This window comes from Lepidochelys kempii, chromosome 1 (assembly GCF_965140265.1).
Source record: "Lepidochelys kempii isolate rLepKem1 chromosome 1, rLepKem1.hap2, whole genome shotgun sequence".
Classification (NCBI taxonomy): domain Eukaryota; kingdom Metazoa; phylum Chordata; order Testudines; family Cheloniidae; genus Lepidochelys; species Lepidochelys kempii.
The window spans coordinates 168566416-168638504 of record NC_133256.1 but is presented as its reverse complement, the minus strand read 5'-3'; the positions used below and the strand labels follow the sequence as shown (position 1 = coordinate 168638504).

The following is a 72089-nucleotide window of genomic DNA, read 5'->3' as shown; positions in this document are numbered from 1 at the left end:
ATCTGAGAAACAAAAACTTGTTTTACTCCCTTCCTTGCCCCTCCCCGACCCTTCCCCACATTCCCAGTCAAGAGCACACAAAATTGAAAGGTTTTGAATGGAGATGGTCCCGAGCCATGAGTTCGGATCCAGATCTGGATTTCTATTTCTAGCATTTGTAGGGGTGTTCTGGCAGGTGTCCATTTCTAGACTTAGGTAGAGATGGACAAACTGCAAAGGTTTGGAGATTTGATTTGGATAAGCACTCACAAGTTCTTATCTGAATTTCCCAAGCTATCCAGACAAACTAAGTTTCCAAAGGCAGGCTGGAAATCTAATGAAGCCATGCTGTGATGTGGTATTCTTAATTTCTTACTTAACATTTGCAAAGTTCCTTGAAGATGTAAAACTGTGTACCTCGCACAATCAAAACTCCCACTCACTTCAGGAAATGCTGTTGTAATTCACGTGAATCATATATCTTTTCCATTTTACTGTGAACAAGAAAAAGCAGAGACTTTAGATATTTCTAACCATAATTAGAGAGGATGCTGAATCTGAAAATCCAATTCTAACTACCAAAAGTATATCCATTAGCTCCACCCCCAAAAGTCATCTCCACTACCTGCGAAGTTTGGATTCTTCCCCAAAGGGACGCTGAATCCTTTATCCTTCTGCTATTTCTGTAATAAGCAAAACCCAAACTTCCCCACAATCTAAGATCTGACATTTATAGTTCAGGCTCATGTTTAACACATGGTGAACACCACTCAGTGCTTTTGTGCAGCCACAATATCCCTCCTTAGCTCTTTACTTACATTGCAATTGATTAAGTTGTAAAGCAATAAAACAAAATCCGTTAGCAGGTGTGTAAATGGAACTTGCAGTGAATGAAGTGTGGGAGCAGAGACTTTCCACAGCAGGATCTGTTACAGTTCAGTTCCGGGCTGAGGAAACTGAGTGAAATAGTTTTTCCCCTGGAGTTGCTACAAGTTTGGGAAAAAAAGTCATTCCACTAATACTCTCAGCTAATAGATATGCCTCTAACTCAGTAGATAAAACTTTTATTTTGTCATCCAAATCATTCCCACATGAAATATTATGAATTCCTCTCCTGTGAGGAACCATCACATTAAACTGACCCTTCATCTGATTTTTACCCACACAGGTACCTTCCTAAGTCCTGAACAGCAGACCCCCACCATTCTATACTTAATCACTTATACTTACTAGGGTGCACTTAAGCCTCTGCAAAGTTTTATATATTTCCTTTACAAGCCTGAGCAGCTAATGATTATGGCTGTAGTCCAGTCTCCATTAGTTTGATCAAACAACAGAACTGTTCATCTTGGGAAAGATTATATATAGATAGATATAGATATGTACACACACACATACGGGTCCTAGAAAATGACAGATGCTAGCCCTCAATAAGCTGGCTTAGCCAAAGGACGTCAGTTGCATCCCTCAGAAACAAAAGAAACCCTTCAGAAAATTAGTTCTGTGGACAAACAATTGGCTCCAGCCCAGGAGATAACAATCAAAACAAATTATCTCTCTGGTTCCCAAGATGCAATCCTTAATTTATAAGCGGAAAAGGGAATTTATGGACTTGGAATCTGGTCTATCATCGGGGAAATACTTCTACTTTATGCAGTCTTTTTTGTAACCCATAAGAAAACCACCATGCCAAGATCTATGGGACATATCCTGCCCTGTTTATTCAGCAGTAAGTCCCTGAGTGCCATGTGAAAATACCCTCTAGCCCAGAGATGACTTGGCCTGGGAAGGTTTCACAATGTCAAAGTTTTGCAGTTTTTTTCTGACATTTCTGATTTCTTTTCCCCATGTCTATGAAGCAGCGACTCTCAGAATTGGATAGAAGGGGAGGAAAATTTCTCCATCTGTTGGAAGTCAGGAATTTCCTCAGCAGAATGGCTTTACATTGGATTCCGTGCAAGAGAGCCACTAAGAGCAGGTCTCATGTGAGGTCTTTCATCCTATCCCTACTTGGCCTGAAGGGGAAAAAGATAGAGAAATTTTTGCTGCATGGGCTACATGTATCCCCTAGGCCAGTGATAGTCAGACCTCAGTGATTCAGGAGCCAAATTAGTGATCACATTACCCAAAAGAGCCACAGTAGTGTGAATTCGTTGTCTCATTTACTATAGTACTATTCATATTTAAACAGCATGACGGGGAAATATTTCGCTTACATATATTAGATATATAAAATTCTCACAGCAAGTAAGTTAATAACTTAGTGCAAGTTGATAACTTAATTGGTTAATAACATAGTAAAAGCATCCTGATTGGTTAATAATTAAATCACACAGTGTTTTAATATCATGTACTGTCAAGAGTCACATTGCAAGCCGCAAGCGGCTTTTTAAACTGCAGTCTGAATATCACTGCTCTAGTCTGATCCTTTCTCTTCCTACAGTCCTAGCTCCCTAAACCAAACACACTTCTCAGTTGGTTTACCTTCTCTACTGACCCCACATACCCTCGTCTGTGACTGTAACTCAGAGATATTAAATAGCTCAACAGGAGCGCCCAAAGACAGAACTATTACATAGCTTTTTTATTACACAGCATGCCCCTTAAGGTGAACATATGGCTACAGAGAGTTACCAAATCCCTTACATAATGAGCAAAAAGAGCAAGACGACTGAAATCAAGGAGAGCTTTGCCACTTCCATGAGAACAGGATCAGAATGTAGGAAGATAAAGAAAATGAGAATTGACCACATTAACAGCAGGGAAGAGGAGAAGAATTATTGTGGTTCAGAAATGGGGAAGTAATAAGGAATGATTAAAAATAATATTTTTCAAGAGTTAGGAATGGGATGATTATCTTAATATGAGGAACTGTAAACATTTTATAAAGGGAGCAAGTATTATGGGAGAACAAAGGAAAGGATCAGCAGTTATGCTGGAGTCAATAATAAAATAACCTGGCAGGATTTAGTTAGGAGTAATGCTGGCACTCAACTCATATTTTGAAATTGAATAAAACTGCATGAAATTAAGCTTAAGAAAAGTGATAAACATGTACACAGCCAGGTGAGGAAGAAGCTTAGCTGCCATGCCTTAAACATTGCCATTATCCATCCCAGTGAAGTTGTATGCTCCATTTAAAAGTGGGTGACGTCACCAAGATTTTCAAGCAACAAGCTATACAGTGCCCTATTTGAGACTCCTTAAAGAGCCTGTGAGACAGCCAAGGAATGAGAGGGAGGTGAGGGAGCTACCTGCAGGAGACTTGAAGTGTGGAGCAGATTTGCTAAATGAGCTAACCAGAGACACCTGGTGCTGGGAAGGAACCGCAAGCAGCTGGTTCCTTAGAAGAGAGCTGAAACAGTTGTTGAGGGGAGCTGACTCTGAGATGTCTACAGGGGAGTCAGCTCTGAGCAGGACAGCTGCAAGCTGAACCCAGGAGGGTTACCCCAAAGAACTCATGAAAAGGAAAAGGACTAAATGAAGGAACTGTTTCACTCACCCAGGCTTTGAAGTAAGACCCATGCCTCAGGACAAATTTTTGTGACTCTGAGTTTTACTTTTGAGTTAATGTCTGAATAAACCCAGACCCTATAGGGATGGTGATTGGACAAGCAAGTGTGTGGAATCTCTGTAAAAAAGAGACAAGAAGAAGAATAAAGGGCAGGGCAGGGCAGAGCAGAGGCACTCTGGCCACAAGAGGATATATGGGCCTAGCCAAGTCTTCTACATCTCATGCCTGAACAGAGACTTGAACCTCCACTCCTCCAAGAGGGGCCATGGAGGAAATATTACTAGTAATGATACAGCAGCAACAAGCTGAGTAGGAGTGAAACCATCAGTTTTAGGAGGCCTTACTAGCCACTCAGTAATGCATACAGGAGACCCAGCTGGCCGAACAGGAAAGGAATCAAAAGTTCCAAGCCAAGGTGGCCAGGCTGTTCATGCAAGGTTTGCAGAGCTGTCCCATGAAAGTGTTCCCTGCTAAGACTCTTCCAGGGCCCATCCTAACCAAACTGACTAGCTCTGAGGACCCCAAATCTCAGGTGTTACTGACAATATTCAAGTGGGGGCAGCCAGCACTGGCTGGGAGAGGAGCTTCTGAGCCAGGCAGCTCACCCCTTGCCTAACAGGGAAGGCCCAAGCTGCTCACAGGGCCCTAAATGCAGAGGAAGCCCTATCCCAATCCGACCTGAAGGCTGCCATATGGGATCAGCTTGGATTCTCCCCTGAGGCCTATCAGAGGAAGTTTAATGAGGAACCTATCCCAAAAGGGGGGCTGCCCACGGGCTGTAACCCAACAGCTCCATGATTTGGCCACTCACAGGCTGACTCCAGAAAACAAGATTATGGGTAACATCATGGACAGCACTGTTTTAAAACAATATTGGAAAAATTGTCCCAATAGAGTACAAGCTTGGTCCATCAGTTCTGCCCAGCAACCATTGCAGAGGCTGTAGAGATGACAGAGCGGTTTTGGAAGCAGACGCCTGAAGTGTTGGAATAGTGAAGTCACTTGAAGCTCATTGGAGCTGGGCCTGGTTTTGGGGTCCTCCCAACAAGGAGGTATCTGCACTGTTGGGCCTCCCTTGAAGGACAAAACCTCTACCTTGTGGGGATCTCAAGGGTGCAGTGCTCCAGGCCCCCAGGGGGCCTTTGGTAACTGGTCAAGATGGCCCAATCAAATGTTATCATTGTGGGGAGCTGGGACACATGTGGTGAGAATGCCCCATGATGTGGTGTGACTATCTCATGTGTTACTTCATCCAGCAGAGTAAGACCTCAAACCCACTATAGAAGGGGGTCATAAGATGCTTAATGATTCCCATCATGATAGGGAACCAGGAAGAAGGGCTAATTGATTCTGGCTGTGGACAAATGCTCCTGAGCTGCAACTTGATCCACCCAAGGCCCTTGAACCTGATCAGACAGTTCAGATTTCCTGCATAAATGGGGAAAGGCATACTTACTCAACTGCCTTGATTATTTTACAAGTAGCTGACCAGTTGGGGTGTCTCAGGGTAGGGGTAGTGGAGCATCTTTGTTGGCCTGTAATCCATGGTCATGATTGGAAGCACCGCCTTGTGCTCCTGAATAGAAACTCAGTGCCTCTTACCCCAGATAGCTCGCAAGAACCAAATCAGTCTTGGGCCTGTGCTGAGCGTGCCCTGACATAGTCTTAGTCTGGAGGAAGTCTGGCCCAAGAAGATCTCCCAAAGAGCCCCTTCTCCCAAAGGGCCTCCAGCCACGAGAGAAATGGAGATCCTACCTGCTCTGTACTACCATCCTCTAGATGATACCTTTGATCTAATTGCTGCCCAGAATGAGGATCAGACCCTCTGAGAATGTTATAACCAGGTCACCGTGATCAATGGGAAAGCCACTCCCAGACTTGAGATTAGCCCCCTCCATCACAATGGTTGGACATCTGGATAAGGCAAAGATGCTTTAAAGACTACTGGCTTGGTTCTTTTGGCCAGGTATATTTTGGGAAGTTGCAGATTTAACTGAAGCAGATTTACCAGGTAATTCTGCTAATGCCTGGAAAGCACAGGAAAACATCTTCATCTAGTCAGAAGAAGGAGACAGGGACTTAGGACCCCAGCTCCTGAAACTGACAGATATAGGAGTTATGGGGTCGCACTTGAGGATGGGCTGCTCACTGGCTAGAGAAAGCAATTAGAGACCATGATGTACTTGTACCTGGACGTATTTTCACCATTTCCAGGACAAATCTCCCTAGTGACCGACCAGATTTGTATGAAATTGGGGATCCAGCCTAGTTGAAAGTTCTAACCCACCCTGGAGGGGTTGAAGTCCCAGTTCATACAAGAGGTCCAGGAGATGTTAAAAGTAGTTGTGATTGAGGAGTCAAGAAGTCCCTAGTGTAGTCCAGTTGTCCTTGTCCCTAAACTGGATGGGACCATTCAATTCTGCAAAGACTTCCACCAAATCAAAGGGAACTCTGACTTTGATGCTACCTGAAGTCTGCAGTTAATCACCTGCTCAATCAGCTTGGCCACACCTGATACATCTCAGAGTTCGACTTAACTAAGGGCTATTGGCAGATCCTACTCTGCCCGATTCCTGTGCCAAGACAGCCTTTTCAACCACCTTAGGCCTTTTTCAGTTTATTAATATGCTCATGGTTTACACATCGCCCCAGCCACCTTACAAAGACTAATGGACCAGGTTTTGTGGTGCCACACCAACCTTAAACAGCAATCTACCTGGATGACATGGTAATCTGCAGTCAGGATTGGCCAAACCACCTCAGGATATAGCTACAATCCTTCAGGCCCTATGAGATGCTAATTTAACTGCAAACCCATTAGAGAAGCGGAAGACCACCTACTTAGGGTATTTTAAAGTGGGGAATGGTAAAGTACAATCCTTGATCAGCAAAGTGGAAGCCTTAGACAACACAATTCCAAGAACAAAAAAAGCAAGTTTGGGCATTTCTTGGGCTAGCAGGGTATTTATAGTTGATTTGTGCTCAAGTCTGCCTCCCCAAGGGCTCCCCTTACTGATCTCTTTTTAAAAAATTTTAAAAAAAACAACCCCTCATCAGGTCACTTGGTCTCCCCGTTGTGACCAGGCATTCCAAGAAATTAAGCGGATTCTCTGTAACAAACCCATACTGTGTAGCCCTGATTTTTCACAAGAATTAATTTTACTCATGGACACCTCACACAGAGCCCTGGGCAGAGCACTGCCACAGAGCAGTACTGCCCCAGATGTTCCAAGGTCAGGAACATCCTATTCTATATATGAGCAGGAAATTTCTGCACCGTGAAAGCTGCTATTCAGTCCTCAAGAAGAATCATCTAGAAATACACTGGACTAGGAAAGCTCTTGTGCTATTATTTGTTGGGGACCTTGTAACAAAGTGTTGGGCAACAGCACCTGAGCCAGCACTCTGATCACTGCAGCACCAATTAAACACTGCATAACAGACCTGGTGAGGAAGAGGTGTGCCTAACTTGTGGGTGGGGGAGAGCTGGAAGGCTAATAAAGCCATTAGGCAGAGGATACAAAAAGTCATAGGAAGGGAGTGACGGGAGCAGACAGAGAGTGATTGCTCTTCCCTGCTTGCCTAGGAGCTGAAGGCTCCTACAACTGTAGGAGCGCAGCTGTATAGTGTACAAAGGTGGTGGGAACCAACATTGTAAATAAGCTGCAACCGGGTGTTTTACCAGCAAAAATGTCTCTTAGCTGTTTGTGCATTTAAGCAGAGGCAGGGGTGAGTGGGTCTTGCCACAGACCCCCTTTCTTCTCATCAGTGATCGTGGAGTACTCCAGTAGCTCCAGATAAAAGATTCAAATGGCTGAGTTAGCCATTTGAACCTCACCTTATGGCCCTTTTGTTTAGAGCATCATCCCAGCAAGAACCACCAGAATGCAGACTTTCTGTTCGGGACAAATGAAGGTGGCAAGCCATGCAGTGACTGACACGCCCATTCCAGGCAGGGGGTGGTATGTTAGATAGCAAAGGGATTGAGGGAGCTGCCTGAAGAAGATTTGAAGCCTGGAGCAGTCTTGCTAAATGAGCTAATCAGAGACACCTGGCACGGGGAAGGAACTGCAAGCAGATGGTTCCTTATAAGAGAGCCGAAGCTGTTGTTTCGGGGAGCTGACTCAGGGAAGTCTACAGGGGAGTCAGCTCTGAGCAGGACAGCTACAAGCCAAACCGAGCTGGGTCACCCCCTAAGAATTCATAGAACGGACTAGATGAAGGAACCCTTTCACTCACCCAGGCTCTGAGGAGAGCCATGCTTTGGGGACAGATTTCTGTGACTCAGAGTTTTACTTTTCAGTTATTATCTGAATAAACCCAGACCTTATAAGGGTGACGATTGGACAAGCAAGTGTGTGGAATCTCTGTAAAAAAGGCCTGGAAGAGGAAGAATAAAGGGCAGGGAAGAGACACCCTGGCCACAAGAGGGCACACAGGGCCATCTACTTGTCTACAAGGCCTAATTTTCAGAAAATGGAAGCTCAGCACTTTCTGAAGATCAGGTCCCTTAGGTGTGTCAGGGTGGGCTTCCTAAAATCACTAGTTACTTTTGAAAATCTTGCCCGTATGTTGTTGAACTTAAAACACATAGTGGTTAATTTAGTTAAGCATTCTAACTCCTCTGCTAAGGATTATCATACATGATGCCAAAGCTTACTTTGTGCGAGGGCTGAGTCCTGGCACCTCTAGGCTTATCAGTTCATAGCCCCAGCACCTACAGGCTTGTTGCATCAGTTATTAATGTAAAAACATTGCTTGAACCCTGGCATCTAATTGCTTGAGCCCCGGCACCTCTTTCATTACAAATTAAACATTGCCTGGGACACATGTCTATCACTAACTAAGAATGCAGGCCTTGGGTTAAGCAGATGCTCTATTCTGGTTACAGAGATTTTTTTTTTTTAGACACACTTGACATAATTGAGGTCAGAGTCTCACTTTTATTTTACTAAATATTGGAGCTGGTCAAACCACTGGAGAACTCTTTTCATGAAAAAGATTCGTTAAAGTTTTGAAAATTCTAAAGATTTCAACCATCAAACTTTTTTTAAAAAGCACATTGAAACACCCAACAAGAGCAACTCTGGGTATAAAACAAAATATGTTGACCGTCTTCTGTGGAAGAAGTATGGCATTGTAAAACCTTGCAAGCATTTAATAAAATGTTTATTAAAATATAAATACAGAATAAAGGCAACATAGCTCCAGGACCTGGCAATGGGATACAGTGAATCACCTGTTTGAGTAGAAGAGGAACATTTACCAGAAATTGTTACTTGATAGCTCTTTTATAGCCTTTGTGAAATGGGTTGATGATTCAACAAGAACTAGATGGAGACTAGTGCCCAAATCACAAAGCCACCATAGGCAATCATGAAAGAGCACATTAATTGTATTGCTTATGGAAAGCAAATTATTACTCTTCTAGAGTAGAGCTCTGAGCTCTGCATAGATGTAGGCATCCTCTCACACCACATGGTCCTTAGTGCAGGATTGGCTACATTTGGAGAATACTGATCAGCAGTGGGTTGAAATATATTGCCCGTGCTGTAAAAAAACCTCTGTCTTAGTAGAACTTTTGTATCAAATGCTCAGACTGACATTTTTCATAAGTACAAAGTTCACTTAACACACATGTTAAAAATGATTGTTGTTGGCACTAAATACCATTTAAAATATATCATTTGTTAGTCTAGCCTTATTTTACAGCACTTGCATACACTTTGGGTTTATTAAATTTTAGTATCACATCTTACCAGTTGTCTCTCTAAAAACAGGCTATTTGGGGGTCTTATTTAATTGCTGACATTTAATTTTTGACTATAATGTATTTCTTAATATTTCTGAAGAACACAAGTTCTTCAATTAAAGTAATGGAGATTGGGAAGAGGGATAAACAGCCTATAGTAATTAAAGACAAGGACATTATACAATATAGCTGCCTCTCTAACAATAGTTGCTATGTTTAACAATATATAGTGGGTGGGGTAGTGCCTATTCCAACAACTGAGCCTGTCCTGTCTCCATGTCAAGTTGCTGAGACAGTGTCACAGAACTGGAAAAAGTTAATCATGTTGGGTGACTTGTGCAGTCTAACTTGGCTGTTGAAGTGTTAACTAACCGTGTGTGTCAGCAAACAAGCCCACACTCCATCAAAATATTCCAGCTTCTAAAAATTTAAATTCTAATCCCTAGTCTATGTTACTGAAGAACAACAATTCATCAGCAGTGTCATTTATGAGTAGGTAGGCCTGAAAATCAGGGTCATGCTTAGAGTATGCAGCCCTCCCCATATGTGACTTTTTTTTTCTTGAGAGGGAGAGAGTAAAGTAGCTGCTCAAGAGTTATAGAAGAATTTGCAAAATATATTTCTCTTAAGGCTTCAGCCCTTAGGAAGCTATGCAGGAAGTAAGAGCAAATTCAAGATGAGTTCTGTTACAAAAAATGACTTCACAACACACAGGATCCAGTTGTGTACCCCCAATCCATGTGTGGATTGAGCCTTCCTCTCTCCCTTTACACACAAAAGAGGAGTCCAGCTCCCTCTGGCACCATTCACCCTCTCACTAGGACCCCACAGAAGGCTCTTCACAGAACTGGGATCTGCACAAGGGGAAGTACTAGGCCAGTGAATGGGCAGCCCCAGATGGGGTGGGACTGGGGCCACCTACTGATTCTTCCCCTGAGCACTGTGGAGATTTCTGGAGCTGTATTATCTGGTCCTCGGTGCCCCCTCAACACGTACCCTCCAGGGGGAGACCAGAATAATGCAGCTCATGGGAGCTACACTGCCAGGGAACAAGGGGAATAGCTCCTCATTAGTGGCACAGGGCCTGTGCAGAAGTATGGACTTCTGTGTTGATGGCCCTGCCTTCCTGTGACTCTCTAATCATCATAGTTCCTCAGGTTCCTCCAGGTTACATGGAGGCAAAGTCTGAAGCAAAGTGTAAGGGGAAATGACTATCATTCACATTCTTCCTCATGTTTTTCCAGAGTAAGTTGGTCGGGGTTTGCAATAGGCCTCTCATTTCCTGCACCCCTTCGGATGCTCCATAGGTGTGGGATGTCCCTGTCCTGTGAAGTTCATTACCATAGAAGGAGTTCAGGTCCAGCAGAACTTAGTACAGTGGTGGGCAGCCCATGGCCCGTCAGGGCAATCTGCTGGTGGGCTGTCAGACAGTTTGTTTACATTTGCACGGCCTCCTGCACCTCTCAGTGGCTGTGGTACACCATTCCTGGCCAATGGGAGCTGCAGGAAGCAGTGCGGGCCGCAGGGAGGTGATGGCCGCCACTTCCTGCAGCTCCTATTGGCCAAGAATGGCGAACCGTGGCCACTGGGAGCTGCGGGCGGCCATGCAAATGTAAGCAAACTGTCTTGCTGCCTGCCAGTGGATTACCCTGACAGGCCGCGTGCTGCAGGTTGCCCACCACTGACTTAGTAGCTCTACAGGGCAGGCACCTCCTTCTGTGGTTGAGAATGATGATGTCTAAACAGGGCAAGCTGGATAAGAAGAGAGGACAGAATTGTAAGCAGTCATGCTGGTGAGAGAAGATAGACATGTCAGGGAGGAAAGGAGCTATTAAGAAGATTTTTCTTTTCGGGTACTTAGGCAAGGCAATATTTTAGAGGCCTCAAAGGAAGATTTATGGACATAGTGAAATACAGGCAGAGAAATTTTAAATTCACTTGGAAAAGGTCACCAATTCTGCAATCATAGAACACAGTTTTAGCTCCCATCAACACAGTATCCAAGTGCTTCACAATTCAATTACATTTTATGGTGCAGTGCCTAATAGACTTCATGGAGTCTTCTGGCTTACCTGGAAATATGAGGTTTCTGTCTAGTTATGGTGAGAGAGCTTTCTCAAAGAGAGTGTTGTAATATGCTCTAAAAGAAGAGTAAACTCTAGATCAGGGATCGGCAGCCTTTAGCAAGCAGCCTGCCAGGGTAAGCCCCCTGGCAGACCAGGCCGGGCCAGTTTGTTTACCTGCCGCGTTCACAGGTTTGGCCGATCGCAGCTCCCCCTGGCCGTGGTTTGCTGCTCCAGGCCAATGGGGGCTGCAGGAAGCAGCACGGGCCGAGGAATGTGCTGGCCGCTGCTTCCCGCAGCCCCCATTGGCCTGGAGCGGTGAACCACAGCCAGTGGGAGCTGCAATCTGCCAAACCTGCGGACGCGGCGGGTAAATAAACCTGCCCAGGCCACCAGGAGGTTTACCCTGGTGGGCTGCGTGCCAAAGGTTGCCGATCCCTACTCTAGGTTGTCTAAGTTCTCTGGAAGCTCATTCCATCCCCAGATCAAGAATGCTTTATTCCTGCATCTTGTGAGCTTTGCCCTGAGTTTTGTGAGTTTCAGCGTCCCAGAAGAGCATGAGTATCTTGGCAGGTCATAGATGGACTTGCAGTTGCAGATGTAAGTGAGTCCTTATCAATTGATGGCTTTGAAGATCACAACCAAGGCCTTGAACGGGCATCAGAAGTAAACTAGGAGTCAGTGCAGAGAACAGAGGATTGGGTGATATGTTCACAGCACCCCATTGCATTGAGGTGGCAGGTGGCTACATTTTGCTGGAATCTCTGCAGTGCTTCCCCATTCAGTGAACTACAGTAATCCAGTCTGGGGTAGATAAAGACATTGATTACTGTGGCCAAGATTTCATGGGAGAGATGACATTTCCAAGCAATCTGAAGGTGGAAGGATGCGGTTTTGCCACTGGTGGTACCTAATCATTTAAAGTTAATGAAGAGTCCCTGAAACTTCACACCACCATGATAAGCAGAGTGGGTTTTTGGGTAGATGCTTATTATGGAAGCAGAAGACTGTGTTCCAGTTAACTCCCTGAAGCATATTCCCCTTCCAACCAGCATCATGTGGGTTGTGTTTGAGCCACCTGTTTTTCATTCAGGGGCTGATCTCCTTCTAGGCAGGGTGACATCGTGGCATCCTTTTAATGGCACTAGTTGCTTCTGTGGAAGATGAAATATAGAGGTGGTGGGTGATGTTATGTTGGCAGCACAGCCCCTGTCATCTCAACATTTCTCTCTGTCATCTCAGATAGGTATTGAAGAGGAATGGGTACAGGATGGATCCCTGGGAGATTCCATGTGGGAGGAGAGGGAAGGGGAGGGGGGCCTTGATGGTAGAGAAGTCTATCCCTACTCTCTGGATGAGGGAAGATTGGAGCCATTGCAGTGCTGCGCTATTTAACTCCTGCTGTACCAGTAAGTGGCTCAGTATTGGCTGACTGTCCCAAAAGCTATGGAGCAAGAGAGTAGAATCTGCACTGAGATGTGGCCTCCATCCTTTGCCATGAGTTGGTCATCTTTTAGTGCTGCTAGGGCTGTGTCTGTCCTGTGACATGGTCCGAAGCATCTAGGAGAGGCGTGTCAAACACACATTCAGTTATAGCTCCCCCAGGACCCTTTCCTGTGTCCTGCAGCTCCACAGCTGCTGCACTTCAAAAGAGCCAGTCTGAGTGGGAGGAGGGAGCTCATGCCTAATCAGTCACAGGCAGCTGAGCCATTTTCTCCTTCCCCACACTCCCATGGCTCCTGACCAGTAACCACTGCCAGCAGGTCTCCGGCAGCCCTGGTTTAAAGGACTCCTTCCTAATTTCTCTTTTCCCCCTTCCTGCTGCCACCTCAATAGGCCATTTAGCAAAAGCATCTGTAAGGCAAAGGCCAATGTTGGATTAGAACAATCATATGATTTCATAGTTGTACTTTAAAAAAAATTCAGATCAGCTAATTGTTGAATTTAAAATACCATACAAGTAGGTGTTTTTGTAAGTAGAATTTTGATTTCCCATGTTATCATCTTGTCTGTAATCCTGGAAGTCTTTTAGATCTCTTTCAGTGGATCTTTTAAATCTACTTTATTGAGAAAAAAAAGTTATATGGAGTTCTCGGCTAGTGGCTCAAATATTCTAAAATACCCTTTAAGGGAGATAGAATATGAAAGGAAAAGGGGATTCTTTGACAGCGAGACTGGGAAGCTGATGGGGGAAACCAAATTAATACTTCTTTCTTTGACTTCATTATTTTAATCAATATACAAGCTATACAGTATTAATAGTAGTCACAAGCTATACCATTGTCACAAGCGATACCATATTAATAGTAGTAGTACAGTACCATAAGTCCCATTTGAGATCAGGGTCCCACTGGACATTTTCACGGACACTGTTGCCACGAAGAGATATCTTCAGCTATAAAATGAGACACAGATTAAGTGGCTTGCCCACAGCCACACAGGAAGGCTGTGGTAGAGCCAAGATCCCAGTTGTCCCTGAGTTCCATTCCAGTTCCTTAACCACAAGACCACACTTCATTTCTTCTGCAGCTTCAAACACTGGAAAACTAAATACTTGCTTAAGTCCGTATTCTGATATTGCACTTCTGAGTAGCACTTTACTGCTTGAGTGGTCCACTGATTTCAGTAGGATTCCCGGTGGAGTAAGGCACTATTCAGTTAGAGTAAATGAATCAGAAACTGCCCTTTCAATATTTTAAAGGACCCAAAATGTTATTAGTTATTGCCACAAACCAGAACACCAAAGAGAAGCCCTCTTCAACCTAGGGATAGTACAGATCTGACTACTTTCTGAACATGGTGAGTTGGGGCCCAACTTCAGTTTGTTTAAACTTTACCATATAAAATGATGCATTTCTATACAGTATAGATGAGCTCTGCATTATAGCAAGCCTTCGTACTATCCTATTCTCCACTAAAAATCTATCTTTCTTTATTGTTTTCCATACAGTCCCTCAACTTGTAGCAACATTATTCCCACTGGTTTTCTGGATGCTTTGAACTCTGGAATCAGGTTTTTACTAGCATCAAAGCTACCGAAAGGGGATTCTAGCAAATCAAAATAATATTCAATTCATATTTTATTGAATTTCTCAATAGCAGTAAAGGAGAAAAATCATAGTCACTAAAGATAACAAAAAGCAAAAATGTAGCACACATTCTGCTAGCAAGTAGAATTACTCCATGTGTGGGAATAGGAACAATCAGTTCTCACCTAGCATTATATTAAAGAAGATATTCGGAAACTACTGAAGCAGCTACCAGGATCTGAGACATCATAATAGGAAATATTTTTAGTGTCCAAATCCAAAAGATTTAAAAAAAAGTTTGGATGCAATGCAACAGGTTGAAAACTATGTCCAAAAGTAAATAAAAAATATTGTCTGAGTGTTTTTCAATCATGCCAACCCAGATTTAGCTAAGCTATAACAATAAACTGAGAGCCTATTCTCTGTGATAGATACTTGCTCCATCGCGGAACTGGGATTTTAACTCAGTTGCAGCATTTATTTTTGGGACACTCTGTTTAAATTAAAAACTGTGAGACGGTTACAGCAGTAGCTTACCTCTCCATTGTCAGACGTGGCCACTGCCGCAGCTTCACTCATCTTGGTAGGATAGTTTAATTTAGCCCACCCGCTACACTAACAACTAAAATATCCACCCCTCGCAGAGTAAGAAAATATTTTGTTTGATTTTTGAGCGTACAAAATATCAGTCCACAAGGAATTATTGTATGAAAGGCATGGGTGTAGTATTTTGGTACCATACAATATTTGTTTCGGTGGAGAAAATCTGTATGCATTAGCTACACCTACTTAATAAATTGATTAGGGCAAAATTCAGACAAAAGAAATTTTGCGGGTGATATTCTCAGCCCTAAAAAGAATGGCATCATAGCTGAAAATAAGCATTTCCCCCTACATAATCCCTGTATGTTCAGATCAACAGAACTATCAAAATCATCTGCAGTAGCACCATCTGATGACATCCAATAATGTCACAAATGGGAAGGACAGAGTAAGGCTCAGAAAGGAACCTTACAACCTAAACAATGGAGTCAATACCAAAGTTACGCAATCCACTATTTTATTGTCTCACTCCAATCTGGTTATAACTTTTCCCAGCTGGTGCTGCCAGGTCTCTCGGTGCAGGTTTGCTGAGGACTGGAGGAATTTTATCCATCTCAGTGAGGATCCATCTCTTTTTCCCACAAGATCCATGGGGTTTAATTCTAATAAGACAAATCCATGCAGCCCAGTTCTGGCTAATAAAGTAATATAAAGAAGAGTAAGAAGCAGTTCCCAGCAATGTACTCCCTCTCCAAGTAGTCATGTTACAGACTTCTGCAGATGTGTGCATGTGTGGTGTGTTTCTCTCTCTCTCTCTCTCTCTCTCTCTCTCTCTCTCCCTTTCTTGCAATTTACCCCTTACTTGTTTAACATGTTACCATCACTACTAAGCAATCATTTGCATGTATTATTATTACTAGATTCAAAGATGAAAGCCAAACGGTCCCTGTCCAAGCAAGGAAAGTACATGATGTTAAAAGAAAAATTATCACGTCAGTTGGAGTTTTCTGTTTTCCCTTTTTTTAAAAAAAAAGCTCTTCTGGGAAAAAAAAAAGTCAGGGGATTTACTGAAAGCCAAGTCGGTTGGTTATGAGTCACCTTCATGACTTATAAAGGGTCTCAAGTTGTTTGGAGCAGGCTTTCTTTACCTAACTTGTGCTGCAAGGATATCAAGGTGACCAGCCAGACCAACAGACCTGCCATGCAACTGCTGCTGCCTCAGTTGCTTCCCTCGCCCCTGTTTGTTTCATTTTCTCTCTCTCTCTCTCTCTTTAGAAGAAGAAAAAAAATCAACAAGCCCAGTGCTCTTGGTTAACAAGTGAGACAGAACAAAGGAAGTCTGTGGCCTCCTCACTGCATTGGTTTTACTTGAATCTTTCTGTAAAGAAATTGCCTCGTAGCAGGTAGGTTTTGTTGGTTTGTTTGGGTTTTTTTTTAATGAAAATATCATGTGTTACAGGAGACGTGGAGCTGTCCAAGGGAGGGGACCCATAGACAGGGTTCAGCGGAGCTCAAATAATCAGTGCAGGCTCAGTTTCAGAAGCGTGTGCACACATACATCCACACACAGAGATGCACACTCACAGGAGCACAGACACCGTGCCATCACTACCTTTGTATCAGATTCACTTCTCTAGATTCATACACCTACATGTGACTGAAGTCACATCACACCTCGGGAAGACAGACACACGGTGGATTCTGTTGCTGCTTTTTAATTCCTTTCTGCCTTCCCCACCTATTTTCTAACTTGTTTTGAGATGCAGGTTAGAAGATCGTGTTATATAAAATGTCAGTTATAAACCCCTATTTTAAGAGGTTTCTGACTCCAACATAAGTATTCCCTCTGGTCCACAACTTGCCATAGAGACTGTCAACTGGGAAAATAACCCGTTTTACAGATTTATTTTGACTTTTTAAATTTTAGGGACGCAAATTAAAATGGAGAGGTGGCCAGTTCCGGACCTCATTTTACAAATACACAACTGGAAAATACGTCCTTTAAAAGATCCAGATGTGCTTCTGTCACTTGGGTTAGGCTTTTTTCATTTTTTTTTTAAATGTAAATGTTTGGTAAATCATACTCATACAAGACCTTGTTTGATATGCATATCCACATTAACAAAACTGCAGCGGTATGCTGAGCATTGATACCTTGCTTTGTAAAAATTCTGAAATTTACAACTCCCAATAAAAATTGACTGTGGACTAAAATTTGGCATTCAGTCTCAAAGCTCAGCCATGCTTTTATTTTATTTTTAATGTGGCTATTTTTAATGTATAAAAGTACAAAAAACATTTTATAAAAATATATGCTAAAGGATTTTAAAGATATTTATTCAATAACATGAAGTAGATCTCTGGGTGGGGGGCAGTTTAATATTTAAGTGAACAACTTTTGAAAAATGTGCAAAAATTTTTCACACATCCTTCTTCAGAGTTCTTCCAGTGTCTTGAGTCAATATGTTTATTCAAGAGAATGGGACAGAGCTGTCAGATTAAATACCTTTCAAATAAATTTTAAAGAGTACGATACTCTCTCTAACTCAGAAATTCTAGACATCCATGTACATATAGACAGAGGACATATTCTGTGCATACCCAACAATTGGTATGCAGGGGAATTACTGTACATGTCTAATGCCCACTTTTCAAAGTTTAATATCACTAGAATTTTTAAGTTCTCCTAAATATTTAGGACAATTAGAATATATGATAATGGAATTATTTGATCCCATCTGAAACTTGTACATTATGCACAACTGACACCAAATAGTTTTGTGGGTTTTTTGGAAATGCAGGGGAAAACATTCCCAAAGAGACTCTTATACTGTACCAAGTTTTAGCCTTGATAAACTGCATAAAAAGTGGTGCCTTGGTTTATTTTCTTTTTATGGAAGACAGACTCTGCCAACCTTACTGACACTGACTAGCATGGTACTATGCAGTGTAAGTAAGAATGGGAGAATCTGGCAGTGGATTTTTTTAAAACTGGTAACGAGAGGAAATGATTGGCAGCACCTGTTAGAGTGAGATATGGGACAGCAGGTCCTCTGTAAGCTTTTTCAGCCAGTCCATCTGCAAAAACACCTCAGTCCAGACTGCCAAACATACCTGTTTTTTCTCCCCCCAGTGTTGAGCCTCTGGTCACTGAGTAGGGAGTAGATTGAGACTGTGCATGTGATCTGTGTCACATTTGAGCTCAGGTATGCAGAGGAAAAAGACCAGCATACTAAGGACCTGTGCCAAAGCCCACTGAAGTCAATAGGAGTCTCTGCATTGACTTAATGGGCTTTGGATTAAGCTCTGACACATCCGAGCATTCAAACATGTTTGTAAGTAAAGCTACTTGTGAGTATTTCCAGAATTTGGGCTTTGGTGAGCTGTTTCTTCTCCCTTGCATTACTCCACAAAGAGGAGGATTTGTATTGGGAGTGTTGGCACAACCTTCCCTGCAACATCACAAAGCTCAATGTTGTAATGATTTTCTGCAGCACACATTTCCTTTATCTTCCTTGAAATGACTCAGTTCTTTAGCAAGCTGGAAAATGAATTATGTCAGAGAATTAAAATAGAAACGTGTTCAGAGTTTCTCCAAGAAGTCTAAATTAGTGAATATTGGGGGGGGGGGTGTTAATTAGCAGCTTTCCCTCTTCTTCTGGATCTAGAGCAAATGATCTGATAAAATCATGGCCCCTTGAAGTCAATGGCAAAACTCCTATTGACTTAAAGAGTCCAGAATTTCACCATGGTGTTTAGGATTTCTTAGTTTCAGAGGGAAATGTGATCTAACCTACTTTGGTTGACTGTATTAACAGGTTTTTAGTTTGTTCTAAAGTACTGAAACATGCTGTACCAATCACAATCACAGCAGCATTCTAATAATCTCTGTTTTTACCTCATGCTACAGAGGTGAGTGACAACCTGTAGCCACTGGGAGTTTTAGGCTCCTGTAGCCAATTGGAGTTTTACTATTATACTTCAATGGGGCTAGGATATCACCATAAATTGGCAAATTAAGGTTTCTCCTCACATCATAAAAGGGCTTTGGGGAAAAGAAATATTGAAAATTACATTTGCTTTCAAATGAACAAATTATTGTCTCTGTTTCATTGTTCATTAATAATAATCTGCAACTCACAGCACTTGGTATCATCTAACCAACTTCAAACACTATAATTCGACAAAGCAAAGAGTAGGGCAGCCCTTATACAATGTAGAAAAGAAAATGTGGTATTTTTAAAAAGTGCTAATTGGTACCAAAGACCAATTAATTGTTTGCCTTTAGGGCAAAACAGGACAGGCAAACTGTCTGTTCAGAAAACAGCGTGATAACAAGGTTAAATAGCTGCCAATATAAAATAATAGTGAAGAACAAAAATAGAGCTGATCTAAGCTAGTTAAAAAATGTTCAGGCTGGAAGCATTGTGCAGTTCTGCTCTTAAAGTGGGTTGAGGTAGTTAACTCCAAGTTTCTAGTCCTATTGATGTCTAAGGAGTTGGCTAAATGCAATGGCATGCAGTTTGTAAAGGGATGCAAAGCTATGATCTGACCTGCAAAAATATCACAGAAACCAGACTTAACACTGAGGGCCAAATTCATTCCTGGCATTCATCCCTCCATTGACTTCACCAGTTATCACAGACTTCAGGGAAGTTATGCTGGGGATGAATTTAGTTGCTTGCAAAACATGCACAGTTAAAACAGACTAGTTTTAAATACTCAGGTTCATACATTTTAATAAAGAAAAGCAGGCATATGAGATTAGGGAATAAAATCAAAAGTAAGGAATTAAGTATTTCAAAAGTACATAAAGTGCTTCATATTGCGCTAACAGGCAAATGTAAATTTAATGTGGGAAACATCAGACTAGTCGAAGCAATACATTGTGTATGTGTAATTTAAACAACAACACGAACCCTAGAATTGGCTTTCCAAGTCAGTGACAGAAAAAAAAAATACAATATAGAGTAGGGACTTGATCAGAACTCACTTGCATTAGTTTCACTCCATTGTAACTCCATTGAGTTCAGTGGTATGAGTCATACTTTACAACACTGCATGTGAGATCAGAATCAGTCCTAGGGCTTCCATGGGGTGCCGCTGTTAGATTGATTTCAGTCACAGAGGGACCTCTCCTGTAGCATGTATTCAGGCAGAGCTCCCATTGAAGTTGATGGGAATTTCAGTATGTATGACTGAGATGTAAATAAAGAGCCTATCATTCAAAATTGTCAAAGGGATAATGTGAACCTCTCAGATTACACTACAATTAAAGAGTTAAAAGGATTGAATCCTCTTCCGACTGAAGTCATTGGAAAAATTCCAGTTAAATTCAGTGGGACAAGAAGCAGGTCCAAAACTGACTGAAGCTATATTAGGAAAGCTAGTGTTGGGACAAGTCATTGGGACTTGTGCTCCTAAATCACTTTATGGGTTTCTGAAAATCTCACCCATCGTGTATATGGAAAGGACTGGACAAAATATTTAGACTACAGAGCAGTAGATTCATGAAGGTTTAAAGTCACTGGATTAATCTTCCCTTTTGGAATACATACCAGTCCATCTGTATTCTCCCTGAATTCAACTGGATTTGAGACAGATTCCGCCACCCTCACTAATTGTGAGTCGTGCCTTATTGCGTGAGAAGTGCCCCCTGAATCAAAATGGGTCGGAATAAGCCCATGAAAGTGGACTGAAGAGTTTATTTTTACACCACCTTAAAGTGGCTAAGGTAGGGTGTGCTGTCTGCAGCGCACGTGTTCACGGTTTGAACAGCAGCAAAACTAAAAGGCAGGTTGTGCTAGTCGTAGTGCGTTATGCTATGTGGTCTGCAGAAACACTCACTCAATTCATCATTACATTACAATAGTGAGAGATGCGTAGGTGCTGCGTGTTCCTAGGAGATTAAAGATAAATAATGATTCTCAACTATTATTAGCTCTCCACTAATAATTTGGGCTTAGAAAAGCGGGGCTGTCTACTGACATAAGAAGTTATGAATGTGGTGAGTTGTCATATTCTGGAAGAGGCCTTCAGTGCAAAGTCAGTCATATGTATTATGTTTGTATTATTATTATTTAATATATTTATATTTGTAGTTTTCCAGAGGCCTCAGTAAGGATCAGGAGCCTGTTGCATTAGGCACTGTACAGAAATAGAGGCGTACAGGACCCCTGCCCTGAAGAGTTTGTATTGGAGCAAATTCTATATTTTTATACTTATATGAAAGGTGGCATGAGAGGGAAACAATCTTTTATATTTTATAATTAAACGTTAGTGTATCCCAGCCGCCTCTCAGCCTAGCCAGCAGATTTCTTGTAGGTGTCATGATAGAAGTGGAACTTGAGGCCAGATTTGAAGTAAGAGAAGAGAGTAGTTTTTCAGATCTGCTCAGGAAATGAGTTCCATGCATAAGGGGTGGAATAGGAGAAAGCACGAGGAAGATTGTGCAAGGAGTGGATAAGTGCAGCAAGCAAGCAGTTGAGGCACACATCACTGGTGTGCAGGGACGACACAATATGAAGCAATTCCAGATAAGTCAGGAGGGCAGAGCTGTGACTGACAATGAAGGTTACAGTAAAAAATCTTGAAAATGATACAGTGGAAGCAGGGGCATCATTGAAGTGACTCAAAGGGAGGGGAGGCCAGAGAAATGAACAAAGAAAATGATCTTAGTAGCTGAATACATGGGGGGTTATGAAGATGTCAGGGAAGCCAAAGAGCAGGAGGCTGAAGTAATTAAGGCAGGAGATGATGAGGGCATGGATAAGGATTGTAGCTGTCTGAGTCTCAGGTTATTTGCAGAGTTGTTGTAGCTGTCAGTCCCAGGCTATGAGAGAGACAAGGGAGGTGAGGTAATATCTTTTATTGGACCAAATTCTGTTGGTAGAAGGTACAAGTGTTTGAGTTACACAGAGTTCAAAAGCTTGTACCTTCCACCAACAAAAACTGGTCCAATAAAAGATATTACCTAACCCACCTTGTCTTTCTCAGATCATTGACAGAAAATATGGTGATTTTTTTTAACAGTGACAGAGAATGGGGAGAGCAGAGAGGGTTTTTGAAGCAAGATAAGAAGTTCCAGTCTGTTCATATTAAGTCTACATCAATAGTGAGATATCCAGAAGGAGATGTCAGAGAGGATTAGATGGAGGCCTGCAGGTCCAGGAGTGGCGAGGTAGATCTGTGAGTCATTAGCAGATAGATAATACCTTGATAGTGGGGGTGATGGCCCAGAGAATGGATATTAGACACACCCAGGATGGAGCCCTATAGACTCCCACAAAGAACAGGAGAGGGAAAGACCTGCTGAAAGAGACACCAAAGAAAGGATCGGTGAGGCAGGAGGAGAGAATCACAGTAGCCAAGGGAGAACAAGATTTTAAGAAGTAGGGTGTGGCTGACAGGGTCAAAAGCATCAGATGGATCAAAGTGGAGGAGGAGTTAGCCTAAAAGAAATAGATAGAACTTGGTGAGAGCTGTTCAGTGGAACACAGTTAGTGGAAACCATTTTGAGGGGATCCAGGTTGGAGTTGGAGGTTAGGAAGTAAAGGCAAGGGTTGTAAATGGCATTTGAGTTGGAGAACAAGCAAGATACTTTGGTATCACTAGTAGGAGGAGGAGAGGGTGTTGGAAAGAGGAGGAGGGAGGTCACACAAGATTTTGTCAATCTTTTCTATGAAAATTTGCATGGGGAGGTAGGAGGGGATTTTATTTTATTAAGCATGGGTGGAAGGATGGAACATCTTTTCCATTACCTAAAAAGCTAGTTTCTACAACCTGGAAAGAGAGCACCATCATATCCACAAACTTGCTAATGTAATGGAAAGCAGACAGCTGTGCAAAAAGCTGTTACAGAGGTTCAGTGAGAGGAAATGTCATTTCTCACCACTTCCTGATAAAGTAAGACTCAGTTGTTGTTTTAGAACTTAGAAATAAAACATTTAACAGGATTCTGGAATTTACACAATGACTGAAGCATAATGGGATGCCCAATTCACCCACACACACAGGGCCCACACAAGTCCCTCTCACCACCTAAGTCTCACACTGATATTCCATGGGGCAGTGGGGACAGCAAAGCACCACTGACAGGGTCTTTGTGCTCACCAGAGCTGCCTCCCCTCCAGATTTTGGCTGATTGTCTGCACTAATCTCAGGCTCCAGCCTGCTGCTTCTAGCTTTTCTTGTAGCCAAACAATAATATGGGATGTGTGTGTATGTAGCTTTTCCTTCCAACCACCATTAGAGGCTATTGGCTTTTCTGACTGCCGGAGGGAACCAACTCAGCCATGCCCCTTTGTTCTTCCTCTGCCTTTCTGCTGGAAGACTGTGCGCTAGGGAGCAGGCTGAAAAAGAAGAGTGCCTACCACAACAAGTTGCTGATACATGCCAAAGACCCAACATTGTTTTGGTTATTAAAACCTATGGGAGTCTGTGGGAAAACTCTAAATGGATTTAAATACATTGGGGATGTATGATGCAAATGATTCTTACTTGGGACACATTTCAGATAATGCAGCCTGATGAAAATGCAGTGCACTGCTCATGTATGCTGATGGGATCTTCTGATGAAATCAGTGGCAGTGTTCCGTGTGATTTCAATGGGCTTTGGATCAGGCCCTTAATTGAGATGTATGCCCATTGGACAACAGCAGGGAAATAAGCAACAGGGAATGTAAATACATTAAAAATGGGAAACAATACAGAAATTGCATTACTGAAATGTCTTCCCATCTAAAGTACAACTAAGTTGGATGCTTTGTCCTCAAAAAAGCAATGAAAGGTTAACCTTGTATCCCCATGCCACACTCACCTCACAGTAGTACTGAGGTAAATATTACAAAAGCTTTAGAGACCTTTTACCTCATTTAAACATACTGTATTACATTTGCATTTCTAGGTAACAGCTGAGTTCAATGGGAGTTTTGCCTGAATAAGTAATGCAGACTATGGCCCTTAATCACTGTTTTAATCCTGGGTCTGGAAATTTCCAAACCACTGGTTTTTTAGCTCACTAAAAACTCTATTCACTGTGGAATTTTTGTTTGCCTCTTAGATATTTCACTTGAATCATGCACACATTTAAGTAGTTTCATTTTGAGTGGAGTAAAGCAGAAGGTAATTTCCCTAAAATCTCTAAATTAGACCACAGATTCATGACATTTTAACTTCCCCTTTGCGCTTGTGTTGATAAATGTAAGAATGCTATAAAAATACACACAGGTCTCAGTCACTTATATACAAAGAAAGTGCCAAAAACATGTCTTTACAGAACAAGTTTTACAAACTTATTTATTGTGATTTGGGAATAAAATGGTTATTGGATGGATTAAAAGACAATACTTCCTTTTAAACAGTTGATAAATCATGCTATGATCAAAAGATGAGGCAGATTTGGCAGAAATAACATTGAATGGTATATTGATTAGGCTGGAAAAAGATAGTTCTCAGTGGCTGAATCAACTATTCTTCTCCCAAACTTGACTAACTGAAATCTGTCTAAAGTTTGTGTAATATGTTAATGAAAGAAAATTCTGTCTGACCCCTCTTTCTTTAGTAGATTCATTTCCATGTGATCTTATATTTGAAACATTATATATAGTATCTTATCTTATCTCTTACTCTTGCTTCCTTGTTGCAACATGATTACTCTAGCTTTCAGGACATGACTCACAGATGGGCAAGATCAGAAGACATAAACCTTAATAGTAAATACAATCCACTCAACAAAGTTTTCTGTATTAGTCTATGATATTTATCCCTTTCTTCTATTATTAAGTATTCTCCATCAAAGCATCAGTGTCTTGTAGGTCTTAAAAAGTGTTTATTAGACAGTGGGCTGTTTAATAAACAGAGGAAAAAACCTCAATTCTCTCTCTTCACCCTATTGGAAATTAGTATATACTTCTGAAGTATATTGGCTCCAGTCCTTCAGCTGGATCTATGCAGGGGGCTTTGCACCTACATGGTGCCCAATGATTCCAGAATCCAGCTGGAGGATCAGGCCCTTTATTCAACCAGCAGTAAATGCATATTGATGAGGCTACAATTGCTATAGTTGAATTTTCTATATTTTCTCAGAATATCTAGAGCCTGTGATAGACATCTTTATACATTTTAAGACAATATAAAATTAAAAGGTGCGCTTATTATAACCAATTATTGATCACATGCTAATTTTCAGATGATTATTTAGTACATTTAAGTATCTTGATTATCTATTCCAAAGATTCAAAAATATCCAAGACACTGTAAGCAGCATAATAAATAAAACTTGTTCTCTCTCCCTACATCACTATCATTCTTCTTGTGCAATGCAATTTAGAAAAAAAAGGAAGATGAAACTGAAGTGATAGGAGAAATAAGTCAGTAAACACAATGGGTTATTTATTCTTACTGATATTATAAAAATAACTTTAAAATTATTATGCTAGTCTGAATTTAATATAACTACAATCCTTTTTTTACGCTATGGTGTATGTTGTCACTCTGTAACAATTTACTGGATGCATTTCTCTCTTTATATTACAGGTAAACCAATGGGAAAAACCAGTTCAGTTCTTTGTGGCTCATACTCAGTTCTCTGGAGTTCTTCTGTAGGCTGTATGTTGTTAATGCTAATCGTGATAGGGGTTTTTACCTATGACTGACTCCTACATGTTAGCATTAACACTGTATGATGCCTTTTACCAGAACCCATATGGAACAAACTGCCACTGTGGGAGGAAGACAGAAAGCATGAATGAGTCACTACAGTGCTGGGAAAACCTCCATTCTGCATGTAAAAAGAAGGGCTGCTCTACATACAGGCATGTTTGTTAGAATGTATTGGTTTATGGTTGCTGGAAAAGGGGGAAAAAGCAGCTTCATATATCAAATGCCTCTTTAGCAAGATTTATAAATGGATGCATTTTGGGCTGACCAACTTATATTTCATTTTACCCTATTGCCTCTCAGATGTAGCGAGTTTTCTTCCCACACAAGTCACTCCTTTGCTTCATCATTCCTTTATTGCGGGGAGGGAGGGATGATTAATTAAACCTATGGCATGCCTAGCTGTGCACTGTAGTCATTTATAAGAAATATTTTTATACATAGGAAATTTGACTCACAGAAAGTACTTTACCATGATTTTTAATGTTGAATATTTAGCAGTTTTTTTGAATGTTGCTTTTCTTAGGAAATTATGATTGTGATAAATGATACATCTTAGTCAAGGATTTCAAATGCTATGCAAACTTTCTGAAGCCGCACAACATGCCTGTGAAACAAACAAGCTATATCCATTTTGCAGGTGGAAAACCTGAGGCACAAAGCTGTGAAATGCTCACACTGACAGAGCAAGCGAGTGACAAAGCCAGCCTAGCTGCCAGTCTCTCATCCTCATTACACCTACTTTATTAACTCAACAATTTAGTTATGACACTTGAGATTGACAAGAAAGAAACTCAGTGGCGAATGTGAGATATAATGGGATTCATATTTAGGCACCTGCAAAAAATATATGTTTAAACTTTCACAGGTCCTAACAGTATGGTGAACCCCCAACTATTGTAATATACAGTTTGTACAGAGTTAATTATATAGGGCACAGATCCTGCACACACTTGTGAATGTAACTTTACATGTGTGAATAGTCCCACTGAGTTTAACGTTTCTGTTCATTTGTAATTACTCACAGCTGTAAAGTGTTTTCAGGCTCAGGCTCTTAGTCTGGTGCATCTTGTGTGGGAATACACATAATGCTGACCGGGGACAGGAGCTCAGCTTCATTCCTCCACAACAGAACAGATTCTGAATTTTTTGAAGTTAACATTTCCATGTATCTCATTGGATATTTTAGCGGTGTTATTGGGGGAAGGGAAGGTTGCTAGGAATATCAAGATTTTTTACGTTTAGGTTTGGGAAAATTGTGTAAAATATCCCGATGTTAAAGGATGAAGAGAAATTTGTAACTAGGAAACAATAGATTATAAGCAGAACCTGGAGGACAGTGTTAAGGATACACAGCATTTCCATTCTAAGACCCTGATTTTCCAATAAGTGCTACATGGGCAGACCTCTGCAGCCCTAGGATCAGAATTTACAGGTTCCTTTTCAGTTGCTTATAGCTATAAAAAAAATTGCATTCTTAACTCAGAGTTGAAATTTAATTTTTGTGTGTGTTTAAGTTAGAGTAACCATGCCTCAGCCACTTTTATAGGGGAAACTCTACTTTCAACATTAGCAGATTTGAGACAAACTTGCCTGTTGGCAGTTTCAGTGATCTGATAAAAAGTGACTTGTTTCTGGTCCCCTTTGGCAAGCCAGAACAGGATTTCATTCTCTCTCTCTCTCTCTCTCTGATCACTCTCTGTTGCTTCTGTCATGTGGGGACCTGCTGGCTTGGTGAAGGTTGACAGGAAGCAGCCTATGTGAGGTGACTGGGTCAGTGCCGCAGTATTTCCAGGCTGCCGTAGGTGATGTTGTGGAGCAGACACAGCTGATATAGAGTCTACATTCCACACACAAAAAAAGCCACATTGTAAGGCTAAGTTTGCAGTGAAACACGCAAAAGTCAGAAAATGACATGAAGGCGGTTTCTATAACCTTAACGCTTCCCCGCAAGTGTATGGATTACAATACAGTTTTATGTAATCACATGTTATTATGTCAAAGATGGTGGTCATTACTGAAGGAGGCAACTATTCAGTATTTTAATTCTCATTGATCTGGGCGTGGCCTGGTCTAGTTTACTGCACATCACCCAAAGCTGCAATGAGGAGTTATCTTTCTTTAAAGCTTTTTATCAACATCACATTTGAGCTTCTCACAATCTTTGATCCATGTATTCTGACACCACCCGGGTGAACTATTCAGTATTTGGTAGGCTGATTAACAGGTATTGTGCCCCCCACTAAGGGCTCCTTTAGCCAGGGAATTATTCCAAAATAGCTATTCCTGCTTAACTCCATGTGTGAATGTTCCTATTCCATAACAAAAGTGCCTTATCTCGAATTAGCTTAATCTAAATAAAAAGGAGTACTTGTGGCACCTTAGAGACTAACAAATTTATCTGAGCATAAGCTTTCGTGAGCTACAGCTCACTTCATCGAATGCATGCATCCAATGAAGTGAGCTGTAGCTCACGAAAGCTTATGCTCAAATAAATTTGTTAGTCTCTAAGGTGCAAAAAGTACTCCTTTTCTTTTTGCGAATACAGACTAACACAGCTGTTACTCTGAAACCTTAATCTAATGTATTTATTTTATACATGAGTAGTCTTATTTAATCCAACTGCATTAAGATAACTGAGAATAAGGAACTGCTATTCTGGAATAAGAACGTACACAGGTTGTTAATCAATAAGTATAGTTAATCCACTTTAAATTCACACCCTACCTTATTCTGGTTTAATGTTCAGGTGTAGGACAAGCCATTAAATCTACCACTCCTGCTTTCACAACTGGTATTGCCACATTAGTCATTTTATTTATCATTAAATTCATTACTTCTAACATTATGCCAATAGATATTTACTAACAAGGGGGGAGATGGTCTTGCCATTCACTGTTCTGATTCTTAACTGTGTTCAAATTATACTTATGTTCTTCCATGTTCTCTCCCTAAAATACACAGTAGGTATGAACTGCAAATATAGGAATTATCCACCAGATATAAATGAGCATCACACCACTTACACATATCCCTTTCTCTACAAATCTGATTCCTCAGAAGAGGCATGTTAGATTTTTGTCATCAAATTCGTGAGAATTTTTTAAATAGCTTTTCTTTTTACTCTGAAAAATGTTAATGCTGTCCATGACTGGGGTTTCAATCTCATGAAAGACCACAGCATGATAGCATTACCATTTTCAGATGGTTGGTATTCTTCAAGAATTTTCCATTGTCTGCTCTTCCAATAAAATGCCTCTTAAAAGTTTGGTGAATTATGGACTTCCTGTACCTGGATTTCTAATAAAATTCAATAAAGTAAAATATACCTATATCAGCAAGTTCCTTGACTTCAGGTGAAACCATATTGCATTTAGCAGAGTTGTATGGCATTGAATATCAGTAAAGAACTACTACTTACCGGTGGTTAAAGTTGATCAGAATAGAATGGGAAGCTCACCTCTTCTCGTGGTTGTCATGACAGGACTTGAAGTCTAGTGATGATCCTGCAGTTTCATCGTTTGCTAATGGGATGCACAATGATGAAGACAGCATTCACTTCCTCAGGGAAGAGTTTCACTTACCTAGTATGGATAACTCCTTCCACTGAGTGAAATTCTATGGCCTGTGGTTGTACAGCAGGGTGGACTAGTTCCTTCTGACTTCAAAATTCATGAGAACATGAACAAAGAAAAGTTTCTGAAAGGAGTTCCTGTTCCTGAGGAGAGCCCTAGCTTGCCAGAAGTAGGACTGTAAATTAAATTAAGTTTAAAGTAGGACTGTAAATTAATCACAGTTAACTCAGCGATCAACTCAAAACAAATTAATCACGATTAATCACAATTTTGATCACACAATTACCTTTTCTTGAATATTCTGTTATTTTGAGTATTCTGAATATTCTGAATATTTTGCAACATCCAAGAAATGCTTTACACATATTTCGGCATAATGTCTCTCTTCAGCACGTGTTACTGTTGAAGCAAACAACTGCAGTTTCCATGCAGCATCAGTTATGCTGTGACTCCAAGACAGCTGTGATTGCTCAAGAATGTCCAGTGATCACTAGTCAAAGCAACAGCTAGTGCATTTTGCAGAAGCTTCAACTTTGTAGTCTTTTCATTGTGATATAGGTCATGTATTCATGATGCAATAGTTCTTTGACAGGGAAAGGTATATGACTGATTGGAAGTAGAATTTGAATAACACCTCTTGGCCCTCTGTCGCTTGCAATGTTGAGTGGTCTGTATTCCATAGCTATCCACTTTGCAAATAGCATTGGTTAAGCTGTTGTACTTTGTTTGAATCATGGGCTTGTAAAGATCTTGAAACTCTGTAAGCATACTCTGTCATGGATGGCAGGATTCATTTTCTGTTGATGGGTTATCTGTAGCACAGGAATTGGAGGCGAAAGCATGTTTAGCATGTAGGTGGTACTGCAGACTTGAAGTAATTTGATGGTATTGGAACTTAGCCTTGCAATAGCTACATTTAACTGTCTTTTTATCCAGTGTGATCAAAACTGTGATTAATCGCGACTAATTTTTTTAATCCCTTGACAGCCCTACTTATCAAGCTCAGTCTGGGAACAAATTAGGCAATGTGCAGACTACAGGGTTTTGTTGACAAAACTAACTAAACTGCTGTTGTATGTCCACACTATGCGTCTTGCATTGGCAGAGCACATCCACACTAGCAGCTCTTGCATCGACACAGTGATCAGTGCATTGTGGGTGGCTATCCCACTATGCAACTGACTGCAGGGTGCTTTGGGAAAGGTTTGCAATGCTTCATGGGGCAGGTACAGCGTCACACAATGCAGGTTTCTTAATTCCATCGTTCCATGGGCATCCTATTAGATTGCCAGCCGCTTTTTCAACTGAAGTGGGTGGCGGGGAGGAGAGTGTGTGACAGGGAGTGGGTGGGGGGGGGGGAACGAGATAAAGTATGTGTTGGGGGAGTGTGTAAGAATGGGGGTAGAATGTGTATGTGAGAGTGTATGTGTTGGAGGAGAGTGAGTATGTCAGCATGCAGTCTCTAAATTCGGACAGCCGCAGAAAGCAACCTATCCTGAGCTGGGGTATGGGGAACAACCCTGACATCAGCCCCCGCCTCTCGCCCTGGCTCAGCACAGCACAGCAGTCTCTCTCTCTCTCTCTCACACACACACACACCCCTTCCTGCCTGCCTCTGTGTAAAAGAGAGCAACATTCCACTTAGTGATTTGCTCTTTGCTGCCAGAGTTGAGTTGCACACTCAGCTGTCAGACCTTCCTGGAGCTTTGCAAGGGGAGGGGCACATGCCTATGCAGCAGCAATGTAGGGTAGCAGAGTTCAAAACAGTGAGCAGAGCAGTATTGGCAGGCATTGTGGGATACTGAAGGAGGCCAGTTCTGGCAATATAATGAATGGCAGCATCTATGCTGTTGCTTTGTAGCTTTTAGTTTGCCACAAAAAGCTTTATCCCTCTTGTCAACGTGGTTTGATTTTGTCGCCACACCAGGGCAGTTTTGTGACCAAAAGTGGCATTGCAGTGTGCACACCTCCCCTGTTTTGCTGCCAAAAGCTGCCAGTTGCCGACAAAACTCTGTAGTGTACACAGGGCCTTAGTTTTTTTGCCCCCACTGCTCCCCTTGGAAGGCTGTTCCAGAACTTCACTTCTCAGATAGAAATTTCTAACCATCAAACTTCAAACCTAAACTTGTTGATGGCCAGTTTATATCCATTTGTTCATGTAGTGTCACTGGCCCTTAACTTAAATAGCTCCTCTCTCTCCCTGATGTTTATGCCTGAGATGTACTTATTGAGAGCAATCATACCATCCCTCAGCCTTCGGTTTGTTCGGCTACACAAGCCAAGATCCTTACCTCCTTTTGTAAGGCAGTTTCTCCCTTCCTCTGATCATCCTAGCAGCCCTTCTCTGAACCTGTTCCAGTTTGAATTCATCTTTGTTAAACCTGGGAGATCAGAATTGTACCCAGTATTACAGATGAGGTCTCACCAGTACCTTGTACAATAGTAATAACACTTCCTTTTCTCTATCGGAAATACCTCGCCTGAAACATCCTAGGATTGAATTACCTTTTTTCACTGGTTTCAGAGTAACAGCCGTGTTAGTCTGTATTCGCAAAAAGAAAAGGAGGACTTGTGGCACCTTAGAGACTAACCAATTTATTAGAGCATAAGCTTTCGTGAGCTACAGCTCACTTCTTCAGATGCATCCCATTGGCAGCTCATAGTCATCAACCAATCCACCCAGGTAGGGATGCCAACTTTGGTTGGATGAATTTCCGGAGGTTTCATGACATGACATTATCTTTAATTAAAGATTAAACCTTTAATTCCTGGAGATTCCAGGACAATCCTGAAGGGTTGGCAACCCTACACTCAGGTCTTACTCCTCCATCACTTCCAACTGATAAGTCCCCATGACCTTTCACTTTGAACTAGGGCTGTCAATTAAGGATTAATTCACAGCACAATTAACACATTAATTATTTTAATGCATTAATTGCACTCCAGAGGCTGCAGTGGGGGCTGAAGGCCAGAACCCCATACCCTGAGGGGGGCTGAAGGCCAGAGCCCTGCAGGGCTGAAGGTAGGGGAATGACAATTTTTTTTTTAAGTCCAAATGGGGTCACCAGCACAAAAAGTTTGAGAAACACTCTAAAGTTTTACATTGTTTTATTTTTGAGTGCAGTTATGTTTAAAAGAAAAAAGAAAAAAACCCAACCCCAAAACCAAAAAAAAAAAAAAAGACAACCAAATTTGTAAGTTGCACTTTCACGATAAAGAGATTGCACTACAATACTTATGAGGTGACCTGAAATACTCTTTTTTGTTTATGTTTTTAATAGTGCAAATATTTGTAATAATACAAAGTGAGCACTGTACACTTGGTATTCTGTATTGTAATCAATATATTTGAAAATGTAAAAAACATCCAAAATATTTAAATAAATGGTATTCTGTTATTAACAGAGCAATTAAAACTGCAATTAATCCCGATTAGTTTTTTTAATTGCTTGACAGCCCTAATTTGAAGCTGGGGTTGATAGGAGGCACATCCCTGATGCTCCCAACCATCACTCCTATAAATGGCAGGATTTAGATTTGACCAGGATGAGAATCTGCATTGATGTAAACACCACAAATAAAATGGAAGGTCTAAGGACCCTTCCCACAGGAAAATGGTGAAATCCCTGATGCAATCTTCTACACTTTTGAAGAACTCAAAATAGTTCAGAATATTTTATGAAAACCAAACAAATTTAATATTTGACCAACTTGTCAGAGGCATGTTAGGTCCTATTAACATATTGACCCCAAACCAGGAAGCCTGCATAATAAAAACAATGTGCTTTCTATCTATAAGAATACTCATGTTTTCCTAAATACACCTAAAATGAGGTCTCTCAAGCATCAACATTCGATCCAAACATGGACCCTGACCTCTGGAGCAAACATTAATGGGAATTCTATTGCAATATTTTGGCACCACACTTTTATACAAAACCAAAAATTATTTTACTAGGGGTCAAGCGTTCAGCTCTTCCCTTCATTTCCTTCAGTTTCTCCACCTTTTTCTCTTTATTCTGCAATTCTTTTCCCACTCACCATCACTTCCCTTAGAATCAGACTTTCAATCTCACTGTTTAACTGTTTCAATCCCACCTTTCATTCACTAAATAACCCCCCCACCTCCACCACTCTCTAAATTTGCCTGTCACCCCTTTCCATTCCCATTCTTCCATCCCTCACTACTCTCATCTGACCCTGCATTCGCTTCCCCACTCCCTCCGCCCACAATGGAGTGTCATGGAGGAAAGAGAGCCTGGGACAACCAACCTTGTCAGCTTTCTTCCCACTGGAGTCTAGAGGAGATGGTGAGGGGCAGTGGCTATAGGGAAATAAGGATGTCTTCTCTCCTGTCCCTTGTTCCTCCTTTGCAGCCTTCACAATGAGGTCTTCTTCCTCTCTCCCCATGAGAGAAGGAGGAGCAGGTGACAGGACATGTTCATGAAACTGATTGGGGTGGGGAAGCCTCTTCTCCCAAAGATGCTGCTAATACTCTACCTAGTAGGTAGGAAATCTGAAAGCCCCAATAAACTTGTGAGCCAGTTCCCACCCCACATTCTCCTGCCTGAGAAGTGCTCACTCCATGAGACAGGCAGAATATGCAGAGAGGGAGCCCTGGATGAACAATGATCACCCAAGCCAGGAAAAAGCAAAGGAGAAGGAACTCTCTCTCTGCTTATAGCTGCATTCCCCCTATCCTTAACCTCATATAGTTATCAGACCGAGGGGACAAGACCAATGCATTAGCTGACTAGCGTATCACCACTAGGAACTTACTATCATATCAACAGTTGATCCAAATTTCAGAGCCATGAAAACCACCTTTGCCAACTGACAAAGTTCATATTCACTTTCCCAGATCTAAGCCTTCCTCTGCAGTTTTGGTTCCAGGTTGAATTTAAATCCCAAGCACATTTCAGGTTGTGATTCAGACGTAGTTGAAATCTCACAAGGACAGATTCTGGCATGATTTTGGCTCAGACGATGGAAATCACACAAGGACAGCCGAGGTCCCAAGCAGAGCTAGTAACAACAAAAAAGTTACAAGATTTTTCAGGAATTCTTTTTTAAATGCGGACCAAACTTTTTGAACAACAGTTCTAAAACTTGTAAAATTGGGGGGAGGGATCTATTTTACTCAAAAATGTAATTTTATCATAAATCTAATTGAAAACTCAAAATTCAGTCACAAGATCTCCATTCATGGTGGAAGTCTCAGAATATTTCAGTGCCATTGAATCCAAACCACTCCTAATTCTGTCTCACATCCAAATCTGAATAATTACCAATAGTCCAGAACCAAATAGAACCACCATCTTGTCAACCCATCTCTATTCAAATCAGGTTCGTTCAGGAATCAAGTTATTTTAGTGATCTCCCCATAATGTTTAACCACTGCATTTAGAACACTTGGGAAAAAAATAATCACACTTTCATAGGTTTTGTGAAAATTAAGAGCCAATTCTGACATGTTCAGCTATTTTATACAGAAAACAAAACCTGGTTACCCAGGCAAAGAAAATACAGCACTGCAGTTTACTTCAGAGGCCATATTTATCAAAAGATATTCTTCCAAGCCAGAACTTCACTAACTAAAAAATGGTGATATGCAATTTAATTAGCGCTGTATTTTGTCATTGTACAAGCCTATGGAATGTAGAACATGCCCTATGCCTAATTTGGTAGACAGAGTCTATGATTCTAAAGTTATGAATAAATATAAATAAAATTTAAATATACAAGGTCAAAGTCCCTTTAAGTGAAACAGGAATATTCCCACATTAGAATTATACAGTACAACCTTGCTTAACCAAACCTTAATTATCTGAAACTATCAAAACAGGATTATAGAGAATTTAATGGAGTGGGAAAGTCCCAGAGCTCAGTCTCCGTGCCCGAAAGTCTATACAGCAATGAAACGGCCAGGCAGCAAGTGCCCCGCAAGCCTGAGTTGGCTGGCACAGGCTAACTTCTTTGCAGTGTATAAATACCCTAAGTATACTGACATAATTGTAATTAATGGTGCCACTAATTAGAAGAGATATTTCTAGTTAAATATATTTTATTGTATGTTTGTTGTTCTTTTGCTAATTTGTGACATCAGTTTGTTAAGAAAGCAAGTGAAATTTCAAAAGTATACCTAATGGTAAAGGAGTCAGTGGGACAGAATTTAAAGAATGCATTTGCTAAATAAAATGTTACAGTAAGTATGACTCAAATTCTTTTCTAGCCAAGAAAAAAGCCTCTGAGCCAAAGGAAAATGAAATTTTGACACTCTTTTCAGCAGAATCTCTTGAGGATTTGTTTTGTCAGCCACATAAACAATCTAAAAAAAATAAAGACTTATTACATGGAGGGCTGGGAGTTCCAACATACCTCCCTACTAGTTAAGGGAAATGGTTTTCACATAAGACATTAACTGCTTTTTTTTTAGCAGCTGAATACTAACAATGCCTCAAAGAACACAGAGGACATGGAGAGATTCAGAGATTACGCATCTAAAAATGCTGACATGTAATTGATAACAATTGGACACTATTCTAGAGCTCTCTTTCTGGGGAAGGAGAGGTCTTAAAAAGAATTACAAGCAGTTTGACGACAAAAGAACTTACTTCCATTTTTAAGTGATTTAGGTTTATTACCTATTGCTATTAATGTACAAGACACCAGAGATCTGAAGCAGCAAAGATTTTTGTGACACTTGTGTGCTTTTGCAAATGGAAGAAAAAAAATAATTTTCTTTGACTTGTTATTGTAGGAAATGTACATTTTGTGACATTCCACTGGGGAATAATTTTGGTAAGAAATTGAACTAGCATTTCAGTGGATACAAAGTTGTTGTTTTTTTCATGGCAGCTGAAACAAATACTAAGCAAAAATTGTTTTGCATGTTACTGAATGAAAAGAAAATACATCAAATTTGTACAGATGGACTAGCTCACTTATTTTCTGTGTACCAAGCTGGGATATTTATGGAATAGAATACTCACAGAATAAAGGTTAATCAGAATCTGGGATCATGAAAATACCATGAATGAGCTGAGTGTTACCAGACACGAAACATTCAGGTCTCACTCTTTTCAAACTTTAGTTCAGATCTAATTATAGTTTTAACAGATGTGGAAAATCAAGTAAGTCAATTGAGATATTAGCCTTAAATTTATCCCTGATTTAACTTTGTTCAACTGAGTTATCAGGATTGAACTTGGCATTTTATCTTTATACATAACACACAAGACATGTTCAAAACATTTTTATTTTATTAATTTACACATGAAAATTAAAGAATTATGTTGATACAGTTTTTGCTTCCAGACTTCCATCTTTTGCTTCCAGACTGCCCTCTTCAATAACCTGCAAAACATCAGTGTTTGGGGTGAGGGGGGGTTAAGTATAGTTTCATTCTCTCACCACACCCTGTACATTCTCCCCCTCTGCTGTACTATACTTGAGCAAGGATAGTATACAGCAAGAAGTACTACTGCCTTTAAAATTAAACAATATCAATTAAAAACACTTTCAAACTGGTTTATAAGAACCGGCAGAACCCTGTTTATCCTATCTAACTGGGACTGGCAGGGGTGGCGAGTTATATGGGCCTATGGTGCCCGGGCTCCAGCAATATTCAGGACCTGGAGCCCAACTCCACCAAAGCTTGGGGTTAGGTCTCTCCCCCAGCCCTGCTTGCTGCCCACGTGTGCCTCCCCCAAGTGTCCCCTGGTCCCCACTTGCTGCCCCCGTGCGCCTCCCGAGGGCCCTGGAGCATCCCTGCCTCAAGCAGGTGGCTGCCCCCCTGCAGCTCCCCTCTACGCTCTGATCTGCTGGCTCTCGGCATCAACTGCTGCCACAGGGTCCTAGTACCCGCCATCCACTAGTGCCAAGGCAGACTGACTCTGACCCTGCCCTTTCGCCTCGGACACTTCCCTTTTCCAGCGGGACCCTCCACCAGCACAGGGGCCCCCCTGCTCGCAACCACCACTCCTGCCCCCTACTGGGCAAGGGGCAGCCCCATCCCCCACTGCCAGTGAGGCTACAGTGAGGGGCAGCAGCAGGGGAGGAGGTGGACATGTGATGGCAGCCTCCCCTCCCCCCCCAGTCACCCACCACAGGGGAAGCGAGGGGGATTCCTGGACCTGAGAGGGGCCTTAGGAGCACGTGCAGTGACATTGGGGCGAGGTAAGCATGCGGCCGGGAGGGAAGAGGGGGGCCCCGGGGCAGCCTGCCTGCACCCCAAACTCCTCAGCCCCAGCCCTGCCCCACCCCAGAGCCCATACCCCCAGCCAGAGCCCTCACTCCCCTGCACCCCAACCCTCTGCCCTAGCCCTGTGCCCCTCCCACCCCCCAAACGCTTCATCCTCAGCCCCAGCCAGAGCCCTCATCCCCCCACACACTAACTCTCTGCCCCAGCACTGAGCCCCCTCCTGCATTGTGAACCCCTCATCACTAGCACCACCCCAGACCCTCACATTTTTATATTATTTTAAAAAATATATATCTGCTTACAAGGCAGGTGGGGGGCGGGGCAGGACTTGGAGCTGTTCTGGGCACCACCAAAAATTATACAAACCTGCTGCCCCTAGGACTGGGGCCAGATCAGATAATCAAAAATCAAGATAAACCAGAGAATGGAAAAGTGCAATGCTTCAGCGGCATCTAGCGGCCACAGGAGAGCGTGCACTGGTTGTTCGGTTAATATGGATAGTGGAGGGTCAGATAAATGGGTTCTCTATTGTACGATATTTTAGCCTTGAGCATGCTTCTTCATTAGCGGATTGTGGAACAGATGTGATATGCTTTTTCTCTGCTGCTATTCAAACAGCAAGCAGAATATTGGCTTTGGAGTTTTAAGAGTCTGAAAATTTTACTATTTAATCTTTACCAAATTTCCCCAAGTTTAGTTATATCTAGATGTTACAGTAGGGTTCCACTTCCTTTATTCCATGAACATGGTTTTTGTATTTATTCAGCCACTGTAAATGCTTCCTTCGACTGGCTTCACTATTACTTTCTAGTCCTCTCTTCCAGATTGAATGTTAACAGGAAACTTCCTTTCCTTACACCAGGCACATTTTACTTTTTAGAACTCTTTCCGGTTACCCTCACATTTAATTTAATGCAATCATTTCCCCTTTTGGCTTCCATTAGCTTCTATATAGGCTCACCCCTAGTATCAGCTTTCTTCCTTGGACGCGAGTGAAAAACTTGACTCATTTGTCTTGTTATACATGAGGCACAAAGCTCCTGTATTTGTTTTTAACCCAGATGTCTGCATACAGTTAGAACAATAAATTGCTTTTTTTCAGTTTTACTTGTATTTCAAGTTCATGCTAAACCTTCATTTCAGATTCCAGATTCCACATATAACCTTAAACATGTAGAAAAATAAATATACAAAGATGCTAACATTCTGTTTTCCTCATCTTTTAGAAATTTTGAAAAATGTCAATTCCTTAAAGTTACTTAATAAGAGCTTACAAAGAGTCTATTCACGTGAGGGAAGGGAGCAGAAGAAGGAGACTCCGCCAGTTGGAAGGCATAAGATGCACTGTCCTAGGGTTGGGGGTTCCACGACCACCACTCCCAAGAGAAGGAGGCGGGTGGTGGTGGTCGGGGACTCTCTCCTCAGGGGGACTGAGTCATCTATCTGCCGCCCCGACTAGGAAAACCAAGAAGTCTGCTGCTTGCCAGGAGCTAAGATTCGCGATGTGACTGAGAGATTGCCGAGACTCATCAAGCCCTTGGATCGCTACCCCTTCCTGCTTCTCCACGTGGGCACCAATGATACTGCCAAGAATGACCTTGAGCGGATCACTGCAGACTACATGGCTCTGGGAAGAAGGATAAAGGAGTTTGAGGTGCAAATGGTGTTCTTGTCCATCCTCCCCGTGAAAGGAAAAGGCCTGGGTAGAGACCGTCGAATCGTAGAAGTCAACGAATGGCTACGCAGGTGGTGTCAGAGAGAAGGCTTTGGATTCTTTGACCATGGGATGGTGTTCCAAGAAGGAGGAGTCCTAGGCAGAGACAGGCTCCAACTAACGAAGAGAAGGAAGAGCATCTTCGCGAGCAGGCTGGCTAACCTAGTGAGGAGGGCTTTAAACTAGGTTCACCAGGAGAAGGAGACCAAAGCCCTGAGGTAAGTGGGAAAGTGGGACACCGGGAGGAAGCACGAGCAGGAGCGTGTGAGAGGGGAGGGCTCCTGCCTCATATTGAGAAAGAGGGGCGATCAGCGGGTTATCTCAAGTGCCTATGCACAAAGCCTGGGAAACAAGCAGGAAGAACTGAAAGTCCTGGCAAAGTCAAGGAATTATGATGTGATTGGAACAACAGAGACTTGGTGGGATAACTCCCATGACTAGAGTACTATCATGAACAGATATAAGCTGTTCAGGAAGGGCCAGGCAGGGCAGAAAAGGTGGGGGAGTTGCATTGTATGTAAGAGAGCAGTATGACTGCTCAGACCTCCAGTATGAAACTGCAGAAAAACCTGAGAGTCTCTGGATTAAGTTTAGAAGTGTGAGCACCAAGAGTGATGTCGTGGTGGGAGTCTGCTAGAGACCACCGGACCAGGGGGATGAGGTGGACGAGGCTTTCTTCCAGCAACTCGCAGAAGCTACTAGATTGCACGCCCTGGTTCTCATGGGAGACTTCAATCACCCTGATATCTGCTGGGAGAGCAATACAGCTGTGCACAGACAATCCAGGAAGTTTTTGGAAAATGTAGGGGACAATCTCCTGGTGCAAGTGCTGGAAGAACCAACTAGGGACAGAGCTCTTCTTGACCTGCTGCTCACAAACCAGGAAGATTTAGTAGGGGAAGCAAAAGTGGATGGGAACCTGGGAGGCAGTGACCATGACATGGTCGAGTTGAGGATCCTGACACAAGGAGGAAAGGAAAGCAGCAGAATACAAACCCTGGACTTCAGAAAAGCAGGCTTTGACTCCCTCAGGGAACTGATGGGCAAGATTCCCTGGGAGAATAACATGAGGGGGAAAGAAGTCCAGGAGAGTTGGCTGTATTTTAAAGAATCCTTATTGAGGTTACAGGAACAAACCATCCTGATGTGTAGAAAGAATAGTATGACAAATATGGCAGGCGGCCAGCTTGGCTTAACAGTGAAATCCTTGCTGATCTTAAACACAAAAAAGAAGCTTACAAGAAGTGGAAGATTGGACAAATGACCAGGGATGAGTATAAAAATATTGCTCGGGCATGCAGGAGTGAAATCAGGAAGGCCAAATCACACCTGGAGTTGCAGCTAGCAAGAGATGTTAAGAGTAACAAGAAGGGTTTCTTCAGGAATGTTGGCAACAAGAAGAAAGTCAAGGAAAGTGTGGGCCCCTTACTGAATGAGGGAGGCAACCTCGTGACAGAGGATGTGGAAAAAGCTAATATACTCAATGCTTTTTTTTGCCTCCGTCTTCACGAACAAGGTCAGCTCCCAGACTACTGCACTGGGCAGCACAGCATGGGGAAGAGGTGACCAGCCCTCTGTGGAGAAAGAAGTGGTTCGGGACTATTTAGGAAAGCTGGACATGCACAAGTCCATGGGGCCGGAAGCGTTGCATCCGAGAGTGCTAAAGGACTTGGCGGATGTGATTGCAGAACCATTGGCAATTATCTTTGAAAACTCATGGCGATCTGGGGAAGTTCCGGACGACTGGAAAAAGGCTAATGTAGTGCCCATCTTTAAAAAAGGGAAGAAGGAGGATCCTGGGAACTACAGGCCAGTCAGCCTCATGGACTTGTGCATGTCCAGCTTTCCTAAATAGTCCCGAACCACTTCTTTCTCCACAGAGGGCTGGTCACCTCTTCCCCATGCTGTGCTGAATTCTGAAGCACTTAGATGAGAGGACAGTGATCAGGAACAGTCACCATGGATTCACCAAGGGCAAGTCATGCCTGACTAATCTAATTGCCTTTTATGACAAGACAACTGGTTCTGTGGATGAAGGGAAAGCAGTGGATGTGGTGTTCCTTGACTTTAGCAAAGCTTTTGACACTGTCTCCCACTGTATTCTTGTCAGCAAGTTAAAGAAGTATGGGCTGGATGAATGCACTATCAAGTGGGTAGAAAATTGGCTAGATTGTTGGGCTCAACGGGTAGTGATCAATGGCTCCGTGTCTAGTTGGCAGCCAGTATCAAGCAGAGTGCCCCAAGGGTCAGTCCTGGGGCTGGTTTTGTTTAATATCTTCAGTAATGATCTGGAGGATGGTGTGGATTGCACCCTCAGAAAGTTTGCAGATGACACTAAACTGGGAGGAGTGGTAGATACGCTGGAGGGGAAGGATAGGATACAGAGGGACCTAGACAAATTGGAGGATTGGGCCAAAAGAAATCTGATGAGGTTCAACAAGGACAAGCGCAGAGTCCTGCACTCAGGACGGAAGAATCCAATGCACCGCTACAGACTAGGGACCGAATGGCTAGGCAGCAGTTCTGCAGAAAAGGACCTAGGGGTTACAGTGGACGAGAAGCTGGATATGAGTCAACAGTGTGCCCTTGTAGCCAAGAAGGCCAATGGCATTTTGGGATGTATAAGTAGGGGCATTGCCAGCAGATCGAAGGACGTGATTGTTCCCCTCCATTCGACATTGGTGAGGCCTCATCTGGAGTACCGTGTCCAGTTTTGGGCCCCACACTACGAGAAGGATGTGGAAAAATTGTAGATAGTCCAGCGGCGGGCAACAAAAATCATTAGGGGACTGGAACACATGACTTACGAGGAGAGGCTGAGGGAACTGGGATTGTTTAGTCTACAGAAGAGAAGAATGAGGGGAGATTTGATAGCTGCTTTCCACTACCTGAAAAGTGGTTCTAAAGAGGATGGAGCTAGACTATTCTCAGTGGTAGCAGAAGACAGAACAAGGAGTAATGGTCTCAAGTTGCAGTGGGGGAGATTTAGGTTGGATATTAGCAAAAACTTTTTCACTAGGAGGGTGGTGAAACACTGGAATGCGTTACCTAGGGCGGTGGTGGAATCTCCTTCCTTAGAAGTTTTTAAGGTCAGGTTTGACAAAGCCCTGGTTGGGATGATTTAATTGGGGATTGGTCCTGCTTTGAGCAGGGGGTTGGACTAGATGACCTCCTGAGATCCCTTCCAACCCTGATATTCTATGATTCTACCAAAAATTCCATACTGACAAAATCTGCAATCACATACACATATCATCCAAGTTCCATGATCTGTACTGCCCCAGAGAAATATTTTTAATGCAACTCAGGCTTCCACAAAGTTCAAATGTTTTCCTTCTTACAAAAACAATTAGATTATTTAATTTATATTCTAATGCAGCATTCAATTTTTCTTAAGATTTGGCCTGGATTCCTTCCTTTAAATAAATATGTTCTTGTATGTATCCTCCAATTATGATTATCTAACTTCTACAGTATGACACAATTCTATCTTTTACTTTAAGAAAAAGAAGTCATTAAAGCTGTGTATTTAGCTGCTACTTCAACTTACCAGTCTCCGAGACCTTTCCAGCAATCTTCGCCATACTGTGTGATGAGCCTGGAAAAAAGTGAATTAGTGCAGTGAATTACTTATAATTAAACTGAAATCAGGTCCTGTGGCAAATGTGAGGTAATATCTTTTATTCAGTTTGTGAGAGAGACAAGCTTCTTCTAGTCTGGGAAAGGTATGACTACACCAACACTGTAAACAAAACTAAAAATACAGGCAGTTTGATTGCTCATGTTGAAATTAGTTAATTTTTATTACGTTTCCAACTGGACAGGTATCTCTCTCTTGCACACTTGGATATTATCATGCAAACACACATATGAATAGTCCCACTGAAGTCAATGGACCTATTCACATGAATATATTTAAGCAAATATAGAAACTTTGACAGGATTGGGGTCTTCTTTATATCTTTTCTGGTGTAAAATGTATAAATGAAAAATGTGTCTTGAATATTCTGTTAACAGTCATAAGTTCTCTCCCTGCACCTTTAAGCATAAAACATTCACTATTTCCTTAACAAGAATACAAAACTAGGTTACAAGTTGCACATCTTTATTTGCTCAGCATAAAAGACGAACAATCCTCATTTTACAGAAACATTGTCAAAAGAATCTTTATTACATCAGGAATAGGCAACACTTAAACAACATCTACAAACTATTGTTAGCCATTACGCAAAAGAAGATGGAACTTCTCTTTCTCCGCCACCCCCCCCCACCCCGCAACTATAAAGAATCTACCAAAGGCTGACAAACAAGGGTAGCATCCTGATTGCCTATGCACATGGCCCATTGCATTCTAGAAATTAATCAAGTTTTAGAGAGGAGTATAAAAAAATGTAGATTTAAACGAGCTAGGAACAGTGGGTGAACCAAAAGGTGCAAGTTTCAGAGGCCAAACTTTTCTGATACCCAACAAAGTTCAATATATAAAATCTTCCTTAAATTAGATTCTGTATATTTGTCTTCTTTATAAACCAGATATATTTCTTTTTTAGTAAATAATTTGTCCTGTTTCTTCAAGATAATTCTCTTGTTCTGTATTAGGTATTCTATATAATTAAAATAATGTACCGATTACGTTCCCCAAATTCACAGGAAATATAAAGGATTTTGTTTTCTGTATAAATGATCGATGCAGTTTAAATATGGCATAAGAAGGGAAATATTGAAAGTTATGAGCACTTAATCTATGCAAAGCTTGGAAATAACAATAGAAATTGCTTAATAAGGGAAGAGGAATTCCAAATAATAGTCCGGAGAATTCAGAAATACCTTCAAATTAATCAAACATAAAAAGACTCCAACAAAAAAGGATCAAAATTTGTTCTGAAGTTGAGCAAATAATTGGATTTCTCAGTTCATTCACCCTGAAATGATTTTTTTTCCTTTCACATTGGGTTGTTTTCACATGCTTTTCACTGTTTCCATTTTTTAAAAAAAGTTAACTAAATTTCTAATCTAAACGTCATTTCAAAATGAAATGTTGAAACTGAACTTTCAAAGTGGTCAAAACCAACTGTTTTGATTTTCAAAATCTCTTCCTCTTTTTTTTTTAAATATACAAAGAAATTATTTACCAAACAACAGAAATTTGTGACTAGTTTCAGTGCCCCAAAAATGCATTTTTCAATTAACTTACTATTCATCAAAATGATGTTGCCTTGCTCTAATTATACATTGCCATCTACTGGACACCAGCTGAAGTAGCAGAGAAACTATAAATTGAAAGCTGAGAGCAACTTTTGGCCAGGGCCCAATAAAAAAATAAGACTGCCCTCCTCCAGCGAATCCTGAAACAGGATATATAAATTGAGATCACCATATGGGACCCTAGAGCTCGCGGAATCCATGTGGGCTGCCTCTTTCCTTCTCCAGGGTTACAGCACTAAGAAGAGTTGACCAAAACCACAGAGACACTGAAGAATCTAGAAGTGCTACAGATACCCAGAGTAGCCATGTGAAAGACTCTCAGAATGTAACACTTGATATGCCACACCTCCAAAACATTTCCCAAGCTATTGTTTTTACTAAGCATGACAATTTAAATGTGTGAAGTGGAAGACTTTTCAGACCACAGAAGATCAACTTTTCTGGCCGTTGCACTATAGGCCCCCGAAGGGAAAAGAAGAACACCCCCCATCCAAGGGTTAACAGGACTAAGCAGCAGTGAGATTTTGTTTCAGAGATTGTATTTCTCTTTCTGTTCTTTAACATTAACAACAATGTTATCTGATTGAGTCTACACTCTTTCACGTGAGATCTTAAGTAACCATATTTTGGATTTAAACGAAGGGCTTGTCTACATTTACAGGACTGTAGCTGCATTGCTTTAGCACTTAGTGAAGACACTACCTATGCCAACGGAAGAAGCTCTCCTGTCAGCATAGATACTCAATCTCCCCGAGAAGCGATAGCTATGTCAATAGTAGAAGCCCTCCCATTAACATAGCGCGGTCTACACCAGGCAAGTTAGGTCAGTTGGTTGTGTAGACCAAGCCTAAGTAAAGCAATATACATTCTCCTTTATAAGCCCAAGCAAAGTGGCCTGACAAAGAAAAACAGTAACTTGAAGCAGTTACTTTTGACATTTTAAACATTCCCCTTTCATACCAAAACAATTCCAATAGTAGGGACCACATTCACAAAAATGCCTTAAGACAAGTGCATCCTTACTCCTTGGTGAATTATCTGAAGTGTGACAAATGTATTAAAGGCACTAAAGAACTGATAACTGAATATTATGATGTAATAAGAAATCTTGACAATTTGTTTTGTTCTCTGGTGTAAGTGCTTGACCTCAACAGTTGTCTTTATTAATTGCTTAGAAGACTGTATCTTGTGTTTAGCACACACCTAGAACATTTGCTGTATCTAAACTGGATTTATGAACTGTTGACTATATAGTGAGATTCTCGGTGAATTAATAAACTGTGGATTGATTAAGAATAATTAAAGTGTGCTGATCTGAGAAATGCTCCAAGGTAAAACTTGACCTGAAAAGAACCTAGCGCTCATTAGCAAGCTAGCGTTCCCTAGACTCAATAAAAAGTGGTTTCCCTAATTAAATTCTATGTCAAATTTGGCCTCAATGCTTCTCATACTGGCAAATCTAGTTTGTTCAATTTCAGCTTTAAAAATCTAACTGGCACCTCTGCAAATTCATAAAATTGACCTCTCATTCACACTTACACCAGCAGTGTCAGCAGAGGGAAGTAGTGGTGAATTATAGAGGAGACAGAGAAGTACCCTTCCCAGCAATTAAGTGTCAGCTAGTGTTAGGGTTTATACACGTTAACAGACCTATATGGGGGAAAAAAATCACACTGCCCATTAACCACACCACACATTCTGTGACTGAAAGGCTTGAGGTATCCGCTGCTGTTAAGTATTTTGACAATTTAAAAACCCCTTTTAAGCAAGACATTTTCTAAGTTTTTGCTTCTGCAATAAACTGCTCTCAGCAAAAAAATGAAGGCCAGGAGGCCACTAGGTTGAGACCCCCAGATGATCTTGCATACATTAAAGGATTAGCCCATGGACAGCTGATCTGGCTCTCAGTAGGGGCAAAAGCTCCTACCCTGCTCTGCTGGCAACTGAGGCAGAGAAATTTGGGCTAATATAAGACTAACGGTAGCCCCCAAAACATAAGTAAACAATTTAGAAAGGTGTGCGTATGTGTGAGAGGAAGAGTGTGAGAAAAGAAGAGACAGGTGCTAAAACTGGAACTTGGCACTCCCCGTATAGATAGGGCCATGATGCACAGCATAAGCCAGAAGCTAACTAATGGAGGTTAGAAAGAACTTTACTCTATGGGCAAGATATTCCATAACTGTCACTACAGAGTTTTTTGCACCTGTTTCCGAATCATCTGGTATAGATGATTATAGACAGAACACTGAACTAGAGGAATCAGAGGTCTGATTCTGAATGGCAATTCTTATTTTCTACTTTGGAATGACGTGCAGCGAAATTTCACTCATTTAAAAGAGTTAATAGACAGTCTGCTGTTTCCCTTGGAGGAAACATTCTCAGTAACACACGAACAAGAAAAATGTGATGGACAATTATAGAACCTCTCCAGAAATGACATGAGTAAAATAACTGTACTGGAAGACAAGTATATTTTAAAAAAACAAACTAATGTCACAGAGCCTGGTCTGTATTAAAGAATTTTGACTCAATATCTAAAATAGTGCCCGGGAAACCAGAGCCTTGACACTCCTAAAGTAATCACTCTCTGGGCCTTCCACTCATCTACTTCTCACCTAGGGTGACTAGATAGCAAGTGTAAAAAATCGGGACGGGGGTGGGGTGTAATAGGTGCCTATATAAGAAAAAGCCCCCAAAATCAGAACTGTCCCTATAAAATCGGGACATATGGTCACCCTATTCTCAACACAACTATGACAAGATATTGGCACTGCATATGCTAAGGATTTGAAGACATGTAAAAAGATTTCTTCCACTCCTTCCTGCCCTAAGCAAAGAATATTTGTACTGAATGCATTACTTACCTTTAAGTGAACCGGCAGAGACACACCCTGAAACCTTCGTATAGACTCAGACTGGCTGGTTTGGAGATTATGGGCTGCTGTCACTTCATACTGGAAGCAAAAACTTGTCCTCGGAATGTGAAGGCCTTCACTAATATCTACAAAGTCACCAAACCTAATTGGAGCACAATAAAACTCACAGTAAATGTACGTGTATAGTGGCATTACAAACATGGTTATTTCTTTCTATCATCACTTAGAAAATGCCTATCTACAGAAAATTATAGTGAACCTCTGTCTAAACCAAAAGAGAAAACCCACACAAATCCCAAACCAAGCATCCCACTACAGTTCAGCATTCTTGGTATCTGGGGAAGGAGTGCCCTTGAAAACTTCAGGTTAGCATGTTTTCCTAACCTGAATAAGTAATTTAAAACTAGAGTCCAAAAGGCAGATCTTCAGCTGATGTAAACTGCCATAACTACAATGATTTTAATGGAATTATGACAATATGCAGGATCTACTCCCAAAAGCACACACTAAATGTCCACTAGAACTCCCTTGCCTATGGTGAATGAATGCAACACCGAGAATGTAAGTAACCGGGGGCACCGGCTGGGCTTTCTGGGGAGGGGGCGAGTGGGCGCTGGGGTGGCCGGACCTGCCTGTCACCCAGGGAACGGGTGGGCTGAAGTGCCTTGGGGGCTGTGTCGCTTGTGTGGCTGAATATGACTGCTCTACACAAAGGACGGCCTGCGTAGAGAGGGGTGGTTGTATTGTGTCCAGACTCACAAATGTCTCAGAAGAAAAACTGCTAGAGAGAAATGTGCATTTGTTTCAGCAGTTGTTGGCCCTCTCTGTACCAATATAAACCCATAGGTGTAATTTGAATGAAAGACCCTGTACAGAATCAAACTGTGTAATTTAAAATCCCCAGAGTGGAGCCTGGCATTGTGGGTATATATTATGTTCCTACTGTTGTGACACTGGTTCAAGGCACTGTCCTGGCAGCTGGATGCTGTTAAACATCCAATGAAGTGAGCTGTAGCTCATGAAAGCTTATGCTCAAATGAATTTGTTAGTCTCCTTTTCTTTTTGCGGATACAGACTAACACGACTGCTACTCTGAAACCTGTTAAACAGATGTTTCACAGGTGTGTGAAGAGTATTGTTATTGTGAGTGCTGTCATTGAGGTCCAATGCCTGCTTATTAAATTACGGTTTAACTTAGTGTTTTTCAAGAGCTTGGTTTACTAGTGGTGGTAAAAAAAAAAAAAAAAAAAAAAAGAGACAAACCCTGTAATGTTTTAATGATGCATCTTATATAGTGCAAATTCAGTACTGTCTCATATATTAGTGATGCAGAATTTGAGAAAAATAATCTATCTGCTCTGATGTTTGTAAGCTGAAGTGTAAAATAATCGCTAAAACAAGCCAATAAAGTACTAGTAAACAGGCTGCAGAGAACAGTCCTCGGTGACCTAGATAATAAGTCTTTCCATCTCTAATTTGCATGATTATTAATGACTAGAATAATAGCTTTATTGTCACTTATTCGGAGGATATTGGAAGGTCCCCTTTTCTGAATTAGCAGCAAAGTCAGAAAGTCCTTCCTCTGTTAAAAGGTAGCATTTGGCAGTGAATGCTAAACATATTCTAAATAAAACTGCATGTTTTTAATGAGCTCAAACAGTAATATCATTAGCATTTTATCTGAAATATTTTTAATATGTAAATAAATTGTATGTAGAAACTTAATATAATCAAAAATCAACCTCAGTGAGACAAACCCTCTCTAAGTAGGAACCTTATTTGCTTAAAGTTGAGACAAAACTTATTTGACCTCAGAATAATCATTCTAAAAGGAAAAATTATTAGGAAAAAAACTGGTCTTTTTGTGTGAGAAGGTATGCAGATGAGTTGTAGTTTATACTGCTCTGAAGCATAAATTACAGTGAGCATTATTTATATTTCTTTCATTATGAATAGAACCCAGTGTCCTTTAGAAACCATATGCTGGGTCTGAGTGAAAGTGACTGGGGAGAGAGATACCTGTTTTGGACTGAAGTAAGGAAAAAGAAGATTTAGGCTGAATATTAAGAAAAACTGCTAGATTTGTTAGAGAGCAAGTAGTCCTCTAAGGGAATTGGTGGAAGTCCTATTGCTTGAGACATTTTAAAACAAGACCAGACAAAGCATTAGAAAACATGCTGCATAAAAGAGTCACTGCATTGGCAGGATTTGGATTTTATTGACATAATACTCATTTCTCACTTCTATGATCTTTATTTGTTTTAGCCTTTGGTACAACCTGCCGGCTAAGGGCTGTATTGAGCAAAAAGTCAGCTAAGCATATTTTGTTGCAGAATCTCAATGGGCTTCAGCCCAAGGGCCAAAGCTGCCCTGTGAAAGAAAAGCATTAAAAATGAAAATTGTAGTGGACTTTTGTATTCAGTTGAACTTCCAAATGGCTAAAACAGATTCCCTTGTAATGTTTTGCCCAGTCATTGTACTCCTAGCTGCATTGGATCAAAGTTTTTAAACTCCATTTTGGCCTCATCCTGATCAACCAGTCAACAGTGCCCTTGTTGCCAAGAAGGCCAATGGCATTTTGGGATGTATAAGTAGGGGCATTGCCAGCAGATCGAGGGACATGATCCTTCCCCTCTATTCTTCCCCCCTAAACTAATCCTAATCTGGAGTGCTGTGTCCAGTTTTGGGCCCCACACTACAAGAAGGATGTGGAAAAATTGGAAAGAGTCCAGCGGAGGGCAACAAAAATGATTAGGGGACTGAAACACATGATTTATGAGGAGAGGCTGAGGGAACTGGGATTGTTTAGTCTGCGGAAGAGAAGAATGGGGGGGGGGATTTGATAGCTGCTTTCAGCTACCTGAAAGGGGGTTCCAAAGAGGATGGATCTTCTAGACTGTTCTCAGTGGTAGCAGAACACAGAACAAGGAGTAATGGTGTCAAGTTGCAGTGAGGGAGGTTTAGATTGGATATTAGGAAAAACTTTTTCACTAGGAGGGTGGTGAAGCACTGGAATGGGTTACCTAGGAAAACGGTGGAATCTTCTTCCTTTTGAAGTTTTTAAGGTCAGGCTTGACAAAGCCCTGGCTGGGATGATTTAGTTGGGAATTGGTCCTGCTTTGAGCAGGGGGTTGGACTAGATGATCTCCTGAGGTCCCTTCCAACCCTGATATTCTATGATTCTATTTATTGCTTCAAGGAGGATTTCCCCCTATCATATATCTGAAAACTCGAATGAATGAATGAATCTAACTAACTAACTAAAAAAAGGAACAAAGATACCAACCCAGGAAAATATACAAAATGCAGGAGAAACCCTTCACATCACACACTTCCTTCAAAGATCAGCCAACCCGTCTTCCCTTCTGTCCTCAGTCCCCACTCTGTGCTCTGCAAATATAGTTTTCCCAGGAAAAACACTATTGCAAAACTAGCCATCTCTGCAAAGCCTACTTTTCCATAGGGAGTTTCCAAACCAAAACCACAACTCATGGTAACACACAAACATCAAGTGGTCTGAATAGCATGCACGAGGTTAAACCAAAAATGGATCCTTTTACAACTCATGGACTGACAAACATTTCTTCCCCTCTCAAGCAATTTCTCCCTTCACCAATCAGATTCCTACAACTTTCTTCTGCATTTCTTTCTTTTAACACCTGAAGCCAGTTCCAATCTGACTCCAGTGTAAACGTAAGTGTAAGTAATGCAATGCTGACAGGACTACAGTTTGCCAAAACTGGAAAAGGAATGAGATTTTGGCATAAAAAGATTATCAGGAACATTTTAGTTTTTGTTTTAAAGTATTTTCCTTCTAATACAATCAAATTGCTAAAACTAGTTTTTAATTTAGAACCTTAATATAAAGCTTTTAAAGTGATGGGTTTTTTTTCAGTGTTTACCATCAGTAAGAGATGGGAGGCAGGAGGCAGTGGGGGAAGGAAGCCCACTATCTTAAAAGCTTTCTGAAAAGTTTAATGAGCCCCCATCAAGAGTTAAATATAACAATAATGGTGATGTGGAAGAACCTATATAGATCAGAATACAGCTAACCGAGAAATCAAAGTTTAATTAAAAATACATCACAAGTCATTTATCTTTTTTTCAGATGCATATAATTTTGCAAAATAACTGGACCTTATTGTGAATCATTACAAAATAAAATTCAAGTTTTACTCACCTATGTAACTTTACTATACCTTCAGGATTTTGCGATGCTTTCTGTTCTATTGAATCCATTTTGTACCTTGAAAAAAAACCAGCACACTTCACAAATTTGTCAGATATAAAGTTACATATATGAAGAAGCAAAAACAATCAAGTTGCTTCATATTATTTTTGTAATCTATAAGGGTCTGATGCAGAAGCCCCCTGAAGTCAATGGGAGCCTTTCAGAACCTAATCCTTAACTCTACTATTAAGTTAATACGGGAAAATAATGAGAAAAATCTTTGATCTATGCATCAAAGAAGCCTTTTTAATAATTGTGCTCAATATTCATAAGATTAGAAACAATTTTAAACCCTTACCTTTCATATTTTAAGGCCTTTTTGACATATCTCAAGAAAAGTATGTATGTCATGAATGAGCCAGTCCAGCTCAAAGCAGTTACATTCATTTTGTTTTGTGGAAAGAATGTTTCAATAAAAATAAGCCTTTCTAGATACAAAGATGTTAATGCCAGAGATCGGACCACCTGTGCAACAAAGGCCACAGAATTACACCCAGCTACCTTGTAATAAGTCCACTAACTTGTGTTTAGCTAAAGCATAATTTCCAGAAAGGCATCTAGCCTTGATCTGAAGACATCAAGTGATGAAGAATCCACCACTTCCTTCAGTAGTTTGTTACAATGATTAAACACCCTAACTGCAGAAATGTCTGCCTAGTTTCTAATTTGAATTTGTCCAGCTTTAACTTCCAGCCACCGGGTGGTATGCGTTTCTTCACTTGATTAAAAAAAGAGTCCATTAGTATCCATTATTTTTGTCCCACAACTATGGGGTGCGGAAAGAAAGGCACAGAGAGGTAAAGCAACTTGCCTGAGATCAAAAAGTAGATCATGGCCAAGCCAGGGATAAATCCCAGGCCCTGGTCAGTACCCCATTTATAGGGCACTTCGTTTTTGGGTTTTATTTTATTTTTCACAGGAATTGATCAGTGTTTATCACAACAACAACAACAGAAACAGGTGAAGATCGGTGGAAAAAACTAGTAAAAAAGTATTCAGTAGATTAATGCTTTGATTAATGAAATTCAGCGTGGTTTGCTGCAGAACTAAAACAGAACTCAACACACCAGGCCATCTCTGAGTTTAAGAAAACAATACCTCTCCAATCCCCAAATAAAACTTTTCATTTAAACAAACAGTTTACCATTGTAGACTTAGAACTAATAGCCTATAAATATTTACATTTAATAACTGGGCCCTACCATTTGAGGGTATACACTCAACTTCATCCTTTTCTCCTGGTTTTTGTTTTTTTTTTTTAAACTTTAATACGCCTTGTTTTCTGAAATGTATTCTGACACATTTTTGTTTTCCTCCCATTTTTGGGTGTCAGCTCTTTAAACAGCATCTGCTAACAGCTTGAAATGTGTACGAAGTGGATGTGAGATTCATTAGTACATTCAGATGCACACACACTTCAGAGCTTGTGTGCGTGCCTGTTTGTTTATTGTGTGCATCTTCTAATCGAATACATAGCCTTACTTCAACAGACAGCTTTGCATATACACACACAGACTAATGCATTACCATAATACATCTATCTCATGCAATGTATTGTATTTTCCTAATAAAACAAGTTATTTTTATATATTTGAATGATACAAAAGGTGAAAGTCGGAAAAAACAAATAATCCTTTTTGTAAAATCTGCGATTTTTCTGGTAAAAATCGGTTTAAACTGAAAATGAAGGGGCTTACCTATCTATTAGATCACACTGCCTCCCAGGTAGTTGGGTGGAGTGCCAAGCATAGCCAGTCACCTGTTAACCAAGGCTGATGGTAAAATGTAATGGTATTTAGAGGATAACTTCCTGGATTCACATGTTGAATTTGAATCTCTCAATACAGAGATGTGCTGTATAGACCAAAAAACTTAAAAGAATAAGCATGTGAGGAATCTAATCACGAATAATATGGTGAAAGAACTTTAAGAATGTCAAGATATCACTAGTTTGATACTAAATACAAAATCTCATAACTGTTCCAAGTTCTTAAACACCTCTCAGTTATACACTGTAGTGCCACCTAGTGTACGCATTTAACAGGAAAACTTAGTGTACATTAGTTTAGCTCTACTGAAGTCAGTGGAGCTACACTAATTTACACTGAGGATCTAACCCTCCATACTTCAATTGTCACATTTTTAAAGGTTATATTTCCTTTCGCAATCCAATTTGGTCTTTACTATTTTTGTTTAAATCTGAAATAAACACTGACCTGTTATGCTGAAACATTTCTAATGCCACTTTTGCGTCAACGTGCAATGTTTCAAATGGCAGATCTTTGTGAATTAGATTGTATGCTTCTTTTGTAAGAGAACGGAAGTTGTCCTTAAAACAAAAAAGTAGACTATGTTACCCCTGTTCTTGAGCTGCTCTTTAATACATACTGTATGTATAAAAAACATTGTAACAAGCAGTAAAAATGGTAAACGACAAACTTTTAAAGATACTCATAGTAGATCTATAAATTCCTATAAATATATCTATCAGCAATAGGCATGGTAATGATAACTGTAATGTCCTACCAACAGTAATTTTAAATGGGAGTGGCCCCTGCCATTGAAATCAATGGGTGTGTTTTCATTGACTTCAATCGATATTGCATCAGGCCCAAAGAAAATGGGAATTCCTTATAACCGACGCACTCCCATTTCCAAATTTTTAGTGAGACTTCTAATTCATTGGAAGAGCTTCCACAAGCTCCTCCAAACATACTATATGCATAGACATGATCCTGCCACTGCTGAACACTAATCTGGCTAATCCCTGGCTAGTTTTCCAGCGATCAATCAAAATCCCACCTGGAAGTGCCCTCTTTACTAACAAATTCAAAAGAGTGGACGTTACTGATACATCAATAAATACAGAACTGATTGCCCACTCCAAAAATCAAACTTCAGTACTCAGAAGACATTTGCAACAATCAAAATATTTACTTGATTGAGAACCTGAAGATGACTCACAACTACCTTAGAAAGTTTTTCAAAGTGGGCAAGTTAAACTACAGCTTGCACTGAAGTGAAATTCTGTATTTTGTTAACATTGCCCCCTTAGCCATACATCTTTTTTTCCCCTCTTCTGGTGAGCATGCATTGTAAGAAGAAACACCTGCCCAGTGAAATATATTTGTTTTCACTTAACCTCACAAGAAGTCATGAGGCTTGATTAAAGGTCTAAACAGCTTTGAGCCCTCTGCTTAAACATGCCATATAGATGCAGACTATTGAGGACAATTACAGTTTAATATTTAGTACACTCATAATATTTCTAAGTAAGCATATATCACCTTCTCCATACTTGGAGAAAAAAACTGTGCTAGCTACAGCCATCTTTAATTTAATGGGGCTCCACATGGGGGCAGAGGTTTGCCTGCGGTAGTCAGGTAATAGGGGTCTCTAAACTGTTGCCACAGTAAAGCAAGACTGTTCCCATTTTAAAAAAAGAGAGGTCACCGAAACAAAGGAGGAGTAAACTATAATACACCTCTACCCCGATATAACGCAGTCCTCAGAAGACAAAAAATCTCACCATGTTATAGGTGAGACCATGTTATAACGAACTTGCTTTGCCCCCCTCCCCATTCCTTGTTTCCTGACCGCCCCCTCCAGAGACCCCCAACCCTAATCACCCCCAGGACCCCACGCCCTACCCATCCCCCTGCTCCCTGTCCCCCGACTACTCTGACCCCTATCCACAGCCAACCCCAACAGGCACTCAGCAGCAGCGGCGGGAAGCAGAGCAATGCGGCCTCAGCCCGCTCCACTCCGCCAACTCCCAGTGGCGGCACCCCGCTTCCCACTCACCTGCGGCAGGAAGCGGAGCGCCGTGGCTGGGAGCTGGCAGAGTGGAGAGGGCTGGAGCCGGGCTCCTCCACTGCTGGTGAATGCAAGGGGGATCCCTTCCCCCAAACCCCCTCCCCCGAGTGACATGGCCAGGGCAAGGGAAGTGGAGCGGGCTGCTCCTGGCCCCCCGCTAATCCCCCGGGCGATTCTGGGACTACGGGTCCCCCAAAAGTGCCCCCCCACAGCTCCCGCCTCCCAGACCCTTTGGGGGTGGGGGTGGGGGGAGCCTCTAACCGCCCTTGAGACCCTCTGCCCCTTTTCCAACCCCTCAGCTCCAGACCGGCACCCTTAATACGCAGCTCAGAGCAGCATGTCAGAGCTTTACCGTGTTGTATGCGAACCCGCATTATATCGGGTCACGTTATATTGGGGTAGAGGTGTAATGACTTTTCAGAAGATAAATTGTACTTACTTCTGTTGGTTTCCAGTCATCAAGCCTGCTGTCCAAAACAACATCATAACAGAAAGCTCCAGAGATCACTGCAGAGCCAGAGAAAATGCTGTTATTTGTAACAAAGTATACATTTTGTTTCATGGCCTCAACATTTTTACAAAAACATTACTAGTCTGAATAAATAAGGGCCAAAACAAGGCTGTTTCTGTTATAGAAATATAGCAAGGATCACAAGCTGAAATCTGTGGATTATAATCACAGCTGGACAGTTTGGGTTTTATAAAACCCAAATGACAGATTCTGTTTGTTTCTTAAATATTCACCCCAAAAATATGTTCCAGGTATTTACAGTTTTTATAAGAGCATGGCAGTCTGTACCCACTCATCAAAACAGTTTTTTTCTGGATAAGTATGACATAAATTCAGGCCCTCCTCCTCTCTGAAGTATTTCTGCACTTTTCACTTGTACAGATGATTGTATTTCTGAAAGGTGCCAGACAGACAGAATATAATATTGAAGTCATTTATTTATCCACAGAGGAGGTAACACAGGCAGCAGCAACACCATTTCAAACTCTGACAACATACTGAGGTAGGAGGAGACAGCATGGTCTCCATGCACATTTATTCAGTCCTTGGCCTCTCTGCCTAAAAGCCATTTGGAGTTATGGTATGTTATTGTCAAACCTGACAGTCAGTCTACCAGCTTCACACGTATCAAACACCTAGGGCTCGTCTATATGAAGACTTTGTGCGCAACAAGCCAAGGTGTAACTGTACTGTGCACTAATCTGCCACACACAAAGTCACGGTGAGGACCCTGCTATGGCACACTAAAAGTTTCATAGTGCACTTTGACATACTGTCAGATAGCCAACCAATTTCAGGCTTCGCTTAAGTAGCCCAAGGATGAAATGCTCTCTTTCCAGCAGTCTGAATATATATTCTTAACAATAAATATGAAAACCTTTTGCTTATGTCAATTTAAAATTGTAAAAAAATTCAGACTACAGATTAGCAGAAATTGTCAAGGCTCTTTGCTATTATGCTTAACTATTACAATAGTCCCCCAATATAACTTGATATTTTACATGAGTAAACAACGTTAAAGGAAATTTCACACAAACATCAGTTCATCATATCCGACACTGGCTGCTTTAGCTTATCATACAAGGTATAATTTAAGGTCCTTTTCCTCATCTTAAAAGCCCTAAATGGGCTTGGAGCCAGTTATGTCAGAGACCTCCTCTATTTCTGCACTCTGACAAAGCAGCTGTGATTAGCAAAGACACTTCCAACTGAGGCGAGACTACACCTCAGACCGGTCTGGGTCACTGTATCCTTAATGGAGGGTCCAAAACTGTAAAACTTGCTTCCAGCAGAAATTAGGCTGCGTCAGTCTTGCCACTTTCAGGACATGGTGCAAGACCACTTCTTCATGCAGGCATTCTGGGTGGGATTTCAAGTGTTCAGATAAGCAATTCTGAAATCCCAATTATTACAAGCACATTAGTGATGTCACTCCAACATCACTAGATGTTAATGTCTGACCCTTGAAATGATGAGGGAAAGAGGAAGAGAGAAGGTACAACTGGGCTGTACTCCCAGAGTACACATTCCTTGGACATAAAATGAATGTCTAGAGCACCCAGACATTACAGTGACACATTTTAGAAATGCAGGAATAATAAATCCCTCTCATCAGTAGGAAAGAGAGCCCCTAAATGTGCTGGAATGCACCTGAACTGGGTCTATGCAAGCTTATCAACAAAAAAAATTTATATCACCTGGCACTTCTGGAGCTCTGATCAGACTGACTGAGTATTCATCTTTGAATGCCTGCTTTAACACACATGCCATGATCATGGCACAGGAACGCCAATAGGCCTGTAATAAAGAGCATTTCAAACAAAATTTACTATACTGAAGTTGCCAATTCATGACAGACTAGTTCAGCTATTGATTCAAATAGTGACTCTTCCTTTAAAACTGAATTCCTCATAAATTTGCTAGTTTCCATTGTGCATTAGTATTTTAATAAAATATAAGTATTTTATTATTTATACAGTGCTACAAACATAAGCTTTACAAAATAGAACTCCATGTTCACCCTTTTGGAAGAAGCTTTGAATCAACAGTCCTGATCTTTCAATAGTCCACCCATGTGGCTCTAACTGCAGGATCAGGTTCTAAGAGACAGGTCAACTGATAAAGAAAAAGGTAAAGGTAAAGAAAGGTGAGAAAATAAGGTATAAAAGATTTCTGGAAAAAAACGTATTTCAAGGGAGGGATCTGAAAGAGGATGGAGAGAATATCTTGCAGACTGTTCAAGTTGCAGGAGGCAGCATGAAAGAGAGTGGAGAGAGCATGAGAAGGAGATAAAGGGAGAACCAAGGAGGTAGGGATGCAAGTAGTAGATCAAGAGAGAGGAGAATTAGCAGCAAGTGAAAAGAGAGGTGTAGTGAGGTGAGATTATAGAGGACCTTGAAGGTGAGGATAGGAAGTACTAGTTACTATGTATCTATATCTTCAGGCCTAGAGTAAGTTCTAAAGTTTACAGTATTTCAAGAAAGGGGTTGAACTGGAACAGTACACAGTGATTTTGCAAGCTAGTGCTTTGTCCCAGTGACTGCATTTTGTGGTCTAAATTTTCACTGAGAAATAATCAAGATACTAACCCCTTACGGATGTGAAGATAAACTTCAAAATGTGAACCAGATGTAAACTAATGTAGTGTCCACTAATCAAGTGTTTACTGGAGTCTTTAGACAACCTGAAACAACAACTCTGATGCCTGAACTGACAGTTTAAACATCAACATTACCACCTATATTATTCATGCCCACAGAATTCAAGGAAACAGATGGATGTGGAACTTGAGTTGTAGGGGGGCATTTAGGAGACTACCATGTATTTCTTCCAGTGTGACCCTGTTTTAAAGCAGAGGGAACACTAACCCAGCTTATGCACTCTTCGGCCAAAATGATTCTTTACTGAAGTTAACATCACTGACTAAAAATGTAAAGTATTATTATTTTTAGTATGCAATATAAGTAATATTCCTCACATCATCTTTGAAAGGTATGTAGCAAGTACAATTTGACCCTTTTATATATAGGTTAATGGAAAGACAGAGTTTAAGTGACTTGCAAAAGACCACACAGTCAGGAACAGAACCGGGCAGTTCTGACTCCCAGTCCTTTGTATACTACAATATTCTTCTGTATCTATGTGTGGTCTCATGTTCTACACTTAGATCATAAGCAATTTGGGGAAGAGACTTTTTATTCTGTATTTGTACAGTGCCTAGCACAGAGGAGTTCTGATCAATGACTGGGTTCCCAGGTGCTCCCAAAATATAAATATAATAATGTAACAAAAAACATTCCTAAATTGCAAACTAGGATTTCACCTGAATTCTTAGAATTGATGGATCAACTACATAAATAAATATATTTGGTGAAAGCAATAGATACTTACATGTAGTGACAAATCAATTCTTCTACCATATTTGAGCCAGTATTAATGCACTGAAGACATATTACAAACACAACTACTTCTGCTCCTCCTCTCCCTGTCTGGAACTGTTCATAAACCCTCTTTCCCTCTATATAATGTAGAATCTTTAGTGTAGGATTAGTAGGCTATAAATTTTTAGTTACAGAAATTTAGACTAAACTTATTTTATGCATCCTACTACACTTTCAGTAAAGTTTTTCAACATGGTTATTCCCAGCTACTGCAGTGTCAATCTTGTTCATATGCAGCTTGAAGGAAAAGGTTTCTTAATATCTTAGTTTTCAGGCTTTAATACAACTCTTGGTTTCTCTAGAGTGCAGACTAAGATTTTGCTTTCCTATACAGGTGGTGATAGTAGACTGTCCAAACAGCAGCAGAGATGAAGCCAACAAAAAATGTGTGATTTTAACAACTTGCATTTTCTCATGTAACCAAAAGAGCTAGAATTTCATTCATTTCATTCAAACTAAGGCCCTAACCTACTCATTGAAGTCAATAGGAAAAACGTCAATGACTTCCTTGGGAGTTGAATCAGGGATAAGACAGGAAAAACTGCATAAAGAAATAAGACGCTGACTTACCTTGTTCACTTCCTCTGGATTTTCATCTTTGAAAGTAAGAAACTGAATTTCACATGATTTGGTCAAAGGCCGATACATGTCCCAAAGCTCTCCATCCACAAGTGCCAATACTGATTTCTTACAATGCCATTCACTTAAGTCTAAAAAAGAAGTGAAAGAATTCAAGGCAGTGATCAACAACCCTCTAATATAGCTAAAATTTGCAATTTAGAGTTCTAAACTTATCATACCAAAATGCAAGAGTCATTGCTGGAAAAACCTTTGTGCGGGAATACTATCAGAATCCATGGAAATTAACTTTTTCCTTAAATCCCACTATCTGTACAAACTGAAATACTATGATTGTATGCATTATTACCTGGACCACTACGTTTGTCTTTACAATGACCACAATAGTAGTATGTGCCAGTTTGGTTGGTAAATACATTTATCAGCAAAGTGATTTTGATACACAATGGAACAGTTTGTGATTCCATTTACTTACGCATGGCACAATTGTATGGAGTAGACAAAGCTTTGTTCATAACAAATGAAGTGCCAGGATGAGATTTGCCAACATATTTTACTTCAATCTTCTCAATTCGTGGATAGAGAGACAACTGTCTCTCTTTCTCCTTAGTGAAGAGTTCATTACGCATCTGAACAATCTCAGCTCTTGACAGTTGAGAAGCAGGAGCTGTTGAAATAAACCCTGGAAAAAGAAGTGACTTAACTAAGCAACATGCAGCTTCTCAAAATATTTCACAAACAGATATAAATAGACTAATTAGCATAGTCAATGAGTAGAAAAACATGAGCCACTAACTCAACAAACCTTTAATTGTAATACAACTGTATCCATATTGCAATGCAACTAACTTCCAGTTCACACTTAACATTTGTAAGAATCACTCATGCAAAAACCAGACCCTAAATATTCAAAAGTTAAACAACATAGAAATAGAAACATAGAAAGGCTAGCCTTTAAATAGAAAGGCTCAGCACAAACCTAAAATCTTACTTTTAATCTTTCAGACTCTGTATTTGAGACTATTACAAGCCATGATTGCATCTGTATCTCTCTCTACTTTCTCCTCATGAATACATAAGAGGAATTGTGGGATAATTTTTTCTCAAAAGAACTTGTGTTCTGATCCTGTATGAAAAATCCTTGCTGCATCATGTCCTGTAAACCGCCCCCAACTGCGGGAGAATAACCTGATGTTTTAAAAGAACACAAAAATCCAGGCATAATTAGTTTAACTATGTAATGGTGCCCATGAGGAAACATTCCTTTCGGACTCCTACAACAATTGTCTTACATCATGAAATCCGAGATTTGATGACCCACACCTTAGCATGAGTAACTACAAAAATTATTGTCCATATTTATCCAGAGCCATTTTTAACTCAATGATTATAAATAAGAAGCACCTCAGATCACTAAATTAAATACATTAGCTAAGTCCAAGCCTTGCAAAGTTATAAAAATTTACCAGCTGACATCTCAGCCTTTACCATAATAATTTTCTTGCCTATTTAAACAAATTTACTTGTCCCACATAACTGAATTTTGCAAGCTTTTGTTTTTAGTAACAAACATCTCATTTTATTTTAAAATATGAATTTTATTATTTATACAAGTGATTCTGCATGCACACACACATCACATGATTTCCAAAACATTTCACATTCTGTAGTCCACGAGGAAATGATCCATGGATCACTGGTGATCCACAACGAAACAAAACATTTTGGAAATCAGGCACGGGGGGTTGGGAGAATATTACTCTTACAAAAAAACCTGCACAATACAAGAGCTGCTTCCAAACCCCTAAGTTAAAACATTGTGCCTAGACAGGTAAACCACAGAGTTATAACCGAGGCCAGGACCACACTAGAAATTTACCTCGATATACCTACATCTCTTGGGGGTGTGAAAAATCCACACCTGTGAGACATGTAACTACACCAACCTAACCCCCAGTGTAGACTGTGCTAGGTCAGCACAAGAATTCTTTGGTCAAACTAGCTACTGCTTCTCGGGGAGGTAGATTAACTACAGCAACAAGAGACGGGAGGGGGGGAGGGAAGCCAGGCTCCGGGCAGGGAGATTCATGCCTGGTGTCTGGTCAGCTGCTCCGTTCCTGGCAGCAAGCGGGGAGCCAAGAAGCCCGGCTAGGGAGCCAGGAGCTGGCTTTCTTGTCCATTTCACAGCTCCAGCACAGGTAGTGTCTATGGTCACTACACTACAGACCTGTATAACTATGTCACTCAGGGTACGTCTACACTACCCGCCGGATCCATCCAGCGGGGATCAATTTATCGTGTCTAGTCTAGATGTGATAAATCGACCCCCGAGCTGTCTCCTGTCAACTCCTGCACTCCACTGGTGTGAGAGGTGCAGGAGGAGCGGGGGTGGGGGTGGCAGCAGACGACTCACTGTGGTGAGGACACCAGGGTAAATTGATCTAAGTACCTCAACTTCACCAAGCTGAAGTTGCGTAACTTAGATTGATCCCCCCCAGTGTAGACCAGGGCTCAGTGGTGTGAAAAAAATCTATATGCCTGAGCAATGTAGTCATACCAACCTAACCCCCCCCCCCACACACACACACACACGCACACACGAGTGCACTATGTCAGTGGGAGAGGTGAGCTACAACCTCTCAGGGAGGTGGATTAACTATGCCAGGGAAGAGCTCTCTCCTGTTGGTGTAGAGCATCTTCACTGAAGTGCTGCATCATTTTAGTTGTAGCCTTGCCCTATGCCGAAGTGCTACAGAGGCACAGCTGTCGCATTTTAAGTGGAGACAAAGCCTCAGGTCAGCAGAGGGAAGGAACCTGGTGTTCACACCTACCACACTGCGGAAGCTATGCAAATAACACATAGCTACACCCAACCCCCAATAGTCAGTGCAGGGCCGGGGGGGGGGAGGTCACTGCCCTACTCCCTCCCCCCAAAGTGCGGGGCCCGGGGCGGGGCGGCGGCGGCACTGCCCCTACTCCCGCGCAGGGTCGGGGTCACTCACGGGCGTGCTGGCTCCGCAGGCAGCGGGTCGCCCAGCGCGCGGCCATGGCCCAGCTGCTGCTGCTGCTCCCTGCGGCCTCCCCCGAGCGCGCGCGCACCCGCCGCAGGCTCCCCCGGAAACACGGGCCGCGGCGCAGGGATCCGCCTGCTTCAGCCGCTAGGGGCGGCTGCCGAACGAGTCCTCGGCTTACCCGCCAGCGCTTCGGCGCGCGGCCCTGAACCGTATCCTTCCGCGGGGAGCGGCTCCCCAGCCTTTGCACGCGCGCACAGTCGCCGCGCTGCGCCGGGAACCCATTCCGGGCGAGAGTGGCGCCCCTGGTGTAACGGGGTTCCCGCATGCAATCCCATTGCATAAGCAGGTTGCTGCATTCTGCACTGGCTGCAATTTTTAAGTTGTGCCATGGCGTAGATGCCTTGTAGTGTCCCGTTTCAAGCGCAGAGAGATAAAGTACAACCACTCAGGCCCCAGTCGTCAGGGATCACCTCTCTACTATATCCCGGCTTTAAAGTACATTCACTGAGGCTGAGGAAACCTTGGGATTAAAAATGTTCCACCACAAACTGCCCAATAATTTTCCTCCCACGAAAGAAGATTTGAGTCAGGCTCAGGCTGATACCTAGACACTGTCAACATAAGAAGATGATTTCGTCAACAAAGTAAACCTCTTAAATTGCTTAGACAAGTTTGTTACAATTTTGCTGTGTTCACTCATGGCAGTGATTCAGCCAGATCACAACAGGACAAAGATATGACAGACACTGAGCATGTGAGTAACAGATAATTGTTTTGACAACATTAACTCCTCTGGAAGTTAAAACGTAAGAAATTAAAAATGTCTTATACCTAAATTCACGATTTAAAAATGAATTTAGAAAACACTGACAGAGTTGCAATGAATCTGCATTCAGTTAAAGAGTTTTCCATCTTCAGAAGAAGTATGAACCAGGACTTCTGGGGTATATACTTGGCTCTATCGCTGACTAAGGCCTGGGCTACACTACAGAATTAGATATCAGTGTACATACTATAGCCTTGTCCCGCCAATGAAGTGCCCTATTACACTGACATCATAACTCCACTTCCACTAGAGGCATAGCACATATGTTGGTGTAGTTAGGGCAAGTCAGTTCCTGTAGACAATGCCTTACTTATATCTGCTGTTGGCTGTCTTGTCAATTTCAGGGCTGCATGCTCAGTACCTGGTTTACATGGAGCAAGGCCCATGCTCAAAAGGGGCCCTGGCCTGCTCTGCTTGCACGGTGCCCTGAGACCCCGCCAGCCCACTAGCTCCCCGCTTCCCCTGGCCCACAACTTGCTCTTCTTGGCCTTTTCGCCGGCCGGCCAAGGGCTCTTCTCCACCCTCTGGCCCCACCCGCCAGCTTCTCTCTGCCTCCTGGCTTGACCTCAGTGCACCTCCGGCTCCCGTTTGTTTCTGCTTCCCACCACCTCTAGGGCCCCATCTGTCTCCCTGGAGCTGAGCCTCCTGGGACTAGTGCAAAAGTATGGCGAGTCTCAGACAGTGTGTGTTGGGGGCTTGTTGGACCCCTCCAGGCAAGTAGGTCCTGAGGGAGCCCGGCTGGGGCAGGCCATGGCCTGACTGATAGTGCCACTCCCGAAGGGCCAGAGTGATTCCCCACCCTGGGACCAGCCTTGGCTGCACTGGTGGCTCAGCCCGGCAGACACAGTCACCTCCCAGCAGAGCCGGTTAGTGCGGCCAGGAGGCAGGGCATGGAGGAGTGGGTCTCTGGAGCACCTGAGCTGGGGAGGTGCTGGGCTGTGACAGGGCAAGGAAGATCTCTGTGTGTTGGGGCACTAGGGAGTGGGGTCTGTGTGGAGTGCTGGGCAGTTGTGGTAGAGCTGTGGGCTGGGGGGCACAGAGCAGGGGTGGTGCTGTGTGGGGTGCTGTGCATCTGTGGCAGGGTGCTGGGCATAGCGGGTCCGGGGAGGCTCTGACCATAGGGAATCGGGGGAGGGGTGTGTTCTGATGTTGGGGGGGTGCTGTGTGGCATGGCATGGGCCCACCCCCAAGAGGAAGGGGCATGCTGGCAGTACAGGGCCGGGCAGGCCATTGTGTGTCTGGCAACTGCTGATTTGTAAATAGTGCCCTCGCACTGGGCTGGGCAGAGTGGGGCCGCCCCTGTCATGCCATGCCCCTGGCCGGCCCCTTGCTCCGGGGACCAACTCTCCTGCATCATGCTCCATTGCCCCCATGGGGGCCCACAACTGTGTTTGGCATCCGGCCCACAAAAGGTTAATCCAGCCCTGTCCATGCTGGAGCTGTGAAACTGACAAGAGAGCGGCAGCCAGATCCCAGCTAGCTCTGGCTCCCGCTCCCAGCTGGGCTGAATCCAAATGGCTCCCCACTCCCTGCTTAGGGAGCTGAGAAGCCCAGACTGCTGCCCCCTGCTCCTGGCAGGGAGGCAAGAAGCCTGTCTCAGCTTCCCACCAGGACAGGAGCACAGCAGCTGATCAGAGTCTGGGCGCGGATCTCCCCACCAGGAGCCCGGCTGTCCCCCCAGGCTCTCTGCTCCTTGCCAGGAACGGGGCAGTCACATTCAGCTTCTCACCTCCCTGGTCCCCTCTGGGAACAGGACAGTCAACCAGACAACAGATGTGAATCTCCCTTAGAGGTTTTTAAGGTCAGGCTTGACAAAGCCCTGGCTGGGATGATTTAGTTGGGGATTGGTCCTGCTTTGAGCAGGGGGTTGGACTAGATCACCTGAGGTCCCTTCGAACCCTGATATTCTATGATTCTCCCTGCTGGGAGCCAGGCTTCCCCCCGACCCCAGCTCTCGGTTCCCCCACTCCCCACTGGGAGCCTGGCTGTACCTGGCGCGGAGCTCCGTGCCCAGAGTCCAGTCAGCTGCCCCATATTCCGAGCAGGAAGGGGGCAGCCAAGAAGCCCGATGCAGCTGCATCATTCCTGGCCTGGAGCAAGAAGCTGAGGGAGGGTGCAGCCAGGCTACCGGTGGGGAGCTGTGAATGGAGACATCTCCACACACTGCCCCTCTGAAGTCGATGGAAGCACTTCTGGTGAGGATGTGCAGGGCCAGCCTTAGGAAAAATGGTGCCCTGGGCAAACTTGTATTTTTGGTGTCTTTGGCCCCCAGGGATGTGGCACCCAACCCCCATTGCCCTTGGCCCCAATGCGCTCCCCACCCTCCGTTCATCCCTAACCCCTGCACTGTGCCCGCCTTTGCCCTAACCCCTGTCCCTCCCTCCTGTGCCCCAGACCCTGCCCCTCCTGCACCTCTAACCCCTGCACTGTGCCTCCTTTGCCCCCAACCCCAGCACCACATTCCTGTGCCCCTAAGCCCTGCACCCACCCTGCTGCACCTACATGGGGAAACTGACCTGGATGCACAGAGCAGCTGGCATTGCTGCTTGCTTCCCCGCCCCCCAGAACACTGCTCCTCGCCACCCCCTCTAGGGGACTGTGAGTGTGGGAGCGATGTTACGATTCCCTGCATCCAGGTCACTTTCCCCACCTGGCCTACATAAGGGGTGGGCAGGAGAGCAGCAGCTCCTAATGCCTCACAGCACAGCCCAGGTGGGGAAAGTGACGTGGACGCAGGAAGCCCTGGCATTCCTCACTCCCCTCCTTACAGCAGTCTAGGGGGACACAGAGGAATTTTTTGGGGGAGCAGCATCTATGCATCACCGCTCTCTTTCCCCGCCCCCCATGTTCCTCTCCTGGAGGAAGCAGGGAGAAATCTGGGCATCCCCTCCCCCCACCCATGGGGCACTCCCCTGCCAGCCAGGAGCAATTTCTGACTCTACATCGGCAGTGCACACCTCTGTGCTTCCGCACGGCGGCCCCTTGATCATGGCGCCCCTGAGCAGTCGTCCGGGTGACCCACCGCATGGTGGTCCTGGCACCATCGACAGAAGAACGGCAGTGTGGACATGAACAACCACAGGAATTACTGCAGTGGCTGTAAGTTGACCTAACATAGGTCAACATATGTTTATAGTGTAGACATGTCCTTATTATGTTTACTTGGGCCGTAATGCAGCAAAGCACTTAAGCATGTAAGCAATCCCACTGATTTAAATGGGACTATTTATATTTAAAGTTCAGCACATGCTTAAGGATATTTTGCTACACTGGAGTTTTGGGCAAGTCCTTTATCCTTCCTGTGCCTCAGTTTCTCTATTTGTAAAACTGAGTTGTTAATATCGTTATGAGCTGTGTGAAAACTAGTTATGGATTGAGTTAAAACCTTGTTCAGACTTATGTGTTAACATGGCTGTGACAGGTTAGGCCCCCCCAACCTCCCCTGCATCCGGGATGCCACCTGATGTGCTGGGGTCCCACTCAGCCACCCGGCCCTGCCAGACTGGGTTTCCCTTGCACAGGGTTGCTGTGCTAGACTCTCAAGCCCCTTTCCAGCATACATCCTGGCAAGACCACACCCAGCTGCAGACACAGACTGCAGTCAGATCTGTGTGAGAAAATTCACCCAGCACTCACGCACCCACTGTGGAGCGGTAAACCCCAGATAATATTGTCTTATGCTGTATAGAAAGATCTGCACTGTGCAAGCTCATAAAATTCGCCCTCTCCCTTAATGTAGAGAGAGATATGCACAAATTCTTGCCCCCCCATTACAAATTGCACAAACTGGGTGTAATAATAAACAGAAACAAGTTTATTAACTATAAAAGGCAGGTTTTAAGTGATTATAAGGAATAGCAAACAGAATAAGGCAGATTATTAAGCAAATCAAACAAAATACGCAAACTAAGCTTAAGATCTTAAAGAGACTGGTTTCAAGAAATAATTTCTTACCCTAAATGTTGTTTCAGGCAAGTGCAGAGTTTCTGTAGCTTAGAGTTCCAGTTATTTCTCTTTACAGACTAGACTCCTCTGTCTCAGTTGTGACTCACTCAGCCCTTGCCTTTTCCTCAGCTTAGTTCCTTTGGGCTTGTCTACACTGGTAAATTTTGTCGATTAAACTAATGTCAACACAAAAAAAAGACAAAAGCAAAGTCACCAAAGCGAGCCTACATTTGCTTTCTCTGTCAACAGATCGTGTCCACATTCGGGGCACCCTTGTCGACAGCATGAGCAATGCACTGTGGGTATGTATCCCACAGTGCCTGGCAACACCATCTGTCACTAGGTGTTGTGGGAAGGCAGAAGCGGAGTGCGGCGCATCCTGGGATGTGCAAAATGTCCCGTCCTGAACCGCTTTGTGTTCCATCCCTCCAATGGTTTCTGGCTTCCTTTCGCACCGTTCCTGACTTTCCTTTCATGCTGTTTTTCCAATGTCAGTCTTTGTAGTACGTGCCAGCATCTGCAGTGAGAGAAGATGGATCCCGCACTTCTCTCCTATGCGCTGTTAACTGTTGTGAGGACATCACACATGGCAGCAGAGTTACTCGCAAAGTTACTGACAGAGGATGAATCGCAGGCACCCAAGTGTGATAAGAACAGCAGCAACTTATCAGTGCTTTGTGCATTCACAGAGCAGATGCATTCGGTTGACCATCGCTTTTGGGCTAGGGAAACAAGCACTGATTGGTGGGATTGCATTGTCATGCAGGTGTGGGATGACAACCAATGGGTACAGAACTTTAGGATGCGTAAAGCAACCTTCATGGAGCAATGTGCTGAGCTGGCCCACAACCTGTAGTGCAAGGACACCAGAATGAGAGCTGCCCTTCCGGTAGAGAAGCATGTTGCAATCGCTATGTGGAAGCTGGCGAATCCAGACTGCTACTGGTCAGTTGCAAATCAGTTTGGAGTGGGGAAGTCCACTGGCGGTGCTGTATTACTCCAAGTGTGCAGGACTTTAGGCAGGCACACAGCTCCTTGAGCACCCCAATCATGGTGAGCGTCGGGAGTGGGGGGGAAGGCGGTTGTGCATACAGACAAAACGGTCACAGCTTGCAGGGCAGCTTTGCAGAGAACTCACTCTAAAATTATCACACACTTTTTCAAAAGCGGCGAACCTGCTTGCTGACATCTCACTACTGCGGGTGAGCAGGGAAACCAGGGCACAACTATGGTATGTTTGCAGCTTTCACTCCAGTCTATATGCAGCTCAGCCATGTGCCGCTTTGGTCCCAGCTCCAGTGATTGCTAAATGGAATGGTACAGTTTCCTACAATGGGGGAACTAACAAGACTGCAGTACCTTGGGATCTGCAGCAGAGGATTAACAAGTACCTACTGGAAACTTTCCAGAGCCTCTCTCTGGAGGATTCCCTGCAGATCTCAATATCCATCGACACCTTGCTTGGCCATGCAGATTAGCTATGGCAATGTCCAGCTCATAGAAAACACTACCTGCCTTCCACTTTTCGATTCCCTACACAGCAACTTACCCGGCATCTCATCTGCTTCCTGCTCCCTGTTGAGCACTTCTGGAGTGGAGAAAAGTTCCTGGCTGCCTGCCCCACCGGGCGACCCCGCTGGAAGCTCCACATCCTCTGCTACCTCCACTTCTTCATCCAGAATTTCAGCTTCCGGGTTACCCCCTTTCAGCTGCCTCCGAAGTATCCACGGGGCTATCGGTGATGGAGGTGGGGTCACCACCGAGGATAGCATTTAGCTCCTTATAGAAGCAGCAGGTCTTAGGTGCACCACCGGAGTGATGGTTTGCCTCCCGCACCTTATGGTACACCTGCCTCAGCTCCTTTATCTTCGCTCTGCACTGCTGCGTGTCCTGATCATAGCCCTTTTCGCACAAGCCTCGAGAAATTTGCCCATATGTGTCCCGATTCCTACGGGTCAATCGCAGCTGAGACTGAACAGACTCCTCTCCCCATATACTGATCAGATCCAGCAACTCAGCAGTGGTCCAAGCGAGAATACGTTTGGTGCGATAGCCAGCCATGCTTACCTGGGAAGCCAGCAAGCAAGAAATGAGATTTAAAATGCCCAGTCTTGCAAGGTGGAGGGGCGGGTGGGCTGCAAGGTAGTGGAGTTTAAACCGCTGCGCAGAGTGGCAGCATGGGAATTGTGGGACACTTTCTGGAGGCCAATAAAATAAAATAAAAAAAGGCGTGGTGTCTATACTGGCTGTTTATCGACAATAAAGGGAGGGGAAAAGACAAAGGTCTCTCCCAGGGGTGGAAGTTTTTTGTCGCCAAAACTGGACATTTTTTCTGACAAAAGTCCCATTGCAGTGTGTATGCTATTGCTGTTTTGTTGCCAAAAGGCAGTTTTTGGTGACAAAACTTGCCAGTGTAGATAAGCCCTAAGTCTCTTCAGGTACTTTCAGCAGTCTTTCTTCTTGGGTAGGCAATGGAGGGGAACCCTGTTTACCTTAGTCCCCAGCCTTAAATAAGATTTACATAAGGCAGGAATCTTTTGTTTCTCAGTCTTGACCTTCCCCCTCCTTTTAATGGAAAATTACTAGAAGTCCAAGGTAGTGTTTAGTACCAGGTGACAGGACCACCTGACCTGGCAGTGTCACAGCCACATCCCAGAATGCCTCTCAGGAAGGAGAGAGGTTAGTATCTTTGAAGTCTTATTGTTTCTTCCTAATGGCCCATCAAAGCTGATGCCCCGTTGTCTGGTGGGTGTCTCTCAAATACACACACGGTTGTAATTGTTAAATAGTCAATATTCCTAACTTTAGATACAGAAAAGATACATGCATACAAATTGAATAATCACATTCAGTAAATCATAACCTTTCCAGTGATACCTTACAAGACCCATCTTGCATAAAATATATCTCAGTTATGCCATATCCATAGCATAAGCATATTTCCATAAAGAATATGGGGTGTAACGTCACAATGCCTGTCACTTAAGATTGTTGTAAGAAATACTTAGGAGGCTTCACCTAAAATAAAGCCTAGTAGAATCTGCCCAGAAACTAACACGATGTGGGCAGAGGGTTCCCCTGGGTATTGTGACCAGGTGGGGCTGTGTGAGGGAAAAGAGAATATACAGAAACCGAGAACAGACCAGATGAGAGAAAAGTGCAGAGGCAAAAATCAAGGAAGCTAAGCAGTAGCAGCCTGTGAGCACTAAAAGCTCTGTGTAGCTTGAAAGCTTTTTCACCAACAGAAGTTGGTCTGATAACACACATTACCTCACCCACCTTGTCTCTCTAATGTAGTAGGCTCTTTACACACTTATTTTTTTTATATTTGTAATGCACTTTGTGATCCTTAGATGAAAGGCTCACAAGAAAGTGAAAAGAGGTTATTATTTATTATTTATATTATTAGTTGTTGCTATTCTAACTGCATTAGGTGTGGAATTAATCTTTCCACTCATTGATTTGAGGAGTTCATATCCAGTCAATGACCCACCCAAAAGTACAGACCTTTTATTTTGTGTTAATTTCCATTTGAAAGTTAAAAGTTCACATTTGGGGATATATAGACTTATTATATGGAACACACCCTTTAATCTGGTAAGGAGAAGGCAAGCTCAGAAAAGGTTTGGAAAGGAATAGACAGAAATCTCTGAGGAGTCCACTTTTCTCCAACTCTCCAGAAATCTGGAATATTAGCAATTTAAGTCTTATTAAATGTAGCACTTTTGCTTTTATTCATTACAAATTTCTCTCTTTTTAAATCTTGTCTTGATACATATCTCTTCCTTTGCACAGGCATGTGAAACTTTTTATTCAATTTATATCTCAGTTCTGGAACATCTGGGGATCAGATCCTGGCTCCTTCTTCCTCCTGCTTATGCTGCTCTGTCAGCACAAAGAAGACGAAAAGCCACCTAAGGACTAGTAGCATAGAGGACATATTGGAGTTCAAGCTCCAAGGGGACATGGTTGGGTCACTGCTGAACTTTGACAATCCCCAGCTGGTAGAATGACCTTTTGTGGAGACATTACCAGCCAGTACAACCTAGAGGAGCGCTGAAGCTGCTGTAAATTTCACTTTGGCTAAACTAGCACTTGAACAGCCCCTGAACTGGAGGAGGACTCAAGATAGCATAATGTTTGGCTGCAGCTGTGGATTCAACCCTTTAAATGTATTTTGCTCCATGATATCACAACAGGCTCACAGTCATCAGATTGTCTCCTTTAACATTCTCTACCACACTTTATTTTCTTAAGGTTAACATCAGAGAATAAAAATCTGAGTCCATTAGATCTCTGTGAATTGAGCCAAGGACCAGTTTGGGGGTATTTTTAGTTGTACAAATCTGGCACTCTCAGCAGCACGCAGGGGACTTACTGGGTCACTTTAATCAACCTGTTGATCTAGACCAGTGGTTCCCAAACTTTTTCTGTCGCTTGTGCAGGGAAAGCCCCTGGCGGGCCGGGCTGGTTTGTTTACCTGCTGCGTCCGCAGGTTCAGCCGATCGCAGCTCCCAGTGGCCGCAGTTCGCTGCTCCAGGCCAATGGGAGCTGCTGGAAGCGGCGGCCAGTAGGTTCCTCAGCCTGCGCCACTTCCAGCAGCTCCCATTGGCCT

The 72089-nt window shown here is 42.5% G+C and overlaps 1 protein-coding gene and 1 long non-coding RNA gene across 2 annotated transcripts; both read right to left on the bottom strand.

The window, feature by feature from the left end:
• Positions 1-31320: 31320 nt before the first annotated feature.
• Positions 31321-34694, bottom strand: LOC140918544 (uncharacterized). The gene is made up of 2 exons (XR_012161223.1): positions 33894-34694; positions 31321-31495 (listed from the first exon to the last, which is right to left on the bottom strand). It is a non-coding gene; the product is annotated as an uncharacterized lncRNA (long non-coding RNA).
• Positions 34695-36354: 1660 nt separating this feature from the next.
• MRPL39 (mitochondrial ribosomal protein L39) lies at positions 36355-63061 on the bottom strand. The gene is made up of 10 exons (XM_073363237.1): positions 62692-63061; positions 60165-60371; positions 59681-59820; positions 57368-57467; positions 55599-55666; positions 53560-53672; positions 51293-51358; positions 47101-47254; positions 42582-42629; positions 36355-36470 (listed from the first exon to the last, which is right to left on the bottom strand). The coding sequence occupies exons 1-10, from the start codon at positions 63041-63043 to the stop codon at positions 36405-36407; spliced, it is 1314 nt and encodes a 437-aa protein (XP_073219338.1). The 5' UTR covers positions 63044-63061; the 3' UTR covers positions 36355-36404.
• Between the last annotated feature and the right edge of the window lie 9028 nt (positions 63062-72089).

What these genes read in the sequence shown, in the direction of transcription:
- MRPL39 (XM_073363237.1), bottom strand. Translation starts at nt 63,043, where the DNA reads ATGCAATGGGATTGCATGCGGGAACCCCGTTACACCAGGGGCGCCACT. An exon ending in CCTGCGGAGCCAGCACGCCC is followed by an intron (nt 60,372 to 62,691) that starts GTGAGTGACCCC and finishes TTCTTTTTCCAG; the next exon opens with GGTTTATTTCAACAGCTCCT. An exon ending in CAGAGCTCCAGAAGTGCCAG is followed by an intron (nt 55,667 to 57,367) that starts GTGATATAAATT and finishes CTGGCTCTGCAG; the next exon opens with TGATCTCTGGAGCTTTCTGT.